The sequence below is a fragment of the Nicotiana sylvestris genome, chromosome 4, assembly GCF_000393655.2.
Source record: "Nicotiana sylvestris chromosome 4, ASM39365v2, whole genome shotgun sequence".
NCBI classification, from domain to species: Eukaryota; Viridiplantae; Streptophyta; class Magnoliopsida; order Solanales; family Solanaceae; genus Nicotiana; species Nicotiana sylvestris.
This window is the reverse complement of record NC_091060.1, coordinates 57486405-57558493: the sequence shown is the minus strand read 5'-3', so window position 1 is coordinate 57558493 and position 72089 is coordinate 57486405. Positions and strand designations below refer to the sequence as shown.

At 39.0% G+C, this 72089-nt stretch overlaps 2 protein-coding genes and 1 non-coding gene across 3 annotated transcripts; 1 reads left to right on the top strand and 2 right to left on the bottom strand.

Annotated features, from left to right (window-relative positions):
- The first annotated feature begins 28867 nt into the window (after positions 1–28867).
- LOC138889574 (secreted RxLR effector protein 78-like) lies at positions 28868–29332 on the top strand. Its single transcript, XM_070172905.1, has one exon. The coding sequence runs from the start codon at positions 28868–28870 to the stop codon at positions 29330–29332; it is 465 nt and encodes a 154-aa protein (XP_070029006.1).
- A 1616-nt stretch (positions 29333–30948) lies between these two features.
- On the bottom strand, positions 30949–35078 carry LOC104242993 (uncharacterized). The gene is made up of 5 exons (XM_009798109.2): positions 34724–35078; positions 33610–33846; positions 32212–32295; positions 31741–31870; positions 30949–31536 (listed from the first exon to the last, which is right to left on the bottom strand). Exons 1-5 carry the CDS (start codon positions 34987–34989, stop codon positions 31255–31257), a joined length of 999 nt encoding a protein of 332 aa, XP_009796411.1. The 5' UTR covers positions 34990–35078; the 3' UTR covers positions 30949–31254.
- A 14648-nt stretch (positions 35079–49726) lies between these two features.
- On the bottom strand, positions 49727–49800 carry TRNAI-AAU (transfer RNA isoleucine (anticodon AAU)). Its single transcript has one exon. It is a non-coding gene; the product is annotated as a tRNA-Ile (tRNA).
- Between the last annotated feature and the right edge of the window lie 22289 nt (positions 49801–72089).

Below are 72089 nucleotides of genomic sequence, written 5' to 3'. Positions count from 1 at the left end.
GTATATAAATTGTACAATAAGTGTCTATTTTGTATATTTTACGAATAGTGACAACCTAGTTTCTATGTACCTTCTATTACCTTTCTCCCTTGTACGGTTGTACCCTACCATTTTTTATGTAGTGATAGTCTTTCTTGTATATATTTTGTATTGTGATATTTATTTTGTATAGTGACATCTATTTTGTATAATGATAGTGTATTTAGTATATAAATTGTATAATGATAGTCTATTTTGTATATTTGTTTGTATAGTGGCAGTCTATTTGTATATCTTGTATATAGTGACAGTCATTTTTGTATATTGAATGATTACACGTTTGTAATTGATGAGATGCATCTTTCTGTGATTTTTAATTATTTATTATTTGTTAGTCTAGGAATTGTAACAAATGGAATATACTCTACGGATGCTATGTTTGAACTTACATAGTATTATATAAATAAAAATTTCAGTTTCTCAAAAAAAATAAAAATATACTCCACAATTCTTAAAAGGAAAGATGCAAAACAAGCAAAAACTGAAAATTGATTATTCTTTTTTGGCAACTAAAAAATTTTCATTATCAATGGAGTAATGTATAGTAAAACGACCCGACATGTATAGCGAATTTTTTTCCTGTATAACCATATCTTGAATAAAAATAAAATTCTATTAAGTGCATGTAATATCAATCTTACTATTGAAACTATCAAATTGAGAAAAAAATTCCTGACAACATCTTGTCAGAAAATTAAATTCAAAAGTCTCCAACCAGTTCATCAACCAAAAGTAAATGAAAAGGTCGTTAACATTTTCTAGTGGCGATTTTTTTCTTCATGAAAAGAGCTGAACTCTGATATATAATGTTTGTTGTCGATTTTTTTTAATCTCTTTTCAATAAATTCTTCCGTCGAAATTTTAGTAGTGTACTCACTTGCATGCAAAAAAACTGAAAAAGGAAAAGGGTATGCCGATCTTTAAGTTTTTGACTAGCTATGATAATTAATTTTTGGCTTCAAACTGCATAATAGATTTTTGGACTAGTGTTTGTCAAAAGTTTTAGCCGAACGGCTAAAAGTGAAATTGTCTCTTGTTATTTTGTAATATATGACCTAACAACCATCCAAATAATAGAGAATCTCAAAAGATCTTAATTATTAATGAAGAGTTCAAGTTTGTAAAAAAGTAGAGTCACATTTGGAATTTACTTTATGAAAAGCATGTGATTTCTTTCCTACTTCCTTTATTTTCTAGGTAAGAAAACTTTGTTTCTTTCTATATTTATCTCTAATCTATGCTGCTAGTCATGACTATATATTGTTGGAGATCTTTATTTATTTTGCAGGCCCACGCACCTACACTGAGAGTATTGAGAGAGCACAAAGCAAGATGCAATTCCAATGAGCAAGAGAGAGCTCAAACGATTGAAGTGTGGCAATATTTAAAAGTCTTTTGATGACAAGTATCTTAATCAAAATCATTTGGCAACCATTCTAGAAGTATCAGATAAATGGCAAAATATTTTTGGAAAGTGGCAATTGCTTTGCCACGTTCTTTTCCCTCGGCATATTAAATCCATGTATATGTGCCTATAAATAGGTTCTTAATTGGACAAGAAAATCATCATCAACAAAACAAAGATATCCTTCTACTTCTTTCCTTCTAATTTCGGTCTTTATCAGTTTTTTTGGTTGTTGTTTTTTTTATCAAAGTTTAGTAGTTTAATTTCTTTTGTTCCCCTTTTTTAAATAGCTAGGTTAGTAATATTTAATTTTCCTGATTCTTGTATCCTCTAAATAAATAGAGATGTGCTTGTTTAATCATGGGGAAACATTTCAATTGCGAAAATAGTTTCTTAGGACAGCGTCCAGCACGACTCAAGCCAATTCGTGTATCTGCTTACAAATAATATTATTGCAGTATTATTATTGTTATTTTTCGGTACAATCTAAGAAACTATGGCAAGTAATACTACTACGAAAATCTTTGATGGTGCTACCAATTTTGGTATTGTTCCCGATGCTATTGTTTCAGTTGTCCTGCCAGATATTTATGGTGTTACAAATACGTTATTGCATTTACAACGTGAGCGGACACTGATGTCAAAATACAGGTATGTGAATAGATATGGTTACATATCCAATGCCAACAAATACGTTATTTCAAAGTACTAGAAAGACTTATTTTTTCGTAAATAGAAAAAATGATTTGTTATCCTTGATTACACTGATTTAGGCGATTTAAAGCAGACTATGGCTAGAGGTGGTAAAAGATATCATGTGACTTTTATTGATAATTTTTCTAGATATACTAAGTTGTGTTTGCTTAGAAATAAAGATGATGCTTTTAATGCTTTTATTTCTTATAAAACTGAAGTTGAAAATCAACTTAGTAGAAAAATCAAGAGAATTAGATCTGATAGAGGTGGAGAATATTTATCTTTGAATGATTTTTGTGAAAAGAATGGAATAATTCATGAAGTAACTCCGCCCTATTCACCTGAGTTAAATGGAGTATCTGAAAGGAAAAATAGAACATTGGAATAGATGATGAACTCTATGTTAGTTAGTTCTAATGCTCCTGATAATTTGTGGGGTGAAACTATTTTATCTGCATGTCACTTACAAAATAGAATACCATATAGAAGAACTGACAAAACTCCGTATGAATTGTGAAGGGGTTATAAACCTAACTTAAAATATCTAAAAGTGTAGGGGTGTCTTGCTAAAGTTCTTTTGCCTGAACCTAAAAAGAGAAAAATAGGTTCTAAAAATGTTGATTGCATGCTTATTGGATAAACATAGTGCTGCATATAGATTTCTTGTTTTAAAAAGTAATGTGCTTGATTACAATACTATAATTGAGACAAAGAATGATGAGTTCTTTGAATATATTTATCCACTGTCTAAAAAAATTCTTCATACACCTGTTAAAATAAATAATTAAATTATATCTAACGAGGAACTGAGAAGGAGTAAAAGGCCTAGGAAAGAATATTTTTCTTATGTAAATAATTTTCAGACTTTTCTTGTCGATAATAAACCATCAAATTATTTTGAAACTATATCTTCTTCAGAAGCTAATTATTGGAAGGAGGCAATAAAAATTGAAATCGATTCTATTTTGAAAAATAAAACATTAATTTTGACAGATTTACCTCTTGGTGCAAAACCTATCGGTTGTAAACGAATTTTCAAAAAAAAATTTTAATCCTGATGGATCTTTAGATAAATATAAAGCTCGGTTAGTAGCAAAAGATTTTCTCAAAAATAAAATATAGATTATTTTGATATATTTGCACCAGTGAATAGAATTTCTTCTATTCGAGTTTTAATTGCCTTAGCTTCAATCCGTAAGTTGTTTATCCACCAAATGGATGTTAAAACAGCTTTTTTAAATGGTGATTTAGAAGAAGAAATTTATATGGTTCAACCTGAAGGTTGTGTTATTCCTGGACAAGAAAATAAAGTTTGTAAATTAATTAAATCTCTTTATGGACATAAACAAGCTCCTAAGCAGTGGTATGAGAAATTTGAACAAGTCTTATTGAGAGACAGTTTTTCTTCAATTGAGGTAGATAAATGTGTTTATACTAAAGTGGTAGACAATGATTATGTGATAATATGTTTGTATGTTTATGACATGCTTATATTTGGTATAAGTTTAGATATTGTGCAAAGTACTAAATTATTTTTGTCTGCTAATTTTGATATGAAAGATCTGGGTGAAGTAAATATAATATTGGGAGTTAAAGTTATAAAGAGTGAAGATGAAATAATGTTGTCACAAGAACATTATGTTGAGAGACTTCTTAAGAAGTTTGAATATTTTAATGTCACATCTGTGAACACTCCTTTTGATACTAACTCTCGGTTGAAAAAGAATAATGGTGACCTAGTTGCTCAGTCTAAATATGTGCAGATTATTGGGAGTCTGATGCATTTAATGAATTTTACAAGGATTGATGTAGCCTATGTTGTGTGTAAACTAAGTAGATATACTCATAATCCCAACAGAGAGCATTGGTCTGTATTAGATAGACCAATAAAATATTTAAGAGGAACCATGAGTTATGGTGTCCTATATAGTGAATTTTCTTATACCTAGAAGGGTACAGTGATGCAAAATGGATCTCTGATTTAGATGAGACAAAATCCACTAGTGGTTATGTATTCACCCTTGGTGGTGGTGCAATATCGTGAAAATCATCTAAACAGACGATCATTGCTAGATCGACTACGGAATCAGAGTTTGTAGCTCTGAAGTTAGCTGGTTCTGAGGCTGAGTGGATAAGAAACTTCTTAGCTAATATCCCTTTAATGAAGGATGTATTGTCTCCTTGTCTAACATTGTGATTGTCAAGCGACAATAGCTATTTCAAAGAATAAATCTTATAATTGTAAAAGTAGACACATGAAACTGAGACATGATGTCATAAAACAGTGTCGAGAGATGGAATAATTTCCATTAACTATGTGAAGTCAGAGATAAATTTGGCATATCCTCTAACTAAACCTGTGGGAAGAAAATTAATTCTTTAAACCTCAAAAGAGATGGGGTTAAGGCCGATATATTGTCAATAGAGATGGTAACCAACCTATGTGATTGGAGATCTCATGAAGTAGGTTCATATGGGTAATTACAAGTCAATATTGACACTGAAGCACTAAAAGAGAGTGCTTGACTGCTACTAATTGAGAGGCTGAGTTATAACTCTTAATGAATTCACATTTCTTATGGATGGTGTATTTAAAAGCAGTCAGTATACACTTGATGAAATTCACCTATATGAGAGTGGAGTGAGGCCGCTCCTATGAGATTTTGGCCTAGTCTCTAGAGCTCTCATGAATAACCAGGCACGTACATGGCCTAGTGGCACAAAACCGCGTTGAACAACAAAATTGTGAGGGTCGAAATGTGATTGATAAAATCTCTGACTTACAATAAGAATTATTGGTTCATAGAAATATTATATTTCACCAGTAACTTTGTGAGTTAAATTTCGTTGATCTAAATTTGGTTCATAGTCCAGAAGACACCAAACCTATTACATTTAGACCATACAAATCCAATAAATTTATTTCAAAAAACCTTTAAAATAGTGGGTGATTGTGGCAATATTTAAAAGCCTTTTGATGATAAGTGTCTTAACCAAAACCATGTGGCAGCCTTTCTAGAAGCTATGAGATAAATGGCAAAATGCTTTTGAAAAGTGGCAATTGCTTTGCCACGTTCTTTTCCCTCAACATGTTGAATCCATGCACATGTGCCTATAAATAGGCTCTCAATTGGACAAGAAAACCATCATCAACAAGACAAAGAAATCCTTCTACTTCTTTCCTTCTAATTTCGGTCTTCATCAGTTTTTTTTCCTTCTCAAAGTTTAGTAATTTAATTTCTTTTGTTATCATCTTTTAAATAGCTGGGTTTGTAATATTTAATTTTGTTGATTCTTGTATCCTCTAAATAAATAGAGATGGACTTGTTTAATCCTGGGAAAATATTTCACATTGCGGAAATAGTTTCTTAGGACAGTGTCAAGCACGACTCAAGCCAATTCGTATATCTGCTAACAAATAATATTATTGGGGTATTTTTATTGTTATTTTTCGGTACATGAAGTTATCCTTAATTATTTCTTTATTTTGTCTAGAACTTGTAGTAGGTGTTTTGAATTGCTTTTAAGCTAGAGATAGCTTGAAGGTAATTGTTACGGTCAGAGTGGTTGTAGGCCTCAAGTGGCTAGATTTATTCTCTTAGGTTTTAAGAGTTTGTAGGTTTTAACAAAATATTGTTCATTGTTTTAGCAAAGTTTTTAATAGAAATCCTAAAGGTAAGTCTTTATTTTTACTCTCTTGAACAAGGAGGTTTTTCCACTTACAAATCTCTTGTATTATTTAAATTTCGAACTTTACTTGTCACAGGAGTAGGTTGAACCAGTACAACGAACCTGTTCCTTGTACTTGAGTTCAATAGCGGGTTTTGCATAGGTAAATTTTAATAGGCTGAACATTTATTAGGGCACTATTCACTCACCCCCTAATGTCTTTGTATATCAAACTAACAATTGATATTAAAGTGGGTTCTAGTATCTAGGCAAATACCTTTACGAGATCCGTGAAGCTAGTCTATGCATGTTGCGTTATACATGTTGTTTGACTATGTTTACATATTGAGCGTGCTAACGTAATGTTATATTCCCTTTGTCTCAATTTTGATGAGGTAGTTTGACTTAGCACGGAGTTTAAGAAAAAAAAGTAAGACTTTTAAAATTTGTGATCATAAAGGCTTAGGGGGTAAAAGATTTGTATGGCCATGATATTTGTGTGGTTATAAAAGCTTCGCATTAAGGATAAAATAGTTAAAATAAAAAGTTTAAAGTTAAATTATTTTCACTTATAGAAATGTGTCATTCTTTTTGGAATAGACTAATAAGGAAAGTGTATCATCTAAATTGAAACGGAGAAAGTGTGGATATTTCATACAAGCCAAAATAACATTATGGATGATGTGTGTGTTGAATTACATCTTTAGTTGGTTTATCATGCACATGCCTATACATTTGTCGGATTTTTTAGTTCATTATAACGACCCAATCAGTCGTTTTGAGCTCTAGCGTATCGATCGATGGTTTGAGGTTTTGAATAGCTTCACTTCATGTTTTATGACTTATACGCATAATCGAAATTGAATCCGGGAAGTTCGGAGTTGATTCGAAAGGAAAATTCTAAATTCGAAAGCTTTAAGTTGGAAGAGTTGACTAAGATTTGACTTTTGAGTAAACGACATCAGAATTGGGATTTGAAGGTCCCAATAGGTTCGTATAATGATTTCGGACTTTGGGCGTATGTTTGGGTTGAGTATCGGATTGTCCGGAAGTATTTCGGCGCTTATTGTGGAAATTTGGCGTTTTGAAGATTTTTGAATTTCCTAAGTTTAATTTGAAGTGAACTTTGATGTTATTGATGTCTGTTTGGGATTCTGAGCGTTGGAATAGGTTCATATTATGATTTGTGACTTGTACGTAAAGTTTGGTATCATTCCAGAATGTTTAGATATGGTTTGGACGCGTTCATCGAAGTTTGAATGTTTGAAAGTTGAAAGAAGAATTTTGATTGTCGATTCATGATTTTGATATTATTCATAGCGTTTTGCAACTTTTGATAAGTTTGGATAAGGTATTGGGACTTGTTGGTATGATTAGACGGGGTCTCGGAGGCCTTGGGTGAGTTTAGTCGTGGTTTCGGATCATTTCTCCATGTTTTGTTGTTGTTATTGATGGTTTTGGTGTTGTTCATCGCGAACGCATAGGGGTGATCGCGTTCGCGAACAAGGATTTTGGCTGCTGGGATTTTTGTGTTTCGCGTTCGCGACTGTTGTACGTGTTCGCGAAGGTTTGGGCAGTAAAGTTTCGCGTTCGCGTGCCCTTTCTCGCATTCACGTAGAGGAATTTGGGAGCAGAAGCAAGTTGTTCTTCGCGAACATAAGGGAATTGATGCATTCTTGAAGAAGGACGCCTGGGCAGATTATAAGCTTGCAAGGTTGGGATTTTCTCATTTTCAACTCATTTCTCTCTTGCTTGCACGATTTTGGGCGATTTGGAGGGGCTAGCATCATCATCTACCTTGAGGTAAGAAACGTCTACACATTGTGAGTTAAATACATGTTATATATGGATTTAAAATGTTACAACCCATATCCACATGTGTTAGTTCATGCCATATATTAGTTAACATAAATCCAAGAAGGAATTATCTTTGAGATGATACGAAGTCAATCCTATTGGTCTTAAGTGATACAAGAGTGTATAAGGGTGATTAACAAGTATTAGAAGTTCAACGAATCAAGGATGTTGTAACTCGTATTTTCAGGTAATCTAGCGGTGCTTAATACACTCAAGAGGTCATTTATTAAGGTATTTTAATCATATAATATCCGTATCATAAGTCTTGAAGTCAAACGAGTTATGAAACAAAAGTCGACAAAAGTTGTCGCAACTTAGGTTCATAATTTTACTTAAACATTAGGTCAAATGTTTCTAATCTTTTCTCAAAATTTACAAGGAATTACGGGGTGATCTACCAACCAAACTAAATATCTATGAGTTTAGTTTCCAACGCATTAAACCGTTCATCGATACGATCTCGGAGGAGAGAGATATTCACGTTTTCGCGAGACTGCGCCAAGCACCTCTCTATGGGGCCCACTAAGGCGGTTTAAGATATTTGGACCTATATAGGATGACTCCAACCCATTTTAAGTCATTTATTCTCACTATTTTCAGACCTTAGAACCCTAGGAACATCCTCTCAAGGTTCTCTCAAGATTCAAGACCCAAAAAAAGGGCAAACAACACAAATCAAGTGTCGGGAATTCCGTGGCACTAGTAAGTCTCTTGTTCTTCTTGTTGTTGCTCATTTTTGTGTCATTCCAGCTCGTGTGGGAGGTTGTTTTAAAGGGTTTATGTTCTGTAAATACTCCCTCATGTTCTTAATATCAATCCTAGGTGATTTCAAGCCTTCTAAAGTGATTCTAGTGCCGAAAAACACTAATTGATCGCTAGTTTCGCTTTTTTGTTGTTGTGGCAGCATTGGAGGGATATTTCATGGAAATTTAAGGTCAAATTGGAGTTGTTCTTTCTGTATAAAGGTAAGGAACCTCTTACTCTATATGTATTTAAGATTATCCAAGTTGCGGCTAAGCCATTGAAGCTAGAACTTGTGAGATATATATCGAAAGGCTTGGTAGTAATGTTATTGTTTTGTGGACTGTTTTGCGTTGTTGTTGGGCTGCGTATTTTACTACTATCTTGTGGAGTTTTGGAGGAGTAAGGGTGTGGATAAACACCATATATATGTAGGGTTATGGGCTGATAGTTATTCGTAACATTTCCAGGTTGTTTGACACGACTACGGTGGTCGTCGTATGTATGGAGTGATTAGGCTGTGTGTGGACTATTTTGGGAGGCTCAATATGTTTATTATTGATGTTGTTTGGGCTGTTTGGTGATTGTTTTGAATGGTGTGAGGTCATATATATAGGGGAGGTGTTGTCCGTTTCATCGTAAAATAGGTTGTGGTCGATACATAATAGTTATGACGCTTAAATGATAACGATAGTATCGTTTCTCTTATTGTAGACTAAGGAGTTTTGACAATTGCATAGCTTGAGATTGGGGCAGTATATACAAGGTATGTGAGGCTATCCCTTTCCTTCTTTTGCACGACTCCGATTGTACATAATGTAATGAACGATCTTCCAAGATACTCTACTCTTAGAAGCTAGCAGTACTTACATTGTTTTCGATGTTAATGTTGCTTCTCTTATTCTTATGTTATCAATGTTATTGGTACTTCCTGATTCTTATAAGGTTCATAGTGAAGAGTTAGTCCTAATAACGTGTACAGAGGATACCGACCTTACGTCACTCCGAAAGGTTTAGAATGTGATTCCATGAGTCGAGCATGCATTATATATATGTATCTATTTTACTCTACCGAGCCACACTATAGTTGGCCGGGTACGGCACCTATTGTGCAACCACTGATCAGTTGGGTTTTACCGAGCTCCACGTGGCCGGGTACGATTCTACCGAGCCTATTATGGCCGGGTACGATATGATGATGATGATGCCCATAGAGGCGAATGCTTTAAAGGTTTATGTATTTATACATATGTATCATGCATTTCATGTAAGTAGCCCTCAGAGGTACTAAGATGTTACAGGTTGTATATTCTCTATCCTTGCTTACATTACTGATCATATTTATGGTTCCTTGCCTTACATACTCAGTACTTTATTCGTACTGACGTCCTTTTATTTGTGGACGCTGCATGTCGTGCTGCAGGTCCTGATAGACAGGCAGGTGCAGCTCCCCCACCACAGTAGACTGTCCAGTTCAGCGGTGATTGGCGAGATCCCTTCTCCGGACTTGCCTTGGTCTTGGTATGCAATTTTTGTTATAGACATTATGGGTATGTCGGGGCCCTGTTCCGGCTATGTTGCAACACTTATGTTCTTTTAGAGGCTCATAGACAGGTGTCGGCTCATGTATAGTTTGGTATGCCTTGTCGGCTAGTTTTTGTTGTATAGTCTTTCATAGTAGCATGGTAGCTCATACCTTATATGTAGTTTCTTGATTGTCTGGTCATCCCCTGCTATGTATGTTCATGCCGTCATATTTTATTGCTGGTTGTCCATGATCTAGGTCTACCATTTATATTGATCTCGTCAGCCCTAAAAGATAATAATGAAGGTTAGATGAAATGTACGTTGGTGCTCGGCAAGTGTGGTCGGGTGCTAGTCATGGCCCTTTAGTTTGGGTCGTGACAAACTTGGTATCAGAGCAAGTCTGTCCTAGGGGTTGTCTATGAGCCGTGTCTAGTAGAGTCTTGATTATGGATGTGTAGCGCGCCACATTTATAATCAGGAGGCTACATGACATCTAGGGTTGTTACCTTCTTCCTGAATCTAGATCGTGCGTAGAGTTGAGTCGTAAGTGTTCGTCTCTAATATTCACCTTGTTTTTTTCAGTGATGCCTTCGACTAGGAAGCAAACGATTAGTAGACGGCTTGATACAGCAGCGGGAGAGGGTACCAGTCAGGTGCCCCAAGTCAGAGCAGGACAAAGTGAGGCTCAAAGTGAGATGCCCTCTCATACCTCATCTACTCCATCTCCTCCAGAGGATATTAGAAGGCACCCAGCGCCTCCAGTTCCTCCGTCTGGCACTCCAGACCAGGATATGCGGAGTGCTTTGCAGTTATTGACTAGCTTGGTAGCTGCTCAGGCTCAGAGGCAGAATACAGGTGCTGCTGAGAAACCAGTTAGTACAAGAGTTCGTGATTTTATTAATTTAGACCCTCCAGTGTTTACCGGATCAGACCCCAAGGAGGACCCACAGACTTTTATTGACCAGGTTCATCGTACACTTCGGGTTATGCATGTTAGTGATACAGAGGCAGTAGAGTTGGCTTCTTATCGGCTACGGGATTTAGCGGTTCTCTGGTATGATAGTTGGGAGAGATCCAGGGGTCCGAACCCTCCTCCAGCTGTGTGGAAGGAATTTTCTGAGGCCTTTCTTCGTCACTACTTGCCAGTTGAGATACGACGAGCTAGAGCTGATAAGTTCTTGAACCTTAGACAAGGTAATATGAGTGTGCGAGAGTACAGTATGCAGTTTGATTCTTTGGCAAGGTATGCTCCCCATATGGTGGCCGAGATGAGTGATAGGGTGTATATGTTCGTGAATGGGTTGGGACCACATCTGATAAATGAGTGTACGACAGCCTCCTTGGTGGAGGGCATGGATATTTCCCGTATTCAAGCTTATGCCCAGACCCTAGAGGATCATAAGCGCCAGCAGAGGGCAGTTAGGGAGCAGTATAGGGGCCAGCATAAGAGGGCGAGATTTGCAGGGTATTCTGATGACTTCAGAGGCCGCATCAGGCCATAGTTTTCGAGGAGTTCGGCGCCACCTGTAGCTAGTGCTCCTCCACAGTTTCAGAGGCTTCGATATGATCGATCCTATTCTGGTCCAGGTCAGAGTTCGCGGGCATCTGGCTCGCAACATCACAGGGATACTAGTCAGATGAGACCCCCAACACCACATTGTGATCAGTGCGGCAAGGCCCACTTTGGACTGTGTCGTCGAGGTTCTGATGCATGCTATTCGTGCGGGCAGCCTGGCCATATGATGCGGGATTGTCCTAATAGAGGAGGTGATGGTATGGCTCAGCCGACTGGATCTGTGTCTGGTTCTTCCTCATCAGTTCGACCTCCAGCACGGGGTTTTCAGCAGTCGACAGGTCGTGGTAGGGGTAGAGGTGCAGTGCCGAGTTCGAGTGGTGCTCAAAATCGAACCTATGCTCTAGTAGGTCGACAGGATCTCGAGTCGTCTCCAGATGTTGTTACAGGTATTATATCTGTGTTTTCTTATGATGTATATGCGTTGATTGATCCGGGATCTACATTATCATATGTTACACCCTTTGTGGCTAATAAGTTTGGCATTGAACCTGAATTGATAAGTAAACCCCTCGCGGTATCTACTCCGATAGGAGATTCTGTGATTGCTAGAAGGGTATATAGAGGTTGCACTGTGATGATTTGTAGTCGTCAAACCTCGGCAAATTTATTTGAGTTAGAAATGGTTGATTTTGATGTGATAATAGGAATGGACTGGTTGGCCTCATGCTATGCAAATGTTGACTGTCGTACGAAGATGGTTAGGTTCCAATTTCCGGGTGAACCCGTCATTGAATGGAAAGGGAACATTGCTACACCGAAAGGTAGGTTTATTTCCTATCTTAAGGCAAGGAAAATGATCTCAAAAGGTTACATTTATCATCTCGTTCGCGTTAGGGATGCGGAGGCGAAACCGCCTACTTTACAATCAATCCCTGTGGTCAACGAATTCCCAGATGTTTTCCCAGATGAACTCCCAGGCCTTCCTCCTGAAAGGGAGATTGAGTTTAGCATTGATGTGTTGCCTGACACTCAACCGATCTCTATTCCTCCATACAGAATGGCCCCGGCAGAGTTGCGAGAGTTGAAGGTGCAGTTGAAGGACTTGCTGGATAAGGGCTTTATTAGGCCTAGCACTTCACCTTGGGGTGCACCAGTCCTATTCGTGCGGAAGAAAGACGGGTCGTTACGGATGTGTATCGACTATCGACAGTTGAATAAGTCTACTATAAAGAACAAGTATCCACTTCCAAGAATTGATGACCTGTTTGACCAACTCCAGGGTGCCAAGTATTTCTCTAAGATTGATTTACGTTCAGGGTATCATCAGGTGAGGGTTAGGGAGAAGGATATTCCAAAGACGGCCTTCCGGACAAGATATGGGCACTTTGAGTTCTTGGTGATGTCGTTCGGGCTAACAAATGCCCCAGCAGCTTTTATGGATCTCATGAATACTATATTCAGGCCCTATCTTGATGTGTTCGTGATTGTATTCATTGATGACATTCTAGTGTATTCTCGTTCGGAGGCGGAACATGCGGGCCACTTGCGGATAGTATTACAGACGCTTCAGGATCGTAAGTTATATGCTAAGCTCTCCAAATGTGAATTCTGGCTGAACTCAGTAGCATTCCTTGGCCATGTGATATCTGATGAGGGTATTAGTGTCGACACTCAGAAGATCGATGCAGTAAAGAATTGGCCGAGACCTACAACACCATCAGAAGTCCGCAGCTTCCTAGGGCTAGCAGGATATTATAGGCGGTTTGTAGAAGGATTTTCCTCTATATCATCACCATTGACTAAGTTAACACAAAAAGCTACCAAATTCCAGTGGTCTGACACTTGTGAACGTAGTTTTCAGGAGCTGAAGAATCGATTGACATCTGCACCAGTGCTCACTCTTCCTGAAGGAACAGAAGGTTATGTGGTATATTGTGATGCCTCAGGTATAGGTTTGGGGTGCGTATTGATGCAGCGTGGGAATGTGATTGCTTATGCATCAAGACAATTGAAGAAGCATGAAAAGAATTATCCAACCCATGATTTGGAATTGGCTGCAGTAATATATGCTTTGAAGATATGGCGGCACTACTTATACGGCGTCCATGTTGACATCTACACAGATCACAAGAGTTTACAATACATCTTCAAGCAGAAAGAGTTGAATTTGAGGCAGCGTAGGTGGCTTGAATTATTGAAAGACTACGACGTCGAGATATTGTATCATCCCGGTAAAGCCAATGTTGTGGCAGACGCTCTCAGCCGTAAATCAATGGGAAGCTTAGTACATATTGAGGCAGGTAGATGGGGGTTGATTAAAGAGCTTCATCAGCTAGCCAATATGAGAATCAGATTGTTAGACTCTGATGACGGAGGTGTTACTGTACAGAATACATCAGAATCATCTTTGGTAGCCGAGGTAAAAGCACGACAATATGAAGATCCTATCTTAGTACGATTAAGAGAAAGCATTCAACAGTGTAAAAGTATGGCTTTTGGGATCGGAAAAGACGGGGCACTGAGATACCAGAGCCGATTGTGTGTGCCTAATGTGGCAGGGTTGCGAGAGAAGATTATGAATGAGATTCATCAATCCCGATATTCCATCCATCCCGGCTCGACAAAGATGTATCATGATGTCAAGGAGCAGTATTGGTGGGATAATATGAAGAAGTCTATTGCAGAATTTGTAGCCCAGTGTCCCAATTGTCAACAAGTAAAGATAGAACATCAGAAACCCGGTGGATTGCTTCAAAATATAGAGATTCTGACCTGGAAGTGGGAGGTGATTAATATGGACTTCATTATTGGATTACCTCGCTCTTATCATAAGTTTGACTCCATCTGGGTGATAATTGATCGACTTACAAAATGTGCCCATTTTCTGCCAGTGAAGACAACTTACACGGCTGAAGATTATGCGAAGTTGTATATCAAGGAGATTGTTAGGCTTCATGGTGTGCCCATATCTATTATATCAGACCGAGGAGCTCAATTTACGGCTAACTTTTGGAGGTCTTTCCAGAAGGGTTTAGGCACACAAGTAAATCTCAGCACTGCATTTCATCCGCAGACTGACGGACAGGCTGAACGTACCATTCAGACACTGGAAGATATGCTACGAGCATGTGTTCTAGATTTTAAGGGGAATTGGGATGATCATCTTCCACTCATAGAATTCGCCTATAACAATAGCTACCATTCCAGTATTAAAATGGCCCCATACGAGGCACTATACGGGAGGAGATGTAGATCACCAGTTGGATGGTTCGAAGTCGGTGAAACAGAATTATATGGGCCAGATTTGATTCACCAAGCTATTGAGAAGGTGAAAGTGATACAGGAGCGATTGAGGACGGCACAAAGCAGGCAAAAATCTTATTCTGATGTCCGACGTCGTGATCTAGAGTTTGAGGTTGGTGATTGGGTTTTCCTGAGGATCTCACCAATGAAGGGTATTATGCGTTTTGGGAAGAAAGGTAAGCTGAGTCCAAGGTATATCGGGCCGTATAAAATTCTTCGACGGATTGGACAGGTTGCTTATGAGTTAGAATTGCCATCCGAATTGGAATTTGTCCACCCGGTATTCCATGTATCTATGTTGAGAAAATGTATTGGAGACCCTTCTCGAGTCGTCCCTATCAAAGATGTACAAGTTACAGAGGACCTATCATATGAAGAAGTGCCAGTGGCGATATTAGATCGGCAAGTCCGCAAGCTGAGAACAAAAGATGTAGCTTCCGTCAAAGTATTGTGGAGGAACAAAAATATGGAAGAAATGACATGGGAAGCAGAAGAGGAGATGAAGTCTAAATACCCTTACTTATTCCAGAATGAAGATAACAAGGATGCTGGTGGAAGACAGGATACATTGGAAGGTGAAACGGCTCTATGAGGTAAGCAATAATTTGAGAATACTCCTCCTTAATACAAAATGGTGATATGTAGATAATGTAAATACGCATAATGCTTTGTGTAGCCTTGTGAAGCCATATGTTGGGCTTAATTACTTGCAAGTTTTGCTAGTGACCATTTTATAGGGGAAAATTGATCGGAAATTTCCATTGGAATCCACGATGATTTAAACTCCCCATAAACCCTTACATTCGAGGACGAATGTTCCTAAGGGGGGAGGGTGTTACAACCCATATCCACATGTGTTAGTTCATGCCATATATTAGTTAACATAAATCCAAGAAGGAATTATCTTTGAGATGATACGAAGTCAATCCTATTGGTCTTAAGTGATACAAGAGTGTATAAGGGTGATTAACAAGTATTAGAAGTTAAACGAATCAAGGATGTTGTAACTCGTATTTTCAGGTAATCTAGCGGTTCTTAATACACTCAAGAAGTCATTTATTAAGGTATCTTAATCATATAATATCCGTATCATAAGTTTTGAAGTCAAACGAGTTATGAAACAAAAGTCGACAAAAGTTGTCGCAACTTAGGTTCATAATTTTACTTAAACATTAGGTCAAATGTTTCTAATCTTTTCTCATAATTTACAAGGAATTACGGGGTGATCTACCCACCAAATTAAATATCTATGAGTCTAGTTTCCAACGCATTAAACCGTTCATCGATACGATCTCGGAGTAGAGAGATATTCGCGTTTTCGCGAGACTGCGCCAAGCACCTCTCTATGGGGCCCACTAAGGCGGTTTAAAATATTTGGACCTATACAGGATGACTCCAACCCGTTTTAAGTCATTTCTTCTCACTATTTTCAGACCTTAGAACCCTAGGAACATCCTCTCAAGGTTCTCTCAAGATTCAAGACCCAAAAAAAGGGCAAACAACACAAATCAAGTGTCGGGAATTCCGTGGCGCTAGTAAGTCTCTTGTTCTTCTTGTTGTTGCTCATTTTTGTGTCGTTCCAGCTCGTGTGGGAGGTTGTTTTAAAGGGTTTATGTTCTGTAAATACTCCCTCATGTTCTTAATATCAATCCTAGGTGATTTCAAGCCTTCTAAAGTGATTCTAGTGCCGAAAAACACTAATTGATCGCTAGTTTCGCTTTTTGTTGTTGTGGCAGCATTGGAGGGATATTTCATGGAAATTTAAGGTCAAATTGGAGTTTTTCTTTCTGTATAAAGGTAAGGAACCTCTTACTCTATATGTATTTAAGATTATCCAAGTTGCGGCTAAGCCATTGAAGCTAGAACTTGTGAGATATATATCGAAAGGCTTGGTAGTAATGTTATTGTTTTGTGGACTGTTTTGCGTTATTGTTGGGCTGCGTATTTTACTACTATCTTGTGGAGTTTTGGAGGAGGAAGGGTGTGGAGAAACACAATATATATGTAGGGTTATGGGCTGATAGTTATTCGTAACATTTCCAGGTTGTTTGACACGACTACGGTGGTCGTCGTATGTATGAAGTGATTAGGCTGTGTGTGGACTATTTTGGGAGGCTCAATATGTTTATTATTGATGTTGTTTGGGCTGTTTGGTGACTGTTTTGAATGGTGTGAGGTCATATATATAGGGGAGGTGTTGTCCGTTTCATCGTAAAATAGGTTGTGGTCGATACATAATAGTTATGACGCTTAAATGATAACGATAGTATCGTTTCTCTTATTGTAGACTAAGGAGTTTTGACAATTGCATAGCTTGAGATTGGGGCAGTATATACAAGGTATGTGAGGCTATCCCTTTCCTTCTTTTGCACGACTCCGATTGTACATAATGTAATGAACGATCTTCCAAGATACTCTACTCTTAGAATCTAGCAGTACTTACATTGTTTTCCCTGTTATGGAATGATTGATGTTAATGTTGCTTCTCTTAGTCTTATTTTCCTGATTCTAATAAGGTTCATAGTGAAGAGTTAGTCCTAATAACGTGTACAGAGGATACCGACCTTACGTCACTCCCAAAGGTTTAGAATGTGATTCCATGAGTCGAGCATGCATTATATATATGTATCTATTTTACTCTACCGAGCCACGCTATAGTTGGCCGGGTACGACACCTATTGTGCAACCACTGATCAGTTGGGTTTTACCGAGCTCCACGTGGCCGGGTACGATTCTACCGAGCCTATTATGGCCGGGTACGATATGATGATGATGATGCCCATAGAGGCGAATGCTTTAAAGGTTTATGTATTTATACATATGTATCATGCATTTCATGTAAGTAGCCCTCAGAGGTACTAAGATGTTACAGGTTGTATATTCTCTATCCTTGCTTACATTACTAATCGTATTTATGGTTCCTTGCCTTACATACTCATTACTTTATTCGTACTGACGTCCTTTTATTTGTGGACGCTGCATGTCGTGCTGCAGATCCTGATAGACAGGCAGGTGCAGCTCCCCCACCACAGTAGACTGTCCAGTTCAGCGGTGATTGGCAAGATCCCTTCTCCGGACTTGCCTTGGTCTTGGTATGCAATTTTTGTTATAGACATTATGGGTATGTTGGGGCCCTGTTCCGGCTATGTTGCAACACTTATGTTCTTTTAGAGGCTCATAGACAGGTGTCGGCTCATGTATAGTTTGGTATGCGTTGTCGGTTAGTTTTTGTTGTATAGTCTTTCATAGTAGCATGGTAGCTCATACCTTATATGTAGTTTCTTGATTGTCTGGTCATCCCCTGCTATGTATGTTCATGTCGTCACATTTTATTGCTGGTTGTCCATGATCTAGGTCTACCATTTATATTGATCTCGTCAGCCCTAAAAGATAATAATGAATGTTAGATGAAATGTGCGTTGGTGCTCGGCAAGTGTGGTCGGGTGCTAGTCATGGCCCTTCAGTTTGGGTCGTGACATAAAAATGAAATTTTATAGAAATTGTGGGATTCGAAAGAAAACCTAGAATTTGATATTTTTTTATTTTGACCATGAAATTGGGAATAAATTTATATAATTGAGATCATGGTATCACGAGTAATATTTAACTTCAAAAAATTTCAGAATCCGGATACGTGAGCTTGAGGGTTGACTTTTTGAGAAGAGTTGGAAATTATTATAAATTGATTAATTATGAGTGTTGGAGTATATTTTTATTGGTTTGCATGTTGTTTGACAAGTTTCGGATTGATGGGCATCAATTTGAGGTGTTAGAGAGGCGTTGGAGTTGGTTATGGAATTTCGAAGCGAGGTAAGTCTCATGTCTAACCTTGTGAGGGGGAAACTACCCTATAGGTGCTACTAGTTGTGGATGCTACATACGCACGAGGTGAAGAGAATTCGTACTTAGCTAAAAGCATGTTTATGTATAGACGTTGAACTTTATTATGTAATATTTGGGTTATATCAACTCAACTTGCTAGCTTAATTAATTGAATTTATAATTGAAGTTAATTTGGGAATATATTAGGCCGAGCTTTATCACCTTGAGTTGTTTGGAAAGATATTTGACAAATGGTAAAAGTCATGTTCACTTTATACTCATGTACCTATGTTGTAAGCACGTGACTCGTAATTCGAGAAGATTCTTCCATTCCTGTGGATCAGGACGAATGCCTGGCAGTATATTGAGATGCATATATGTTTTGCATTAGTCGACCCTCGAAAATATACACACCACTCTGGATCAGGCCATACAACTTTGACATAATCGTGCGTGATACCGCTAGGAGTCCGAATATTCATGAGATCCCCTTTTGATCGAGACCTACTATTTATATGGTATTCCTTATTCGTTTAAGATTTGTACTTGATATTTTCGGATCCGTTGAGATATCATATGAGATTTAAGAGATTTATGTCGCCAAAAGAAATGTTGGAGGATTATATGAGTTACAGTTATTACCTCATGGTTACTGTTGTGTTTCACATCTATTTATAATTTATTATATTACTTTGTTGGACCACTAGTAAGTGTGGATGTCAACCCTCCGTCACTACTTCTCTGGGGTTAGGCTAGATACTTACTAGGACGCATTGATTTACATACTCATGCTACACTTCAGTACTAAATATACAGGATCTGACAGGTTCATTTGGCGTTCATCTTGGCATGTAGGCCCAACTGCTGAGGGGACTTTATGGTGAACTGCCTTCTACGCTACGCACTGTAGCCCACAAAGTCTCCACCGTATTTATTTACTTTACCCTATCTATTTTACATTCTAGACAGATGTTGTATTATTATTGCATTCCTTATTAGATGCTCATGCACTTGTGACACTAGGTTTTGGGATGTTCTAGTTGATGTTTATGGATTTGCATATTATTGTCACCCTTTTATTTTTATATCTTACTAATTATGTATGTACCTATGATTTTAAATGCGTAAATTTCATTACTTAATAAATTTATGATTTTGAAAGTAATAAAAGGAATAATTAACGTGATAGTTCACCGTTGGCTTGCCTAATAGTGACGATGGGCGCCATCACGGCCTATAGTGGATTTTGGGTCGGGATAGCTTGGTATCAAAGCTCTAGGTTCACTTGGGTCTTAGAGTCATGAGCAAGTCTTATAGAGTCTTGCGGATCGATACAGAAACATATGTACTTATCTTCGAGAGGCTACATGGCTGTTAGGAGCACTTCCCTTCTTGATTCCTCATCATGCGATTTGATTCCATTGAAGCTTATTCCTTCATTTCCTTCCTACTCATTCTTATACAATGTTGAGCGCTTGTTATCTATTGGGCATCGAGGAGTTGTAGTGGTACTTCAGATGTGGTGTAGGATATTCCTCCCAGCGTATTCAGGCGGGCTATTATCGTCACCTTGTGGTAGGGTGTTCGGTCATTTCAGCCGAGCACTAGTGTTGGCTACGGTTTTGAGGCTATACATAGTGTATTATGATGTTTATGTGTTGTTATCGAGTAGTGTTGGTATAAATGGTAGGGTGCTTATTTATGTGTCACAGTAGTGAATGACTCGAAAGGAGGATCACTCGGTTCATGTTTTAGAGGTTCGTCATTTAATTCCAGTGGAGGAAAGACAATTGGATTATGGATGCTCAGGCCTTGGTTGATGGAAGCGAGACTTGATATTTTCGAACGTGGTAGAATTCTCTATATCTTTATGGATTCTACATTTCAATATCAGGAAGGTGAAGGAAATGGCATTAGATTCACAGAAGGTCTCTTCAGAGTGGGTGTCTCGGTTGTGGTACTTTTGGGGTGCTTAAGAGGGAATACGACGGCTAATGGGCCTTAGGGCAGTGTGGTTTTATGCTAAGATCTCTGGTGGTGAGTTTCGGGTAAGGATCGTGGTGTTCTGACAAGGAAAAGTGTCAACTTGAGGGTAATTTGGAAGGAACTCGGAAAAATAGGATAGCTTGTTAGTAAGTTGGATTAGCACGGTAATGGATATGATCGGTTCTTTGGGTACTTATAATGTGGTGAGTCACTACAGATGTTTTGTGGCAATACTCTTGGATTTGGCGACAAGCGGCTTGGTTGAGTTAAAGAGATTCAGTTGTAATGGCATGGTTATGTGCAAATGGGTTTTAAAGAGTTCTCGATGGTTTCTACCATAGTTTGAGATGGATATTTCCTACCGGCATGAGTAGCATGTTGCGTGTTGTGATTTTAACCTGGATGGGATCAAGTAGAAGGTTTCTGACTGACTGGGTATGTATTCTGCTTGTGACTCAGAGTTGATTACGAGATTCTCGTGTTTTTTATATGATGGCACGATAGATGCAATGTGTCTTGTAGGATTGAGATTTGCATGTACAAGGTAATGATTCAGTTTTGGAGGGAAGGTCGTGAATCTTGAACAATATGAACGGTTTCGGATGTTTAGATGAATGCTATTACTACTTGGTATTGCTTGAAAAGGGTGCGCATTTTAGATTTTGCTTTGTAGCATGAAAGAATTATAGAACTATTCCTCATAGAATGATCGTGTATGAGAGATGTGTTAGACATTCGGGTGGTGGAGTTGGGATCAAATATGGTAATTCATGTATTCTATGGATTTCGAGACTAGGAGTTCTCAGAAGCAGATTATTTTGTGGTTGCGGACTGTGAAGATATGGCCAAAGTTAGCCAGACGATGGTACGTGTTATGGTTAAATCCTTGTGGATGGTTGGAGGGTTATTTATACATTTGGGGATGAACGTAGTTGATTTGGGGCCCATTGGTAGGCCCGAGGGGGATGTGCATTCTACATCGTGTCGGATTTGTTGACTTAGCATTGTTATTGCTGAAAGTTATGTCATTCAGATAGAGTTGAGCTTGTTTGTATTCTGATATGCTCTATGTGTTACTCTTCTATACTATGAGGGGTTGTGATTTTTTAGTTATATGCACATCCGATGCGGTTCTGTTTGGGACTTGTAGTGAAATTCAAGTGAAATGGTTATTAGGGTGTTGAATGGTTGATTGCACATTGCTTATGGTCTTTTAGGGATGTGGTATATTGTGTTATTCATTTCTCCATGGTTATGGTCATGCACTTCGTGTACTTGATGACGAATTGCGTGTGGTTGTTGATTTTGAGCATTGTGGCTTGAGGTATTTCATATAGATCGGTGTTCAGATTGGGTTGTGCATCGCAACGATGTTATGCTAGGATACGATCCTGTGTGCTTATTTCATGTGTTATGTTTCCCCTTGTGTGGTGGATTGATAGCATTGCACTTCGTAGTGGTATCTGTTGAGCTGGCGGGATGGTTTCTTTATTTTCATTCTCTTTCCATCATTGGGTATATTTGAGTTATTGTCCGTTGGTGCACGAATTGCATGGTATGTGGCTCTAAGTAGGATTTATGTGACAGGTCAGTCTAGTAGCTTGTACTGGATGAGGTAAAGTTATGGGCCTGAAATGAGTTCTATCAGATTTGATTACGGTATGTTTGGAAGAATAATATCGGAAGTCAGGCTAGGATTTGGCTTTGGTTCTTGTCGGACGAAAGAGAGAGCTCCATGACTTGTTGATATGATAAGTGGTTATGAATCTCTATGTGTTTCTTTCATCATTGGCAGTGTACGAAGGTTTTGAATGAGGTTTTATTTGATATGAGTTACTAGTGATATCAAGTTTGTTTTGAGCAACTATTATGGTCAGAAGTTATTGTTGTGAGCGTCTGAGTTATGTGGTATAGCATGTGATTAAATCTTGGGCTATGGTTATGTTTAGTACAGCTTGTTCAGAATTATACAACGTGTAGGAGCGAGATTCGGATCATATAAGGAATTTCGGATGTTGGAAATTGTGTTTTAAGGTTTTGGGACTAAGGTTGAAGTAAGGATCCTCTGTTAGATGGGTTTGTCGGGCTTATATGGATTGGGATGACGTGGGATCACCCATGGTTATGTGTATGGTGAGGGTATATGACGATTTGATGGCTTTGGAACGACTCTTGGCACGTTCGAGGACGAACGTATGTTTAAGCGGGGAAAAATGTAACGACCCGATCAGTCGTTTTGAGCTTTAGCATTCCATCCGGTAATTTGAGACTTTGAGTAGCTTCATATTATGTATTATGACTTGCGTGTATGATTGGTTTTAGTTTTCAAGTGGTTCAGGATTGATTTGAAGAATAATTCTCGTTTGAGAAGTTTTAAGTTGGAAGAGTTGACCAAGGTTTGACTTTTGGATAAACGGATTTGGAATCGGGTTTTAATTATTCCAGTAGATTTGCGTGATGATTTTTGATATGTCCACAAAGTTTGGTTAAATTACGATGACTTTTGGATAAGTTTGGATTGTATGGTAATTATTTTTTATTTCGACATCAATTCGAGCAAAAAAGTTACCATATTGAGCAAACAACCTTTGATTCGTATTTTGACTAAACCATTATATCCGTATCCTAATTTTGGAACAATAGCAACTGAAATCATCAAGTTTCGACATCATATGAGGAATTTAAGATCATTTTACAAAGAATTAGGTTGCCTGATTTTTTTTTAGATTAATTACAAAATTGCCAATGAATTCGTATTTAAAAATCTACATATTTTCGAATATTGAAACCAATATATCTCCTTCAATATAAGGTCAAATGGAGTGATTCAAAAGCCTAACTTGATTGAAATTTTACGAGGAATCTATTGGAGACATCAAAAGAGAGTTTTGGGATGTTTTGGCACAATAAACAAGGCAGAATAGCTGGGCAGAAGCATATAATATCGAGGATTTGTTCATTTGGTCATATTTTGAGTTGGGAAACTCGAATTTGGGCAATTTCACCACATGGATTGGGGTAAATATTTTATATTCTATTTTAGTTATATTTCATGAATTCATCTTCGTTTCTGGCATTTAATTGATGATTTCAAAGTGAAATTTATGGGGTTTTGTTTAAAATTTCATAAAGTGAATTTTTGAGTTTTGAACATCAACTCGGAGTCGTATTTGAGTGAAACTAGTATGGTTAGACTCATAATTGAATGGATTATCGAATTTTGTAAGTTTTGCCAGATTCTGAGGTGCGGGCCTAGGTTTGACTTTGGGGTTTTTATTAAAAGATTCGATCTTTATCGATTAAGTTTGTTTCTATTGGCATTATTTGATGTCTTTGAGTTGGTTTTGGTTAGTTTCGAGCGGTTCGGAAGTTGATACGTGCGAGATAGCTTTTCGGTATTAGATTCAGCTTGTTCGAGTTAAGGAACACTTCTAAACTTGGTGTTGAGGGTATGAACCCCTGAATATACGTGTTATGTGTTTGGTGTTGAGGTGATGCACATGGTATGACGGGCATGTGGGCATGCACCGTGTGAATTATGACTCGGTTGACTCTGTGGTACTGTGTAGTTACCTAATCTTACTTGTATTCATGAAATTTCTCTGTGCTAGAGTAATTGAGTTGTGATCCATGTTAGAACACATGTTTAGGCTATATGCTTATCCTGTTGGGACCCACTGAGGTCATTTCTGCTGTTAAGTTCTTTGCTTAAATCCCAATTACATACTCAATCATATTCATTCATTTGCATATCATACCCCCGTGTCTGTTATCATTCATTGTCACATCGTGTTATCATTGTTTGGGTTGATTGGCATGAGATTTGTGAGTCCGAAAGACTGGAGAGATTGTTGACTGAGTTGGGGTCTGGGGGCCGGATTGAGAGTGATATTGATGGAATTGGGCTACACGTCGCAGCAGGCTCTATGGGCTTTATATTTATTATTGATGGGATAGGGTTGCACGTCGCAGTAGGCCACATTGGCTTTATTATTATTATTATTATTATTATTATTACTATTATTATTATTATTGTTGTTGTTGTTGTTGTTGTTGTTGTTGTTGTTGTTGTTGTTGTTGTTGTTGTTGTTGTTATTATTATTATTATTATTATTATTATTATTATTATTATTATGGATCGAGTTGCTCGCCACAGAAGACCCTATGGGTTTTATATATATTATTGATGAGATCGGGATGCATGCCGCAGTAGGCCATATTAGCTTTATATTAGCGCTTAGGCAGGTCTGACATACCAGCAGTGAGCGCAGTTTTTATTGATTCATGATGGAATCGGGTTGTGCGCCATAGTAGGTATCGTACAGTGCTGAGTGACTGAGTGATTGAGCGTGATGAGTGGGAGTGTGAGACAGTGAGATTGAGTACTCTGAGAGTGTGAGTACATGAGTTCATCACTATGATGCATTGGATTTGACATGTATACTTGACATACATGCATAGAGATATATTTCCTCATGCTACACAATTTTGTGACATTCGGAATTTCACATGCACATTGACATGTAGGCATAGAGATGTACTTTCCGCATGCTATCTCAGATTGAGATATCTTATCTGTTGAAAGTTTTTGTGGAAAATCACAGTTTTCTGTTTTACTCATATTTTGGTGATTTCGGTGAAAGATTTAGGTTTTACTATTATACCTGAAAAGCATGCCTATTTTCCGTAACTGTGAACGAGCTGAGCATCATATCTTTAAGTTATTTCTTGTAATGCTTTTATTATATTGTCATGAGTTGTTTTTGGTTATTGGTGTTGGACTTTGACCATTGTCCAAGCTCGTCACTACTTTCAATCTAAGGTTAGGGTTGTTACTTATTGAGTATATGGGGTCGGTTGTACTCATACTACACTTTTGCACCTTGCATACAGAATTAGGAGTTGATGTTGCTGCTAGTGGTGGGAGCTGGCAATGAAGATGTACCTGCGTTCCGCTTATAGCTGCCTCTTGTTCTTGGTAGCTTTAGATTTATAAATCTGTTTATGTACGTTTCGAACAGATGATGTATTTATTTCACACCAGCTTTGTAAACTCTAAGTCTTACAAGCTCATGATTTATACTACCAATCCTTGAAAGTTTTATATAAAAGTTAAGTTATTTCATCACTACGACTAGTTGAATTTTGGGTCGTGACAAGCCAAGAACCGCACATAACGAAATATCTTCAAACCTTTATAAGTTTAAATTCCAACCTTTGACTAGAAGCGCCGAATCAATCTCGGACCATCCGAGGCCTAAAACCAAAAATATGTACAAGTCCAAAATCATTATATGAACCTATTAAAACTTTCAAATCATCAATCCTGAGTCGTTTACACAAACGTCAAATGTCGAGCAACTCTTCCAACTTAGCTTCCAACTTAAGAATTTCTATTTTAAATCACCCCCGAACCTTTCGGAAATCAAAATCAACTAAACCCGCAAGTCATAATACATCATATGAACCCACTTAAGATCTCAAATCACATAACGGATGCTAGAACTCAAAATGACTGGTCGGATCGTTACATTTAAAATATACTACCTTTGAGTCCTAAAAATTCAGTTTTCCTAATAAATATACAAAATTTAGTTGCTTTCAAAGTCTTAAATATTAGAAAATAAATAAATATGTATTCTTAAATATTAAGAAAATAGTTAAATTGCTATTTTATCTAGTATGAAAGCAAATCGGCAAAGGGTAATTGTAACATTATTACCTTTCCTTTTTATTACTTTTCCTTTTAATTTTGGTCCCGGCAAGTCAATTATAACAGCTCATCCTTTTTCGGATGGATCGAGGTGGAAAACCCCGAAGAGAAAAAAGAAGAAGGGATTGAACAAACTTACAATCATTAAAATAAAAAAAATAAAAAAAAAAGAGGACGAAAAATAAGAAATATAGAGAAAATTAAGGAAAAAATAGCGGTCAAATCTCCAATGGTTAGCGCTGGAAACTAGAAAAGCCAACAAGTGAGAAAATTCAAAAGGGAAGCTTTCCTTGGAAGTTGACCAAATTGACCATTTTAAGGTTCAAACTAGTCAACCTCCTTATAAAACGCTGTGAATCCAGTTTTTCCCTCCAAGTCTTTCTATTCGTATTTAAAAGGTTTTCATCTTTCATAATACTATATATTGTTGTGGTTACTTAATTCATCCATTGACATATATGGTTGATGAGATGTCCACGTTCAGTGCAGGTTATTAATAAAGATGCATTTCTTATATTATAAATGCCAAATGATCTGCAGATTCTTGATTTTGGCATATATATAAGTGCTGGGACTCAACATGGATTCATAGGCAATTTCTGGCATCTGAAACCAAGAAAATAAAATTTGAATTTTCTATCTGTTTTGTGGCAATTTGTGAAACATGTAAATCCCTACCCTACCTGTTACTGCTCGTTATATGATAATTTGAAAAGTTTTTCCCGCAACTTTCAGCGATCAAGAAGCCTATTATCGTTCATGAGGTAAGATATTCACTAATTACGAAACTGATTTGCAGGTTTAAAAGCGTCAAAAATTAGTGAACAACATCAATACTGTAAGCAATGACAAAATTCATTGGTAAATCAGGGAATCAAAGTACAGTAGGAGGTTCATCAAAAGACACAATGTTTGTACAGGCAGACTCGGCTTGCTTTCGAGAAGTTCAACGATTAACTAGAATATCTGATTATGATGAAAATTGCAAAACTGTACCAGCACCAATACGAAGACTTCAAAATCACAAAAGCAACCGATATCTAAACTGCACGAGCGTAGACAATTCCAAAGGCCAAACATAGAGATCGCTAAATCTACTTCACAATTTCAGCCCATCATCATCCCAAGTCCCTATGAATGGCAATCACTAGTATCCATTCCTGAAAATTGCTCGAGCTATATATCAATCCCTTCAAGTTTATCTCTTAGTCATTTCCGTTTAACGCGTCCAAATAAACGAGCTTCTCCATCCGCTGAGATGATCAATAAGGTGGACGAAGAGAGAACCATCAAAGAAAGAAGGTTTTACTTGCATCCATGTCCAAGGTCTAAATATGGAAATGCTGCAGAACTAGAGTTACTCACCTTGTTTCCTTTAACTTCCCCTCGTGAAAACAATGAATCATGATCCATGAGTTGATTGATTCTTTTATCTTCTTTTTTTTTTTCCAGATAGAAATACTTATTGTACTATTATATCAATTATTTGCATTTTTGTTCACCGAAAACTACAAGAACAGCCAAAATTAGACAATATTTACCAACAATTAACCATTAAATCATGCTACCAAAAATAGCTATAAAAAGTTACCAATGATATACAACATTTAAATAACCTAGCTAGTAAAAAAAAAATTTAATGGGTATGGTTATAGTTCGTCGAAAATACATGAATAAGGCAATATACAAAATCTGAGAGAGATTGAAGATGACTTGGACCGGCTTGGAGTCAAAATACAACATTAAAAAAACCTAGGAAAAAAGTTTTTTTAATGGATATGCTTGATATTCATTTGAAAACACATAGATGCGGCAATATATAAACTTTGAGGAAGATTGGAGGTGTTGGACTGATTTAGAATCAAAATTTGTTGAAATCGAGTTTAAAATTTTCACTGCAACGTATATATCTAACATGCTTTTCACATTTATCTCACGCATAGATTTACATGGATATATAGATGATACAAAAAGGATACACATTTGATACATATAGCTGGATACACAAATGATACACTGGAGATACAATGAGATACACATATTATCTTCTTTTATGTTCATTTTCTATTTCGAATTTGGCTAAAATTTCAATTCAAATCTCCCCAAAATTGAGATTCAAACTCATTAAGATGTTCTTAATCTATTCCAACAACATCCACCCAAAATAAATTTTAATTTTGTAGACCGAAATTTTTAAATTCAAGCTTAAGCGAGCTTTAATGACTTCCTATAGCTTTTTTCAATATAATTCTAGGATTCAAACCAACAAACTAATGTTTAAAAGTGATTTCAAGATCAAATAAGCAACTTATATCACTTTTGTCTCTAGTTAATATCTCAGACAAAACGAACAACCAAACTTTAGAGATATAGCAAGACTTAGTCCTTTTCAATACAATTCGTTGGTCAAACAAAGGAGGACACACGTGGCTATTTAATATTTGGAGTGGTTGACTGGATTATTTAATATTATTTTTAAGGCGAAGAGGATACTGTATGAGTGGAGGTGGAGTATGGTGGTTCCATGTATAAGAACAAAGGTGATATCCAGAGTTGTAACAATTATAGGAGTATCAAATTACTGAGTCATACCATGAAAGTGTGGGAGAGGGTGGTTGAAGCGAGGGTGAGGATGACAGTGTCTGTATCTGACAACCAGTTCGGGTTCATGCTAGGCCGTACTACTACAAAAACTATACACCTTGTTAGGAGGTTGGTGGAACTGTACAGAGAGAGGAAGAAGGATCTGCACACGGTGTTTATTGACCTAGAGAAAGCGTATAACAAGGTTCCTAGAGAAGTTCTCTGGAGATGCTTGGAGGCGAAAGATGTGTCAGTTCCCTACATTATGGCGATTAAGGACATGTATGATGGGGCTAAGACTTGGGTTAGGACAGTAGGAGGCGACTCTAAGTATTTTCCAGTTATAATGGGGTTACACCAAGGTTCTGCGCTCAATCCGTTCTTATTTGCCCTGGTGATGAACGTGTTAACACACCATATTCAAGGGGAGATACCATGGTGCATGTTATTCGCCGATAGACATAGTTGTGATTGATGAGTCGTGAGCCGGTGTTAACGAGAGGCTGGAGGTTTGGAGACATGCTCTTGAGTCTAAGGATTTCAAGCTGAGCAGGACGAAGACGTAATACCTGGAGTGTAAGTTTAATATTGAGCCGACGGAAGTGGGCATGGATGTAAGAATTGAATCACAAGTCATCCCAAGTAGAGGCAGCTTCAAGTACCTTGGGTCGATTATCCGAGGGTATGGGAGATCGGTGAGGATGCCACACACCGTATTGGGGTAGGATGGATGAAGTGGAGGTTAGCATCTGGAGTCCTGTGTGACAAGAGAGTGCCACTGATACTCAAAGGTAAGTTCTATAAAGCGGTGGTTAGACCGGCCATGATGTGTGGGGCTGAGTGTTGTCCTGTTAAGAGCTCACTTATCCAGAAGATGAAAGTAGCAAAAATGAGGATGTTGAGGTGGATGTGCGGGCATACTAGGATGGATAAGATTAGGAATGATGATATTTGGGAGAAGGTGCACGTAGGACGTGGCTCCCATTGATGACAAGATACGGGAAGCGAGACTCATATGGTTCGGCATGTTCAGAGAAGAAGCTCAGATGCTCCGGTAAGGAGGTGTGAGCGGCTGGTTGTGGAGGGCACGAGAAGAGGTAGAGGGCGGCCTAAGAAGTATTGGGGAGAGGTGATCAGGCAGGATATGGCGAGGCTTCAGATTTCCAAGGACATGACACTTGATAGGAAGATGTGGAGGTCAAGTATTAGGGTTGTACGTTAGGAGGCAGTTGAGTCTTGTCTTACTTCATACCTTCGTGAGACTAGTCTGGTAGGGTTTTTGTCTAAGATAGCTAGTGGCAATGTTGTGTCTTATTATTTCGCTTTTCAGTGCAGGACCTATTTACTACCTATTGCTTTTGCTTTGCATCTTTCTTCTGGATTTCATGTTGTTATTATTTTTCCTATGATTTCTATGGTGATACTAATATTGTCTCCTTTTGTCTTTTTGTTTTCTTGAGCCGAGGATCTTTCGGAAACAGCCTCTCTACTCCTTCGGGGTAGAGGTAAGGTCTGCGTATACACTACCCTCCTCAGACTCCACTAGTGGAATTTTACTGGATTGTTGTTGCCGTATAATTATATTTTTGTGCAATGAGTATAATAACGCATTGGATTAACATCCTGCCGAGAAAGGGAACACTTAGTGATAAAGCTAAAGAAATGGCTGAATTAAGAATGGAAGAAAAATAACCACATGCTTTAGTTTTTCTAGAATCCTAATTTGATGTTAAAGATAAATATTTAGTATTGGAGTGAAGAGGGGGCACAGCATCAGGTAGGCTACGCGAGGATAAAAAGGGGGAGGAAGGAGGTAGACTAAAGAGAGAAGCATACAAATAGTCAATTGTGCATTAGTAGTGCTTTTATGAAATTTTTCTTTAAGAAAGTGATTTTGCAGTTCTGGCTCGTAAGTTCACATTTACAGCAAAGAATATTTATACATGTAGACGTGCAAGACATGTCTCTACTTATAGTATCGAAAAGAAAAACTTTTTGCCCATCAACTTAAATTCAAAATGGCTTTAATTTCTCAAGAAAAACAAACACTCAAGAACGGTTTGGAATTAGTATTATTATAACTGCAGCTGATTTGTGAAAAAGAGACTAGTCTTTTCTTTTGAAGGATTCTTGAGGCAAAAATGAGACTGTTAAGTCAGTCCCCATAGCAATCAAAAAAAGGATGCAGAGCAACTATAACGAAAACACAGCCTTTTTCTCCCTTGGGAAGCTTACAAAATGGCATACCCAAGCGGAAAAACAAGTTAATCCTTCTAACCGAGCAATAGAGACATACTACTTCTAGCCCTTGTAGATCAAAAGTTAGCATTTTGTTGATATTATATTTTCTAAAGCTTCTGCATCAAATCTGATATACATGTAGGGGTTTGTTCCTTTTCAGTCTGTCAGGCACTGATCATTCTTGTTTTCTATCATTGTTTCACTCGCTGAATCTTCTTGATCGGAGTATTCATCATCATGGCCAGTGTCTGTACATTCTCCCCCCTTCAAATCTTTGTTATTATCAGTTTGAGAAGTTGAAAGAGTATCTACAAACTCAGCGCATGGCACTATACTCTTTCCAGAAGGTGAATCAGCAGAGCTTAAGTCTTCCTGGTCAGTCCGCAGTCGAGTTTTGACAAGGTAATGTGCCACAGATTTGTAACCAAGACGAATTACCTGGAAACATGTGTATTTTCTTGTGTAAAAATCCCATCTCTTTTTTCTTTTTTGGGATAAGCATTTCAATTTTATTAGCATTGAATGCTTCAACCCCTTAAATCCACTACCCCTAAACCCAAACTTATATGTATAGACTATAGAGAGAGAGAATACCCCTTTCCCAGTGGAATGAATTCAGAATAAAAAGCCAATGAAGGTCACCTTTCTATAAATAGCACCAGTTGGTGCATACCCCTTTTCGCGTCTGCATCGACTGCAATTACAGATTCCTCGGCAGACGGGGCAAATCCAGTTTGGATTTTCATTTGCTTCAATGACATTCTCCCCATACCTACATAATTTAACCCAAAAAAGTTTTCAGAAAATGGGGGATAAATCATCCACTGTGTGAACGACAACTATTCTTGCTTGTGTTCTTATATCATTGGGAATGTATTGCCAGCACCTTCTCATAAGTATGGTTCCAAAAGGAAATTCCATTTTATTTTGTCAAAGACAGTAAACAAGCTTAAGTTTAAAAATCTATGGGAGGATAAAATACTGTAGGCATTAAGATCATCAAAAAATGTACTTTTGAAGTAACAACCATGGTCATATGAATTCAGGACAGAAAATTAGCTAGAAATGAAAATACTGCAGAAGAAAGGCGAAGAGGATTTCATTCGTTATCACCTCATGCACAGGCAATCTCCACAGAACTGTCCTTGAACCAGCTTGCACTTGCTGCACTCAGTGTGTTGACCAAGAGTTTTCTGCCTGCAATTGCATCAAGTATCTCTAGGTTACAATTTAATATCAAGCAATAAAACAAAACAAGAGAAGGTTAGATAGATTCCTGTTGATTGTACAAAGAAGGATGTTATCCTGAAGTTGGCAGCAGAGCTTATTATATATAAATTCTAAGTAAAAGCGAATGCGGAATCAAAGTAACTCTGCAATAATGACGAAGACACCTGTTTGATGTCACTTTAAGACGGGTGTCAATTGTCATCAACAAAATGGTTTCTGCTCTAAATGAATACAACACATTAGGATATCAAAAAATTAAGTTGATATGCAAGCATCTGCGCTACAGATTGCACAGCCGTAAGCAGATACATAATCTCGGAGTTCTACTGCAATATTCAAGCCAGAAGTTCATAAACAATATTATTCACTCTTTAATAAACCATAGGCTTTAAGCTTGCTTCCACATTGGCAAGAAAAGCTTCAGTTATTCACACTAAATGGAGAAGAGATATTTTGATCAGACAAGACAGGTTTGGCAATCTTTGAATTGAGATTCATATCCAGAATTGCCCGGTGATTCAACTTTTACCTGGAAAACTTTCACGAACTTACTATTAGACATTAGTTGAATAAAATCTCCATCCTAAATGTTTTCAGCTTCTCAAACAATGTTGGATCTTATGATTGTCAGCAGACAATGATTTACTTTTGGAAGCATACGCGAACATCTTATAGAACTACTTAAAATATACACCATCAGATGCAATTTTCAAGACTAGCACGTTGCGCCATACAAAAAAAGACCACGAAATGCCAATTACATTTCTAAAGTTAAGATGCAAACTTCTTTCTATTGGTTTAAATATCACATGCAACAAGATGCTTTAATAATATCACTGAAGGGTGAAGACTGCTGACTTAGGTTATCGTCCATATGAATATAAATAAATTCTCATCCTTCCATAAAGATCGTGATGTTTCATATCAAGACTTGAGTTCATAATTCAAATTTAACATACTATGAAATACCACTTTTAGGAGTTGAAGAGGCATTTAATTATCAGTAGCTCTCTGTTCAAATTCTTTCACAAGAACAAAGAGTACTAAACAAACCAAACGTAGCAATAAGATGCTAGCTGTTCTATTTTTCCCTGAAGCACTACTTCCACGCTTTTATATCCATTCAAACTTCGAATTATCTTCTGTAAAATCGTATCACTCCTTCAAATACATCAAAGATGCAAATTGTTTTCTATGGATTGCATAGAACAGTACCTTTATAAAGAAATAAGCAAAAAAAAAAAAGCAACAAAAACGGATAGTGAGAACAAATGTTTAGACCTGCACTGATGACATGACTTGCCATTATCAGGATCATATATGCGCTGGCCATCTTCATCATAACCGTCAACATAGAGAGTCCAAGCATCCTGGCAATCACCTAAAAGCTTTTCTTGTTCCTCTGTGTAGAATTCGGGGTTTTCACCTTCTGCTATGTTAATCTCCACATCCTCTGTTGGTATCTTCTCCGTCTTGGTCCTACGTTCATTGTAACTAACTGGAGCCTTATCCTTCAACCTAAAAACATTTAAACATCATTCAATAAACAATATTGTTTCAGGATTGGGAAAAGAGAGACCAAGAAATATTCTGCTGGATGGAAAATCAACACCCTCTAACACAAGAAAACACCAAATGAGATATTGAACACAAACCAATATATCCACCTTAATCAGGTTTCATTAGCAAAACCTTTTTCTTTAAGCTGCGTTTAGTGTGGCATAATTATTTTTCACCAGTTGGTTGGTTAAAGCTGTTTTCAACCGCAAGAAAATGGCAAAGGGTACACATATTTCAACCAGTTTCTTTTCACCAACACATCAAAAATTGTCGCCAACTTTTGATACTCCAAACTGTCACCAACATCTATGCTCATAACACATTTCTCACCTTCTGGAGGTAAGATTTGTTATCTACTTTTATTCAGAGTCAAATACCATAATATCTATAAACAAACATTTTTTCTGCATAACTTTTCTTATTAAAAAGAATTGATGTCTAGAGGTGGAGCTAGGAAGCTTATAGGTTCGGGACTCTAATCATTTTAAAGTTACTGGATTCTAAATTAATAACTTATATATATTTAATGAATTTTTAAGACAAATACAAAATTCGAATTAAAGCTACTGTGGGTTAGCTGAACCCGCTCCTGGCACTCTGGCTCCGCCCCTTATTATGTCCAACATAACACAATAGGAACCAGAACATTCTTATCTCTCCTACTTTTTGGAGAATCACAAGGAAGAATGGAAAACCCCGGAAAATGTGATATAAAATGCAAAAGGCTAAGTAGAGAAAAACGCCATAGAATAAAGTCAAGATAGACATAGAAACGACAAAATGCAAAGCAACAGATTTAATTAGTTTTGGGGAGAAAGTTTTAATTGGACGTAACCTAAAAGAGCGGCGAGGTGGGTCAGTTGACAATGGCTGGCGGTTGCTTCGGGGAGTGGGTTTCGGTGATAGTTTCTTGGAAAGGGCATTTGCAGTATTGATCTTCTTCGAAAGTTCGAGAATGCCCAGTTTCTGCATTCTCTCCTTGTTCTCTCTGATTCTCTCAGCTCTTTGCTTCTCATACTCTGCTGCTCCATCAATGACGTTGTTGGGACCTTGTTCTTCTACTTCTTTGGCTGCCCCTCTCTTGCTTAGCGCCTTCACCATTGTTAGCGATTTTGGGTCTTACCTTTTTTGTATGACTGAGAGAAAGAGGGGGATTTTCTTGTCTTGTCTTGGACCAAAGAAGAGGGTACGATGGGAACAGTGATCGGTGAATGGTTAAATAGCACGCCTGCATCTGTTATAGAAAACAGCTCAGCATGGCGCGTCATTTCAAAAATATTTCCATTGCTCCCTCCATTTTGAATTTCCTTTTCTTGTCTTTTCCCTTTTGGAGAGAAGGAGGGAAAAGGTACGGTCCGAAACTAAGTGGGCGTTTGGACATAACAATTGTAACATTCTAGAATAAAGTGAATTTTTTTTTCAAGTAAAAATAGTATTTAAAAGTTAGAGTTAGTGTTTGGACATGAATACAATTTTGGGTTGTTTTTAAATTTTTGCGAGTGATTTGAAATAAAAAAATTTGAAAAACAACCTTTTGAAGTTTTTCAAAATTTCAAAAAAATTCGAAATTCATCTTAAAATGAAAATTGAAAATTTCAAGGCCAAACACCGATTTCAAAAAAAAGTAAAAAATTTTGTATGGCCAAACGGCCCCTAAAGTAACATGAAAAATTAGCAAAAGAACCAAAATACTATGTGAATTACTTGTCATGAAACAATCTCATGGCATTTATTGTTCGCTTTAGACCTAGGTTTGCACGGATTTATCTTTCGAGCTATGTCACCTCGAGCCCCAAAAGCACGTGTATCATGTGATTGTGTCATGCCTTATAAAGTTCTTCACACCCCTTCTTCAAAAGTTTGCCAACCTAGAAGCTTGTCAGTCCTGCTTGACCCGCTCTCATCAGCTCACCCTCCGTCATATGCATCACATTCACCCCTCCTTGGGACTCAGCGTCCTCACTGAGGTTTTCCCCACCGCCTTCTCAAAGATGTGGGATCCACCTAAATTTAGTTGGTCGTTGAGGTTTGCCTCACCATCGTATTGAGGGAGATTCGACTTTGATATCATATTTGTTATAAACCACGCCCATGGCATGTATTGTCTCTCTAGGCTTAGGCCCGCACGGATTTTTCTTTTGGGGTACGCCACCCTAGCCTAAAAGCACGCTTACCATGTGAACTTGTGTCATGCCTTATAAAGTTCTTTAGTTTCCTCTCCCATTCCGATGTGGGATTCGCCTAAGGTGATCGACATGTGCACCCTTCTTCAGAAGCTCGCCAGCCTAGAAGCATGACAATCCTGCGTGACCTAACCTTATAAACTCGTTCTCTATCATTTATGACATAAGTCATAGTGTTATTGAATAAATAACAGATGGTAATGAAAAAATATATTACTGGTTATAAATTTGATGAACGGCATACTGAATTTTTATTTCTAAAATCATTAAAGAAATTTGTGGTTTATATGGACCTTCTAAAAAATTATTACCATTACTTTACATAATGCCTCAAGCAACACTAGTGCAGTGAGAACTTCAAATCTAGTTTTACTCTCTACCATATCTTGATATTTCTCATATTAGGTTATGTTGATATTGTTGTTTGTATTTTATACTCTTAGATAAGTTTGTAGAGTATACACAAAGGCAATTTAGGGAGGTCCTAGGGGGCTCGAGTGAGTTTTGATGATTTTGGAGCATTTTAGATTGAGCTGCATGTTAGTTTTCTGGGGCATAACAGTGCATCGCGATCGCAGAGCTATGTCTCACGATTGCAAAGAGTAAATGGGTGTTGGGGGTGTGCATCACAATCACGTGTATGAGTATCACGATTGCGTAGAGGAACTAGGTCAGGAGAGGTAAAGTGAATCGTGACCGTGTTGGTATGGTCTACGATCGCGTAAGAGGTGCTGGTTGAACATCATGGCCGCATGAGGGGCAGACGCAATCACGTATACGGAATCTGGACTGAGTTATTTTTATACATCACGATCATGTGGGTGGTAGTTGTGATCGCGATCACGAAGAAGGATTTTGGTGTTAGGGGTATTCTATATCCAGATTTCGTGACTGAGCTTATTTTTACTGTTTTTGAGTTTTGGAGAGCGGATCAAGGTGATTTTGAAATTTCACCTAAATCATAAACATAAGTGTTTATAACTTGGTTTTGATTATATATCATGAATACCCATGAATTATCACATAAATTAAGGTTTAAAAAGTAGAAAATGAGTTTTGACTTAAAACTTAGGATAATGTATTTTGAGATTTGAATATCGATTTGGACTTAGATTTAAAAACTAGTCACATATTTAGACTCGTGGTGTTATGAATCAAGTGGATTCGGCCTTGGATTTGGGTTTTGACGATGTAAACCCAGGTTGATTTTTGAAGAATTAACCCAAATAGCCGCCCATTTAATCTCTCAAATTAAAAATAGTCGGAAGATGTATAATATATGTATAATTATATATAATAAATGCATAATCTATGTATACCGGCTAGAAAAAATAAACATCGAATCTGACCGGCTATTTGTGGAATAATCCCTTGATGTTTTGGGATTTCTTCAAAGATTGAAGCTTTATTAATTGGGGTTGCTTCTTTTATTATTATTATTTAACATTACAAATAATATTTGGCTAGGTTTTGGGTAATTGGAGGTCAAGAACAAGGGAAAAGGCATGATTTAGGGTTGAAGACTAACTTGGAGAATATAAGTATCTTGCTTAACCTTAATTTAAGAGAATATTTTTTTAAAATAAAATTATTTGCTATATTCTACGTGTTTGGAATAATGTATATGTGAGTTGATGAGCTCATATGCATGCATCAAGGTTATATCATACTCTAGGTGCATTTTAGGCTTTGTTATGCTTTATTTTGGTACATGCTCTACTTGTGATATCTTTAATTGATTTTATGACTATTTGAGATTTCTTATTCATGTTAGAGATCATGTTTAAAATTTTGATTCTTTATTTGGACATGATGGATTATATATAAGAGTTGTAGTCATACATTATACATATGCATAGAGATCATCCCGTGTACACATATATACATCCCTGCATGGTTATTTTTCTGTCCATGTGTATTATACTTGGTTATCGCTTATTCATATGCATTATATCTTTGCATATGGTTCTCTTATATGGACTGCGATTATAACACGTGAGTTATCTGTGTAGTTGAGATAATTATGGCATGATAGTTTATGCTACACGATTAATGTGATATTAATATTATAATATATAATGGTTTATGCCATGCGGTTATTGTGATTGATAAGTTATTATACGATTGATTTCTGTTTTGGTGCTTGAATATGGATCCGTCCCTCTGGAGTCAGGTGATTACCCATGTAACATTAGGCCCCGTGAGTGCCAGTGATACACGTGTTGTGTTGGAGTATGTGGGATGTGTTTGATCATGTTAGAGCACATGGGATTTACTGGATATTGGTTATGGTTGAGTCTTGAGCATACATTGACATCCGAGACTAATGTAGAAGCATTCAAACATATCATCAACATATGCATATTCATCATTTTATATATGCATGTGTCTTGTTGGTGGTTGACAGAGAGTTTCAGAATGTCATATATTATGATGAGTCTACATCATGCATAGAAATTTTAAACACATGTAGGAGCATTCATATAAATGTTATTTGAGAATTAACGTAAAATTGGGTCTTTATCATTCATTGACACACTACATTCATGTAAAAGTAGTCGAGTTAATGATACTTGGTGCTTATCTCCTTTATGGGCGAATTATGTGTATTTGTATATACTTTTGACTTGGTTATTTGGAAAAGTATGCTATTCTATTCTTTGATTGTACACTTTATTATTAATATTAGATGTTCCTTGTCTATTTTTCTGTTATTTATGTACTTTTGAGTTGCACAAATTATATAAAATGAGTATTTTTTTACTAAACCTCGTCACTATTTGTTGAGGTTAATCTTGATACTTACTGAGTATATCAGGTCGGTTGTACTCATACTATACTTTTGCACCTTTATGCAGATTTTGGGGCTGAGCTATTGTGGAAGTCGAAGGATGGCATTGAAGATGTACTAGCGTTCCAGTTGCAAGCTATCATTTTATCTTAGGACTTGTAATTATGTTTATGCATATTCCAAACAAATGATGTATTTTCTTCATATTAGCATTGTGATCCTAATCTTAGTTGATCATGACTTGTATTACTACTTTTTGTGATAGTTGTATTAATTTCTGCATTCTTATTTTATTATTGATTTGATAATCTTCAGTTCGAGCTGTGTTATATATTGTATTACCTAGCGAGTTAGATTAGGTGCTATCATGATTTAGTGAAATTTGAGTTGTGATAATTTTTTCAACCAAAGAATTTTCTATGCAACCAGAGGTCGGGGTAAAGGGCAGGGCTAGAGCCTAGAATAGAGCACGTGTGGCAGCACCTGTATTTACTCATGCTCGTGCTAGAGGCTAGAGCGACATCAGTTGAGCCACAGATAGCTCTAGATGGTGAGCAGATTCTAGTTCAAGATGAGCCGGTAGGACCAGCTCAGGTCCCCGAGAGGTTTATTGATACCCTAATGCTTTAGGACACTTTGGTTTGTACGGTTGTATTAACTGAGAGCATGGCACAGGCGAGTGTACTTCCTATGGCACTGGTTACTTCCTATCTGGGGCAGGAGCTTATATCCCTGCTACCCACATTCCAAAGCAGATGGTTCATGGATTTCAAACTCCAGGAGTTCTACCAGCAAGTGTAACTTAGCCTACTACTACAACATGGCCCGATGATAGGCCCATTATGTCAGTAGATGAGAAGAAGAGGATGGATAGGTTTCAGAAATTGCAGCCCCCACACTTTGAGGGTGGTCCTTCAGAGGATGCCCATGATTTCTTGGGTATGAGTCACAATATTTTACATGATTTGGGATTTGTGAAGTCTAATGGACTTGATTTCACTACTTTTAAGCTGAGAGGGCCAGCCAAGAAATGGTGGCAAATGTACGAGCAGGACAGGCTAACAGGGTCACTCTCTCTATCACGAGTTCAATTTTTTCATTTCTTCGTGGGGATGTTTATCCCACCTAATAGGAGAGATGATCTCCATAGATAGTTTGAGCATTTGGTTAATGATAGCATATAATTGACCTAGTATGAGATGAGGTTCACAGAGTTAACACATTATGCAACTTTTTGATTTTCATTGAGAAGAAGAAGGTGTGGAGGTTCATTGAGGGTCTTCACTTTAGCATCAAGATTGGGATGGTGTGTGAGGTTGAAACAAAGACCATATTTCATCAGATTTTGGAGATTGCTAGGATATTGAAGCGCATCCATATGTAGGGCAGGGAGGAGCGCAAGGTCAAAAAGCCTCGTAATACTGGAGGATTCAATGGTGTCTCATCTGGAGGAAAGAGATATTATGATAGAGGATATCATGCTAGACCAGTTCAGCCAGCACTCCAGATATCCCGCGACACCTCATTCTGTCATGGTGCTCATTCAGGACAATTGCTATATAATGCCCCTTCAACCTGTGGTCCTTGCAACACACTCCAGGAAGGGTCAGATCAGTGGTTATCTATCATGACCCAAAATCTCAACCAATAAGTTGTGATGGTGCCTAATATCATTTGCTAGGTAAGGCAACACTTAACAATAATAATAGAAGCAAAACATAACATTTAATATCATAATATCATAAATAAAGAGTGAACGCTCCTAGGTCAATATAATAAGCCTAAAATCATCACAACCGTCTACACAACTTCCAAAGATTGGTGTCACTACGTGCATAAGCTCTAAACGGATATGTAACACTACATCGAGTCTTCCAAGTATCCAAGCTAAGCACCCTTCGGGACTCTGATGGTACCAATGCCTGAATTTACACAAGAAGTATAAAAGTGTAGTATAAGTACAACTGATCCAATGTGCTTAGTAAGTTTCGAGCCTAACTCCGATTAGGTAGTGACAAGGCTAATCCTAGACACCCACTATATAAACCTATGTAGTTAACATATAAGAGAAATAACAAGAGGAAATATGAGGAATAGTAAAGTGATCAACTAAAAGAAATAACAACCATGTTTCTCAAATAATAAAACTAAAACTTTCTCAACAACTCAAATCCAAGAGGATTAGATGATCTCTATGAAACAACATAGCAGAATCTACTCCGCATAATAAAAGGAATGAGTAAAAGATATAATAGCACGACAACACCCTTCATCCATTCACCTCTCACCTTTGCTCTCTCTATCTATCTCTTTCTCTTTCTTTCTTTCTCTCTCTCTCTCTCTCTCTCTCTCTATATATATATATATATATATATTATTCCTCACCAAACACGAAAACACCATTCGTGTAATAATAATGTAAAGAAGCACGAAAACACCATTCATGCATAAGTCACTCTTCCTCAAAAGCCTAGAAACACCCTTCGTGCAATCCACTCTTCCTTACCAAGCACATATAAAATAGTACCAAGCAAGGTAGGAAGCATAAATAACATCAAGAAGAGTTTGGCATGGATTTTAGCTGAGGGGAGACTTTGGCTATGGATGTTCAGTTCTTGGCTAATAAATTTGTGGGATTGGATATTTCTAAGTCTAGTAGAGTTCTCGCTTGTGTTGTTGCGCTAGTCGTCACATTAAGGCTCTCTAGTATGATGATCCCTATTTGTTAGTACTTAAGGTGGTTATTGTAGATGATGGTGTTATGCGGCTTCAAGGTCGGATTTGTGTTCCAAATGTTGATGGCTTGAGGGAGTTGATACTTCAGGAGGCTCATAGTTCGCAGTATTATATTCATACAGGTGCTATGAAGATGTATCACGCCTTGAATCAACATTATTAGTGGCGGAGGATGAAGAAGCACATTGTTGGGCATGTTTTACAGTGCTTGAGTTGCCAGCAAGTTAAGTACGAACATCAGAAACCGGGTGGTTTGACTCAGAAGATAGTTATACCAGAGTGGATGTGAGAGCGTACCGTAATTTACTTTGTAGTAGGATTACCACATTTCTTGAGGAAGTTTGATTTTATTTGGCTCATTGTGGATATGTTGACTACGTCCCCCCACTTTATACCAATATTGATTACTTATACTCAGAGAGGTCGGCCCAAATTTACATTTGACAGGTGGATAGTTTGCTTGATGTTCCTATTTCTATCATTCTAAACTGTGGCACTCAGTTCACATCTCACTTTTAGAGTAGTACAGTGGTATTTAGGTACACAGGTCGAACATAGTATACATTTTCACCCACAAACGAATGGTCCATTCGAGTGGACTATTGAGATTCTTGAGGATATGTTGCAGGCTTGCGTGATTTATTTTGGGGGTCATTGAGATTGATTCTTACCTTTGGTAGAATTTTCTTACAATAATAGTTATCAATCCAGCATTTAGATGGCTCTATATGAGGCTTTATATGGTAGACAGTGTCGTTCTCCTATTAGTTGATTTAAGACTGTGAGGCTAGATTGTTATGTACTGACTTAGTTCGTGATACGTTGGAAAAGGTAAAGTTGATTAAAGAATGACTTCGGACAGCTCAAAGTCGGCAGAAGAGTTATGCAGAGAAGAAGGTTCGTGATGTGGCATTTATGGAGGCTGTGAATGTACTTTTGAAAGTTTATCCATGAAGGGTGTGATGAGATTTAGGAAGAAAGGCAAGTTAATTTCGAGGTTAATTTATTGGTCTATTTGAGGTACTGGAGAGAGTTGGTGAGGTTGCTTAAGGCTTACTTTGTCTCCTAGTCATTCAAGAGTCTATCCGGTATTTTATGTTTTTATGCATCAGAGGTATAATGAAGATAAGTTGCATGTTTTGGACTTCAGCATAGTGCACCTAGATAAGAATTGGGCCTATGAAGAAGAGCCAGTAGCTATCTTGGACAGATAGGTTCAGAAGTTGAGGTCAAAGGCGATTGCGTCGGTGAAGGTGTTTGGAAAGGACAACCGAACAAGGAGGCTACTTAGGAGAGAGAGTCAGATATGCGGAGCAGATATCTACACCATTTCAGCACTTCAGGTATGTTTCTAACCCGTTGGAGGGTGAGTGTTTGTTTAATAGGTAAAGAACATAATGACATAATTGATCGTTTTGAGTATTAGAACCCATGTTTCCCTATTTGAAACTTTTCGTATGTGGGTTTGATGTTATATGGCATTCGGGTATGGGTGGTTTGGTTTTCATGAGGTTCGAGAGTGAGTTGGAATACTTAGTCTCAATTTGGAAACCTTAAGATTGTAAGAGTTGACCAAGGTTTGACTTTTGGGCAAACAACCTCGAAATCAGGATTTGAAGGTTCCTATAGGTTTGTATGATATTTTGAACTTGGGCGTATGTTAGGATTTGTTTTGGAGGTTCCTAGGTGGATTTGGTACCATTTATCGAAAGTTGGCATTAGAAGGATTTTGGAGTTTATAAATTTGACCAATAGTTAACTTTGATATTATCGGACTCCGATTAGTGTTCCAGGGCTATGGATAGATTTGTGTAGCTAAATTGAACTTGTGTGCAAAGTTTGATTAAGATCCGAGATGTCTAGGTATGAATCGGACGCTTGGTGAGTACTCCGCCTTACTATTTCATGATAAATTATACGTTGATGATTTCCCATGCAACCTATGAGGAATAGTGTGAGGAAGTTTGCCGTGCAAAATTCAATTAAAAAATAAAGTTGTTTGTCCATGTCTGTATATCATTATTTTATGTTTGAAAGATAGTAAATTACTAACCTTTTATATTTTTATTTTCGTCAGTATATTATCGTTACGTTCTTTATGACAAACTACTTTCAATCGACTCATTATGATAGCACCTTCATCGTGAGCTTTGCTATATAACAATCATATGCGTATGGTCAACAGATTTGTGTTTCCCATATCGTGCTAGCTAGTTTATGTGCTCAATAGCTACAAGTATACGTATATTTCACTCAAATAAATTAATATCAAGAATTTGTTAGTTTTTCCAACAATTATGGTGATGTATGGGAGAGGTAAGCAATGATGCAACTCTCCTTAGTGAGATAAGCAATGATGCAATGAGTGGTAGGTGAGATGGTAGTATTGCAAATTGATCCTTCTTGGTAGGTGAGATTTGCACTTTTGGTCCTTATCTCAAAACTATAAATACCCCCTTCCATTTCATTGTATAACACAACAAAAAAAACTCAAGAAGAAAGAGTTTGAGAGGGAGAGAGATATAGTTCCTTTAGGAATGTTTCCTAACAGGGGAGTGACAAAATAGTGAGTAGAATACTAGTCGGGTATTTTTCGGGAAACACTTTTGTGTGCGCCACTATTTTGGGTAGAGCTCAGGAATTGTTGTACCTCCAAATTATTGGGGAAGTCTCTCTTTGTATGCCTGCTAAATGTTTTAGTGGAAGTTGGTGTCGGATTTGTGGACGTAGCCTAAACGTTTTAGGTGAACCACGTTAAATATTGTGTCATTTATTTTTGGTTTCGTTGATCATTTATTTTATTCCGTTGTGCAGTAGTGTTTAGTACCACCGGGTCCTATCAAGTGGCATCAGAGTTTTGGTTAGAGTACTATTCATACGTACGAGACTATTCATCCATACGGGCACTATTCATATCCACGGTTACTATTCACCGTCGGAATTTTTTTTAGATTGCAGAAGTCTGTCAAATTCTGATCTAAATGGAGGCGAGGACAAGCAAGATGGTCAACCTGAATGGCACAAATTATCACTTATGGAGAAACAAGATGAAGGATCTCCTGTTCGTGACAAAGATGCACCTGCCGGTGTTCAGTTCTCAGAAACCTGAAGATAAGTCAGACGAGGACTGGGAATTTGAGCACAACCAAGTGTGCGGCTACATACGGCAATTTGTTGAAGACAATGTGTACAACCACATTTCTGGTGTGACACATGCAAGGTCGTTATGGGACAAGCTCGAAGAGTTGTATGCCTCTAAAACAGGTAACAACAAATTATTTTACTTGACAAAATTAATGCAAGTAAAATATGTAGAAGGGACAACTGTGGCAGATCACCTTAATGAAATACAAGGGATTGTCGACCAGTTGTCGGGAATGGGCATAAAGTTCGATGACGAGGTACTTGCTCTTATGGTGCTGGCAACACTCCCAGAGTCATGGGAAACCTTGAAGGTTTCAATCACCAATTCTGCACCCAACGGTGTGGTAAACATGGAGACAGTCAAGAGTGGCATTCTGAATGAAGAAATGAGACGCCGATCACAAGGAACATCTTCTTCACAGTCAGAGGTGTTGGCTGTTACGACCAGGGGGAGAAGTCAAAATAAGAGCCAGAGTAACAGAGATAAGAGCAGAGGTAAATCCAACAAATTTGCAAATGTTGAGTGCCATTACTGCAAAAAGAAGGGGCATATCAAAAGATTTTGCCGACAGTTCCAGAATGACCAGAAGAAGAACAAAGGCAAAAAGGTGAAGCCCGAAGAAAGCAGTGATGATGAAACGAACTCCTTTGGTGAGTTCAACGTTGTCTACGATGACGACATTATCAATCTGACAACCCAAGAGATGACCTGGGTGATTGATAGTGGGGCTACCATTCATGCGACGCCACGGAGAGAACTCTTCTCATCTTACACACCTGGAGACTTTGGTCGTGTAAAGATGGGAAATGCCAATTTCTCAACAGTTGTAGGCAAAGGTGATGTTTGCCTAGAGACCATGAATGGGATGAAGCTACTTTTAAGAGATGTCAGGCATGTTCCAGATATGCGCCTGAATCTGATCTCCGTAGACAAGCTCGATGAGGAAGGTTACTGCAATACCTTCCATAATGGCCAATGGAAGCTCACGAAGGGCTCATTGGTGGTGGCGCGGGGCACGAAGCAGTCAAAGTTGTACGTGACCCAGGCGAGCATCTCCCAACAAGTTATAAATGTTGCGGAGAATGATAGCAATATCAAGTTGTGGCATAGACGTCTTGGCCACATGAGTGAGAAGTCAATGGCGCGTTTGGTAAAGAAGAACGCCTTACCAGGTCTAAACCAGATCCAGTTGAAGAAGTGTGCTGACTGTTTAGCTGGGAAACAAAACAGAGTTTCGTTCAAAAGATTCCCTCCTTCCAGAAGGCAAAATGTGTTGGATCTGGTACACTCAGATGTATGTGGGCCTTTCAAGAAGTCCCTCGGTGGTGCCCGATATTTCGTGACCTTTATTGATGATCATTCACGAAAGACATGGGTATACACGCTGAAGACCAAGGATCAAGTGTTTCAAGTTTTCAAACAGTTTCTGACCTTGGTGGAAAGAGAGACTGGTAAGAAGTTGAAGTGCATCCGGACAGACAATGGCGGTGAATACCAGGGTCAATTTGATGCTTACTGTAAAGAGCATGGTATTCGACATCAGTTCACACCTCCTAAAACTCCCCAGTTGAATGGCTTGGCTGAGAGGATGAACAGAACTTTGATCGAGAGAACCAGATGTTTACTCTCTCATTCAAAGTTACCAAAGGCTTTCTGGGGTGAAGCTCTAGTTACAGCAGCCTATGTGCTGAACCATTCACCCTGTGTCCCTCTTCAGTACGAGGCTCCAGAAAAGATTTGGTCAGGAAGAGATATCTCTTATGATCAATTACGGGTATTTGGCTGCAAAGCCTATGTCCATGTTCCGAAAGATGAAAGGAGCAAACTTGATGTCAAGACAAGGGAGTGTGTATTCATCGGCTATGGTCAAGACATGCTTGGCTATAAGTTCTATGATCCGGTGCAGAAGAAGCTCGTCAGGAGTCGAGATGTCGTGTTCGTTGAGGACCAAACAATTGAAGACATTGACAAAGTAGAGAAGTCCACTGATGATTCTGCTGAGTTTGAGTTGCCTCCAACAGTGGTGCCGAGACAAGTTGGAGATGATGTTCAGGATAATCAACCTGAAGCCCCTGATCTTCCTAATGAAGATGAACCAGCAGATACTGAAGGTAACGAGGACAATGGTGATGATGATGCAGACGAGGAGGATCAACCTCAACCACCAATCCTCAATAACCCTCCTTATCACACAAGATCTGGAAGAGTTGTGCAACAGTCTACCAGATATTCTCCACATGAGTATGTGTTACTCACTGACGGGGGAGAACCCGACAGCTTTGAAGAAGCTATTGATGATGAACATAAGGAGAAGTGGATAGAAGCCATGCAAGACGAGATGAAATCCTTGCATGAGAACAAGACGTTTGAGCTGGTGAAGTTGCCGAAAGGCAAGAGAGCTTTGAAGAATAAGTGGGTGTTCAAGATGAAGCATGATGAACACAATTCCCTTCCGAGATTCAAAGCAAGATTGGTCGTCAAAGGTTTCAATCAAAGGAAAGGCATTGACTTTGATGAAATATTCTCACCAGTTGTGAAAATGACCTCAATACGCACGGTGCTGGGATTAGCAGCAAGCCTCAACCTGGAGGTTGAGCAGATGGATGTAAAAACCGCCTTCCTACATGGTGATTTGGAAGAGGAGATATACATGGAGCAACCAGACGGTTTCCAGCAAAAGGGGAAAGAGGACTGCGTTTGTAGATTGAGGAAAAGCCTCTATGGCTTAAAACAGGCACCAAGGCAGTGGTACAAGAAGTTCGAGTCGGTGATGGGGCAACACGGCTACAAGAAGACAACTTCAGACCATTGTGTGTTCGCTCAGAAGTTTTCTGACGATGATTTCATCATCCTATTGCTCTATGTGGATGATATGTTGATTGTTGGCCGGAATGTTTCCAGAATTAATAGCTTAAAAGAACAGCTAAGCAAGTTCTTCGCCATGAAAGACTTGGGGCCAGCAAAACAGATCCTTGGGATGAGGATTATGCGAGACCGAGAAGCCAAGAAGTTATGGTTGTCTCAGGAGAAGTACATCGAGAAGGTACTTCAACGGTTCAACATGGAGAAAACTAAAGCAGTTAGCTGTCCTCTTGCTAACCACTTTAGATTGAGCACCAAGCAAAGCCCGTCAACAGATGATGAGAGAAGAAAGATGGAGCGGATTCCATATGCTTCAGCAGTAGGAAGTTTGATGTATGCCATGGTTTGTACACGGCCAGATATCGCTCACGCTGTAGGAGTGGTAAGTAGATTTCTTTCTAATCCAGGAAAGGAACATTGGGATGCTGTTAAGTGGATTCTCAGGTATCTTCGAGGAACCTCCAAACTATGCTTATGTTTTGGAGAAGACAACCCTGTGTTGGTTGGCTATACTGATGCAGATATGGCCGGAGATGTTGATTCTAGAAAATCAACTTCAGGATACTTGATTAACTTTTCAGGGGGAGCTGTGTCATGGCAATCAAAGTTGCAAAAATGTGTTGCATTATCAACTACTGAAGCTGAATTCATCGCAGCAACGGAGGCTTGCAAAGAATTGATATGGATGAAGAAGTTCTTAACTGAACTTGGATTTTCGCAAGACGGTTATCAGTTATTTTGTGATAGTCAAAGTGCTATCCACCTTGCGAAGAATGCCTCATTCCATTCCAGATCCAAACATATTGATGTGAGATATAATTGGATCAGGGATGTGTTGGAGAAGAGGATGTTGCGGCTTGAAAAGATCCATACAGACGAAAATGGATCGGACATGTTGACCAAGACTTTACCGAAAGGGAAGTTTGAGTTCTGTAGAGAAGCTGCAGGGATAGTGGATCCACCATATAGTTGGAAGGGGGAGAATTGTTAGTTTTTCCAACAATTATGGTGATGTATGGGAGAGGTAAGCAATGATGCAACTCTCCTTAGTGAGATAAGCAATGATGCAATGAGTGGTAGGTGAGATGGGAATATTGCAAATTGATCCTTCTTGGTAGGTGAGATTTGCACTTTTGGTCCCTATCTCAAAACTATAAATACCCCCTTCCATTTCATTGTATAACACAACAAAAAAAAACTCAAGAAGAAAGAGTTTGAGAGGGAGAGAGATATAGTTCCTTTAGGAATGTTTCCTAACAGGGGAGTGACAAAATAGTGAGTAGAATACTAGTCGGGTATTTTTCGGGAAACACTTTTGTGTGCGCCACTATTTTGGGTAGAGCTCAGGAATTGTTGTACCTCCAAATTATTGGGGAAGTCTCTCTTTGTATGCCTGCTAAATGTTTTAGTGGAAGTTGGTGTCGGATTTGTGGACGTAGCCTAAACGTTTTAGGTGAACCACGTTAAATATTGTGTCATTTATTTTTGGTTTCGTTGATCATTTATTTTATTCCGCTGTGCAGTAGTGTTTAGTGCCACCGGGTCCTATTAGAATTTACGTTGCAACAGAAAATTAGCTACTACTGGGATCCCGTTCAATTTAGTATATCAGGATTGTACATCACAGAGTTAATTAAATAATCTGAAGCACAAGAAAGTAAATAGATTTACTGAACTAATTAATCTACTTCCACATTTCTTGAACATGAGGAAGTATGGGTTTGTCCACTATATAAAAAGAAAGGAGAACAATTGTTATAACTATAATAATTTTCTTCAATTATTTCTTGAACTAAATCTTCAATGGAGATTCTTAAAATATCAGTTAAGTTCGTCTTCATTGGTAAAAAGATAGGTTTATTGGAAAGAAATTGCAAGTGGTGGAGAAAGAAAAGGGACAAGCTAAGGCTCCAACATGCTTGTCCTAATAGGAACTAATCAACAAAACTTCAGTTTTCTCACGTTAATATACCATACGTTATGAGAGAGAAAAGAGAGAAAAAAAGAGAAAAGAGAGAAAAGAGAGAAAAAAAGAGAAAAGAGAGAAAAGAGAGAAAAAAGAGAAAAAAGAGAAAAAAGAGGAAAAAGAGGAAAAAGAGAAAAAAGAGAAAAAAGAGAAAATGGCCCATGCAGGTCTCGAACCTGCGACCTTCGCGTTATTAGCACGACGCTCTAACCAACTGAGCTAATGGGCCTTGATGCTATAAAAGAATGGTTTTCTGTTTTATCAACAAAGAGTAAGAATTTAGCCAAACCAAAGGCATACGCCCATAAGCCTTACGAATTCTTGATCTTTTACATTTCAAACATACAAATGAAAAGAGATAATTTTAGAGACTTTTCCTCCGTTTCGCTCCATCACACTAACTTTCTCGCGGTTTACGATATTATATATACCTTCCTTATTTAATATTTTGTGTAACAATTTTTTTAACATATTTATCATAACACAAGAAATTATGATCGAACTATTTTCCCTTTTAGTATAGTTTTTAATTAAAATTTTAAAATAACAATTATTTCCATCTCCACGACAGTAAAAAAAAATTCCCTTGGATAATGCTCAAACATCATGTCTCGTTTACAAACAATCAAGATTCATATAAACACATCAACTGCATACTATTACAAATTAAACCTAAATAATATTTACAGAAGTTAATATAGAATTGCTAATGCTCAGTAAAACTAAAGTGGTGCAGAATTTGTTTCTCTCCCCAAACAAACAACAAAGGGCTAAACTATATCATAAAAGATTTTCTCTTCTCAATTTAACATTCTCTATCTTTCTTAAATCTTGCCTAATCTTCTGGAATCTTCTATCGCACTCAAGGCACAAAAGAAACCTACTGAAAAGAATACGACATCGGAAAAACCTTCTAACGAGAAATAAAAGAAGGGCATAATCATGTATAGTAATTAATACAAAATTGAAGTCAACTAAATAAACAGCAAATCCATTAAAATAACCTTTTTTTTTCCTCACAGTGCCATGAGATTCCAAGAAAACCAAATGTCAAGCAAATAGTAGGGCGGTGATTGTCCTATAGTGTGTTCTTATATATCACATTCGATGGCAAGTGATGAGAATTGCAAATCGACACTCCACAAGACTTGGGGGTTGCTGTCAGTGGCGGATCCTATTATTAGTCAAGAACTCTTGATCAAGAACAAGAAGTAGACTGTTAGAGAGGAGAAGCAAATGATAGAGAGAAGAAGAAAGACTTGATTGCTTATTCAATCAACTGCACCCCCTTTCGTACACAAGGCTACTATTTATAACTACTTATAACTAACTACCGGATTATACAACTAATAATACTTAATGCTTATGAAATGACTTTGTTAACACTCCTCCTCAAGCTAGGTGTAGTAAAGATTTTAAGTACACCTAGCTTGGAGTCACTACTAGAATTCCTGTAAAAAGCGACCAAAAAATAGCGACCAAATTTGGTCTATGGGAAAAAGCGACCAAAGTTGGTCGCTAAACTAGCAAAAATAATAAAATAAATTGTGGAAACCAAATAGCGACCAAGGTTGGTCGCTAAAGTAGTCAAAATGTTGACTAGATTGGTCAGACTTTCTTGGTCAAACGTTTACTGAGATTAGCGACCAATATTGGTCACTAAAGTGGGACCCGCTTACAAAATTTTAATAATTATATTATTATTTTGAAAAAACTATAAAATATAAATATATATAATATAAAATTAGCGACCAACGTTGGTCGCTATTTTGGTCAAAATAGTCAACACATATTTGGTACCAAAAATAGCGACCAAGGTTGTTCGCTTTTTGTAAAAACAGAGTTAAAAACGGGTTTCCCCTCCCATTCTCTTATTTTCTTCAAAAAAATCCCCAAACCCTCTCTTCTCTCTCTCACATTCAAACACCCCCCCTCCGTCTCCCTCCAGTAGCGGCGCCACCGACGCCCGCCGGCGGTGGCAGCAGCTCCGTCGGTGTCCTCCACTGCCCAGCTGGTAGGTTTCTCTCTCCTTTATTTATGTTTTTTCGAAATAGACTTATTTTAATTTGTTTAATTCCTTCTAGTTTGAACCCTAAAAATTAATTGTTCTTAGCTAAATTAAATCTATGATAATTTTTAGTAGCTAAAATATTTGGTTTTACCTATTAATTTGGGCAAGAAATAGTTTAAAGAGAAGAAACCCTAAACTTTTAGGGTTTATGATTTTTTCTTGTGAATCGAACTTTTTAGGGTATAAATTGAACTTTTAGTTTAATCTTGATTAGTTTATAGGTAGATATTTAATATAGACACGTGATAGTATATATATTTGGATTTTCTCTTAAAGTTCAAGACAATGTTAATGTTTAACGCCTTAAGCGAATCGTTGCGTGGCTCTTGTTTGAGTACAACGAGTCACCCACATAGAGGATAACTAACATTAGCCGTGTAATAATGCTTGAAATAACAATGAGTTAAACTTTTAGGATAAAACTAGCTTAGTTATAAATAGAAATTTTAGGATATGACTTGAAGCTTTTAAGATATGAGTTGAACTTTTAGGATATGACTTGAGCCTTTTAGGTATGAGTTGAAGCTTTAGGATATAAATTGAAGCATTTATGTATAAGTTGAACCTTTAGGATATGACTTGAATTTTTGTGGATATGAATTGAACCTTTTAGGATACGAGTTGAATTTTTAGGATATGAATTGAACCTTTTAGGTATGAGTTGAAGCTTTTAGGATATGACTTGAACTTTTTACGATATGAGTTGAAACTTTTAGGATATGAGTTGAACTTTTAGGAAATAAATTGAACCTTTAGGATATGACTTGAACTTTTAGTTTATGTTTAAACTCGTAGGATATGAATATAACTTTTAGTTTTTAGGTTTTGTTCTTGTGAATTGAACTTGTAGGATATAAATTGAAACTTTTAGGATATGAGTTGAATTTTTAGGATATAAATAGAAATTTTAGGATATGACTTGAAGTTTTGTGGATATGAATTGAACCTTTAGGATATAAATTGAACTTTTAGTTTATGTTTAAACTCGTAGGATAAGAATTGATGAACTTTTAGTTTTTAGATTTTGTTCTTGTGAATTGAACTTGTACGATATAAATTGAAGCTTTTATGTATGACTTGAACTTTTTACGATATGAGTTGAAACTTTTAGGATATGAGTTGAACTTTTGTGGATATGAATTGAAGGTTTAGGATATGAATTGAACTTTTAGTTTATGTTTTAGAATTTTAGATTGCCGGACGATTATTAGAAGAGGTTGATGATGTTATTAGACATGCAATAGAACTTCCACCAAGAATAACTAAGACACAGTACCTGGCAAAGTGTGCCTTTAATTGTTCTTCTCATTAGCGACAATGATGATGAGAAGGCAATGGCATGTGTTTCAAATAGTGATGGTGTAGGTAGGAATTTAGTATTTCCTAAGTAGATAAAAGAAGAGCTTATAGAGTAATTTTGTACTTCATTTTCCATGAGGAAAAGAAGTTTAATTGAGAGTGACAAGGTTGATGAAGACGGAATGTGTTCCGTTGGTCATGGCAGTTCCCATAGAATGGGGATCATAAGACTCTATGATGACAGAGATTATAGGAAGTTTTGTTCTAAATTTTCTTTCAAGTCTGATCCGTACAAGCTTAATGTGATATTGGTGATATTTCTTCGGATTCAGACAATGATTTGACCGACAAAAGTATGGAAATGCTCTTAAAAAGAATTAAAGGTAAAATCTTTTCAGCATCCTTCTCTACCAAGAAAAACGTTTTACCTTTAATTCTTTTTAAGAGCATTTCCATACTTTTGTCGGTCAAATCATTGTCTGAATCCGAAGAAATATCACCAATATCATATTAAGCTTGTACGGATCAGACTTGGAAGAAAGTTTAGAACAAAACTTCCTATAATCTTTGTCATCATAGAGTCTTATGATCCCCGCTTTATGGGAACTACCATGACCAACGGAAAACATTCCGTCTTCATCAACGTTGTCACTATCAATCAAACTTTTTTTCCTCTTGGAAAGTGAAGTAGAGAATTCCTCTATAACCTCTTTTATCTACTTAGGAAATGTTAAATCCTACCTTTACCATCACTATTTTGAAATACATGTCGTTGCCTTCTCATTATCATTGTAGCTATAGAGATCAATAATTGATCAAAGACACACCCTATCAGGTACTGTATCCAAGTTATTCTCTGTATCCAAGTTCATCTCGAGTAATAGTACCACGAGGATAATCACCAAAGCCACCAGACAACTTTATGATGCCAATGAAGCAAGATGAGCTATTCAATGAAACTCGTATTGTAAAGAAGAAGAAAGAGACTGATTCAGAAAGGAGGGTCGAGCCTCGACTATATACATGTAAGCTTAGAGACCAAAGTTGGTCGCTAAATAACGACCAACTTTGGTCCCTAAATAAAAGGGACCATCAATATAGCTACCAGGCATGTTTGGTCGCTTTTTGGTCGCTTTTTATGCCATAAGCGACCAAATTTGGTCGCTTTTTGTGGTCGCTTTTGTCCGAATTTCTAGTAGTGAGTTGAGATGCTCATGTTGAACTCGATTAAGACCTTTGGTGAGAATATTAGCAGGTTGATCTTTTCTAGTGATGTAGTTGGTGGTGATAAGTCCTTGTTGTATTTTTTCTCTTACGAAATGACAATCAATTTCTATATATTCGGTTCTCTCATGATAAACTAGATTTGCAACTATTTGTATAACTGCCTTACTGTCTGTATAAATGTTAACTAGAGCTTTAAATTATGTGTCTACCTCCTTTCGCACACCTAGAAGCCAAACCAGTTCTGCTACAGTTGTTGCAAGGCTCCTATATTCAGCTTCTGCAGAGCTCCTAGAAACTGTAGTTTGCTTATTAGATTTCCATGATACTATAGAGTCCCCTACTTTAATTAGGAAACCAGTAACAGATTTCCTTGTGAGTGGGCAGACTGCCCAATCTGCATCACAATATGTAGTAATGTTGTTGCTGTAATTACTAGATAATAGGATGCCCCACCCTGGTTGATTTTTTACATATCTAACAATTCTTAAGGCTGCTTCCAAAGGCAATGTCTAAACTCCAATGGCAATGGTTGGCCTTGTTACTGTTAAATATAATAACTTTCTTATGAGTCTTTGATAGGCTGTTGATCTGTTAGAGGGCCTTCTTCTTTCTGTTTGGATTGTTGTTTCGAAAGTTATAATATGTTCGTTTTGTCATTTGGAACTTGTTTGTAAATTTTAGCTTGATTCCGGATTAGTTAAGCTTGAATCAGACGCATGGTTCGAAGTTTGAAGTTTAGAAATTTGAATAGTTCATTAAGCTTGAATTGAGGTGCGATTCATTATTTTGATATTATTTTATGGGATTTGAGCCCTCGAGTAGGTCCATTTTATATTTTGGGACTTGGTATGTTCTGATAAGGTACCAAGGGGCTCAGGTGAGTTTCGAGGTAGTTTTAGATCATTTTGGAGGATGATTTCATTGCTGATCTGCTGATTTCTGATGCCTCAGTTGTTCTTCGCGATCGCGAAGATGTAGTTGCGATCACGTAGGTAATATTGGAGCTTTGCTATTTTTATTGGTGTTTGTGTAAGTAGCGTCGCGTTCGCAAATGCTGTGGGACTTGAGCATCGCGTTCGCATACTAAGGTCACGATCGTGTTGGTATTCTGGGAGCTGGAGAACTCTTCTTCGCGTTCGCGTAGCTTTTGACTTTGTGGGCATCGTGTTTGTGTCGCAGTAGTATATAATGCATAGGGAATTTTTGTGGCAATGTTGTTTATTTTTCGCGGTCACAAAGCTTTTCCCGCGATCGCGATGGGTATTCCTAAAGTAGTATTATAAAGTACTCTATTTCGAAGGTTTTTGTTATTTTATTATATTTTGAGTTAGGGAACTCGGATTTGAGATTTTTTTGAGGGTATTTTCACCACACGGATTATGGTAAGTATTTTTTACTCGGATTTGATTATTTTACACGATTATATCTTTGATTTCGACATTTGATTAGTGAATTTAAAAGAAAAATTGGGGAAATTTGTCAAAACATTCTAATGTGAATAATTGGGTTTTCAACATCGATTCGGAGTCGGATTTGAGTGAAATTAGTATGGTTGTACTCATATCCGAATGAGTTGTCAGAATTTGTAAGTTTTGTCGGGTTCAAGGGTGTGGCCCGGGTTGAACTTTTGGTTGACTTTGAGTATTTGATTAAAGATTCAACCTTTATTGTTTGGGTTAGATTCCTAAGGCACTATTTGATGTTTTTGAGTTACTTTTGGCTAGTTTCGAGTAGTTCGGAGGTTGATTTGCGCGGGATGGTATTTTCAGAGTATTATTTTGGCTTGATTGATATAATTATCTTACCTAAACTTGGTTGAGACATAATTTCCTGAGTTTTTTGCTATAGCTACGTGCTATGAGTGGTGTATATGTGTGGGGATAAGCCCATGTGCGTGAACAAGGGTATTATCCATGCTCAGGGTAGTGTTTAGGCTATGATATGCCTTGAATTAATTGATAAGCTTCATGCTAAGAGGTTTCTCTTATTTGTACCCCAATTGTGAGCTATTTGAGCCAAGTTTGAGGTTACATAGAGGTTAATCTCCTTATTAAACCTGATAATTGCTATTTTGTGATGTAGTTACCTGATTAGAGCAATGATATCACACTTACACATGCATATACCTTAGCATGTCACTTATATCATTCCAGAAGTATGAAATTTTATGTTTTTTGATCATGTACATGTATTCTTGCACATCTGCTTTATTTTTGATATTGAATGGACTGGTAGCCCGTGACCACATCGGGCGAAATGTGATATATAGCGTGGGACCGCACCTAGAGGATTGTGACATATAGCTTGTGACCATACTTGGTAGATTGTGATATATAGCATGTGACCGCGCCAGACAGATTGTGATATATAACCTGTGACCAAGCTGGGCGGATTATGATATTGAGCCTGTGACCATGCCGAGCGGATTGTGTTATTGAGCATGTAACCACACCGGGTGGATCCAAATATTAAGCCCGTGACCACACCAGGCGGATTGTGATATTGAGCTTGTGACCACGCCGGGCAGATTATGATAGCACATGAGTTGTCCAGATACATGTGGATTCGGATCCATCCGCCTAGGGTCAACCTCTCATGTGTCTTCTTGATGGTGTACACACGGATTGCGACAAATCGATGGGTTTCTGGTTGTTTTTGTTTGGTTTGGTTATTGAGATTTTGATGTGGGCCTTAGAGCCATGATGCGATTTCTATTTGGATTAGGTTGCACGCCGCAACAGATTGTTTGATATTTTGTTATAGCATTTCATCTTTACTTGAAATTTTCCGTGGTTGTTTACCTAATTTATTTGCATATCTTCCTTATATGGTGGGTTACTGACTGAGTAGAGTACGTTAAGAAAAGTATGTGCACTAAGGTAATTTTATCGGTGATTTCATGATTTGATCATATTACGGTTCTATACTTGTTGAAATAACGAACTGTACAGGTGATAACGAGTATCATTTATAATTCTTGCTTCTATTATCTCTCCGAGGTTAATTATCTCTCCGAGCTTAATTATGACTAATTGATTATGAATATTAAGGAGGGAAATGAAAAATAATTTGGAGGAAGTGTAAAAAAATGTCCTGCTCTTGGACTTATTAAGAGTTCAGTAAAATGCATAAGGCTTGGTGGCCATTATAAGTCAATTGCCGGGAAAATTTATATATTCTCGGCAAATAATCAATTGCCGGTAACATTGGCCTTTACATAATAAATTAGCGGCAAGTATGTTATTGCCATTATATAATTTCCGCTAAAAGCCTTTTTTGTGGTAGTGTGATACTTGCTTAGTACATGAGATCAGTTGTACTCATACTAAACTTTTGCAACTTGTGTGCAGATCTTGGAGCTGAGAAGCTATGTATGACAGAAGCTGGCACTAAAGATGTACCTGCCTTTTGGATATAGCTACTACTCATCCTTGGTAGTTTTAGATTCGAATTCTATTTATGTACATTTCAAACAGAGATTGTATTTACTTCATATCAGTTTTGTAAATCTAGTCATAGTGGCTCGTGATTTGTACTAACAATTTATTGGGATTTCGTATAGACAGTTATTTTAATCACTGACCCTTATTATTCTCATTTGAGTTGTGTTGATTGTTATTTGGATTACCTAGCGGGTTGGGTTAGGTTCCATCATGACTAGATGGATTTTGGGTCGTGACAAGTTGGTATCAAAGCTCTAGGCTCATAGGTTCTATGAGTCATGAGCAAGTGTCTAGTGGAGTCTTGCGAATCGGTATGATGACGTCCATACCTATCTTCGAGAGGCTACAGGGCATGTAGGAAAATTTTCCAATATTTCTTTCCTTATCGTGTGGCATTGATTCAGCTTGAAGCGTTTCTATTAAATTCCTTCCACTCACTCATATGTATGTGAGTGCTCAGTATCAGTTGTGCATCAACGACTTGTGATTTCATGGATGAGGTGCGAGATGTGTTTTCTGTGTTCTAGTGATGGGCCAGTCTGGAGGACTTGAGGCTAGTGTTGCACCCCATGTTTTCATATGCAAAAGTACGTCATAAGTCAATTTATGTAAGCTCAGAAATGAGATCGTCTTTGAAAGTACATAAAGTAAGTTGATAATGTTACCTTGGAGGTTACAAATATTTAAGAACATGGATAACAAGTACTAAGAGGGTTGTAAGGCTTAGAAGCTAAACAACTTGAAGAAGATACGTTTCGTCGAAAGTCGACAAATTGAGAATGTTATAACATGTACTTTTGGGGTTATACTAGGGTGCTTAACATGACAAGGAGGTTATTTTATGAGTTATTTTAGTCATATGATAGTCGGGTGTTATGTTTTGAAGTCAAGCAAGTTGTGGAATAAAGGATGGGAAATGTCATCACAAGTTACATTCATAAATATGCTCAATATATGTGGAATTACGAGATGGTTCATCTAGAAAATCTACGAGTCTAGTTTCTAACACATTAAATGTTTGTCTATATAACATTAGAGTAGAGAGTTATTTGCATTTTCGCAAGACCGTGCAAGCAGCTCCCAGTGGGACCTACTTAGGCGGTGGTCGACCTACTTCAATTTAATAACGATTTGGACACCTAATTTTTGCTCATTTTTTACTCAACTTTGTCTCCAAACTCCTCCTAACCCTCCTAAGCAGGTACCATAAGGGTTTGAAGGGGAATCCAAGTGATTACACTATATTTCAACATCTAAAGTTAATTCTAGTAAAGAACAACACCTCTTTGAGGTTGTGTTGTCATTGAGGACAATTGTGGGCTGTGTCTGGATGAAATTTCAAGTGGTTGCTTTTGATTTAGGTATGTACAATACTCTATTACATATTCTTAAAGTTTCTTGTATGTTTGTTTCATTATTTGAGCAAGATACTACAAGAGAAGACTTGAAATATTTTGAGATATTATTGTTCTTAATGGACTATTTTGGGAAGGTTGTTCCATGAACTTTAAATGGTTGGAAACCTTGGAAAATGACTTGTTTATGCAAATGAATATATTTCTACATGTCGAACTTGCTATTGGTATTGTGAATAGGAAGATAAAGGACAATATAACAATAGAAATTTGTACTTGTTGTTGTCGGATTGTTTGAGTGTAGATTAGGTCATTAATAGGAGGTTAGAAGTCCTCTGATTGTGCTTCGTATCATTTTGGACATGTTGTTAAGTTAAATAATGTGTGATAATGGGGTTGAAGGGCGCTAAAGGGATTCAATCCTAGCTTGCCGCTCTTCATGATATGTTGATGATTAGTTATTGAAATATTTTGTACCCTACTGTTGATGTTGTTCTTATTGTATTCCTCTGGTTGTTGTTGTTTGTTATATGATATTATAGGAGGACCTTGTTATAGGGGAGATGCTGCCCGAATTTACGTAAACAAGCTACTAGCTTAAGTTACGGACTTACCCTTTACTTAACACTGATTTTGAATCTCCTTATGTTGGTAAATTGAGTTGAGTTGTTTGAAGAGTTGCTTGGAGGGTATTAAGGACTCAACAAGGTTAAGGTATGGTAAGGATAAACCCTTTCTTTCTTTTGGCATAATCTCGTAACTGCATGCGTTTGATAACGAGACCTAAAGAGAAGTTTGTACTTGTATACGGCGAAATCAGAGGGGCCAATTTCTCGTTGTTAAGGCATCTCAGAAGATCACCTCGAAGGCTCAGGACCACGGATCAAATACCCTCACTTGAGGATTGTTGACATTCGAACTTAGGATAACGACAATCTCGATAATGGTAGAAATGGGAAGCTTCCTAGGCGCACATCTAGGACTGACAGAGCATAGTGGACTACTCTAAGACCCGAATCAGGGTGTCATTTAGTTGTCATATATCTGTATCTTTGCAATTAATGCTTGTTGTACTATGATGCGATTCCTCTCCTATATAAAGGGGATCCTTGTCACCTTGTAAGGGACTTTTGCTTCAATTTCTCTACACAAAATATACAAGAACATTCTATTTTCTCTCTAACATATTCTCTTGATATTATTGCTTTCATTTATTATCTTCATATTTGTTCATCATTTATTTCTCATCATTGGCCATAGAGAGCCTTCATTGATTTATCTATAACTGTTAGTCGTACTTCGACCCCCCTCGATAGCTCCCTACCGAGCTTCGGAATCAACCTCGAGGCCCCGAATCAACAAGATCAAGGCCTCAATTATTGACCCATCGGTTCGGTTATCCCCTATCTTTAACTCTTATTTCGTTTCCAAGTCTCACACACATAGCATCAACTGCTTAACAACTAGCATAAAAATAGATCATGTATTTTTAGAATCCCATAATCAAATTTAATTGTTATTACCATTTTCACAGTAAACAGTTTGGCACCCACCGTGAGGCTAAAATAATAGGGATTATTTTCTTGTTAGTTTCATCACACAACGCAAGATATTTTTCACAATTTTTCTTGTCCAAGATCTTCGATTTCATGTCAAAATGTCTAACTCAGTGAATGGAGGCGAAAACAACAATCAATAGGACCACGGAGAGAACGATGTGGATGTTCCAGGTATTGGTGTGCCACCACAAAACCCTGGGAATGCGCCAGAACCAATCCCCGTGGATGTGGTCTCACGCGACGCCCAACGCATCGACATAAGCTCCCACACTGACAGGAGCGTGCACCAAGGGGATCCACAAGAAGCTCAGAAAACCCCGACCAGGGAAGAGCGTGAGGTTAGCCTTCATGTTATTTTGGAAATGTTGCAGGCACAACAACTGGCTATTGCTCGGCTGCAAAGTCACTAGAAAACTCCTAGCACGGTAGCACCGGGGACAGCTCCCCCGGCAGAACAGGTACAGGAGAGATCGCGCAATAACGGGTCGATGACCGATCCCATTATCGTAAAAATGCTCGAGGACCTCACCAAGATGATCGAATCAGGTGAGAAGATGATAGAATCCAACGACAAGAAGGTCGAGACCTACAACACCAGGGTCGACCAAATTCTGGGTGCACCCCCGGTCCTGAAAGGTGTGAATTCAAAAAAGTTCATACAAAGGCCGTTCCTAGAGGAAGCGGCCCCGAAACCCATTCCAAAGAAGTTCGAAATGCCAGAACTCCCAAAATACAACGGGACCTTAGACTCCAATGAGCATGTTACTGCTTACACTTGCGCAGTAAAGGGCAACGACATAAAGGACGACAAGATCGAGTCCGTCTTACTGAAGAAGTTTGGGGAAACACTCTCGAAGGGAGCAATGATGTGGTATCACAACCTATCTCCCAACTCTATTGGCTCATTTGCCATGCTGGCAAATTCCTTCATAAAGGCACATGCCGGTGCCATCAAAGTAGCAACAAGGAAGTCTGACGTGTTCAAAATCAAGCAGAGAGAGAACAAAATGCTGCGAGAATTCATATCTCATTTCCAAATGGAATGGATGGAGCTACCGCTAGTCTCCGACGATTGGGCAGTGCAAGCCTTCACTCAAGGACTGAATGAACGATGCTCGGTGGCTTCAAAACAGTTGAAACAGAATTTGGTCGAGTACATTGCTGTGACCTGGTCGGACGTCCATAACCGATACTAGTCAAAAATGTGGGTCGAAGACGACCATCTGGGAGCCCCCTCGGGTTCAGTATACCCAAACAGGCTTCCGACAAAGGAACCAAATCTAAACAAAGAAAGATATCAACCATATACCGAAGACAGGAGGAACGCCCCGAGACACAACCTACCTCGCAATGATCGAAGGATAGACCAAGGACAGGATCCTCGGGGACTCATCAACAGAGCCAGAATCGATAGGAACGCAGGTCCAACGGGGGCACCTCACTTATCAGAATACAACTTCAATGTCGATGTATTGGACATCATGTTCGCCTTAAGTAAAATCAGAGATGCCAGGTGGCCCAAGCCTGTACAATCAGATCCTTCACAAAGGAGTCATAACTTAGTGTGCGAGTTTCACAACACGCACGACCACCGGACCAAGGATTGCCACCAACTCCGAGAAGAGGTAGCTCGACTACTTAACAAAAGGTCACCTCTGGGAATTCCTCAAGGACCGAGCCAAAAATCAGTTTCGAGAAGGAGAGGCGGCAAAAAAGAACGAAACAAATGAGCCACAACATGTCATCCACATGATCGTGGGAGGCGTCGATGCCCTGCTGGAACCCGTAATGAGAAGGACAAAAATATCCATCACTAGAGAAAAGCGAACTCGGGGGTATATACCCGAGGATGCCCTCACATTCAGCGAAGAGGACACCGAGACCTTGTCTCAACCTCACAATGACGCACTGGTAATCTCTTTCCTTGTAAATTCTTTTCAAATAAAACGTGTACTCGTGGATCCAGGTAGCTCGACCAACATTATCAGGTCGAGGGTGATAGAGCAACTTGGACTGCTTGACCAAATCGCGCCCGCCACTCGAGTCCTCAATGGATTCAACATGGAAAGTGAAACAACGAAAGCAAAAATCACCCTCCCAGGCACCGTGGCCAGCACAACCCAAAATGCCAAATTCCATGTCATCGAAGGAGACATGAGGTACAACGCCTTGTTTGGACGACCGTGGATACACTGAATGAGAGCAGTACCGTCCACTCTACACCAAATGATGAAATTTTCGACAAAGGATGGGATTGAAACCGTCTACGGGGAACAACATACGGCGAGGGAAACAACGTCTACGGGGAACAACAACCGTCTACGGGGAACAATGTGGCACCAACACCAATACCTCCGCTCACAAAAGAGTCGAAGGGCAATCAAGCCACAACTTCGATTAAGACTGATTAAACAAAGTAAAGGACCGTACCGCGCCCTCATCTCGAGTAACCAAGACATATCGGTCCTCGTAACATCGCTGACACATCCCACACTAAGGTATAACCATCTCCTTTTTATTTCATATTTCATGCTAACCCTTATGAAGGCGCCCGACAGAAGCAATCAAAGCACTAATCCAGCTCGAAGACCTTAAGGTTTTAAAGCATCCATTGCACTCTTTTCCTTCGACCGAATTTTTATCCTAGGAAGGGTTTTATCGGCAAGGTTTTTAACGAGGCAACACCTGCGTGCTACCTAAGGAAGACTCAACAAGTATTCGAGGCTTCTTTTGCAATCAATCTCGAACACTGGGGGCATCCCCCCAGAAGACCATCCGCTCGGAAAAGCCAAGAAATGCCAAATGGGGTCCCAATAGGAAAATGATGTATCAGGCCAAATGGTTGAAGGAACTGTGTCCGTATAGCCGGGCCCCTGACGACGAAAACATGTACACTTGTACCAAATAATTGAAGGATATCTTTTATCAAAGCACCTCACACTCCAAAAGAAGCTCGACACCTCCGCAAAAATGACTTCTCCACCGAAAACATCCGGAACACTCGGGGACTGGCGTCAACAATTCAACACCTGTATGACCTCCGAGTCGGGACTCCAAGCTCATAAGCCCTCAATGAGGCAACATGAAAATCACAAAACATCTCCAAGGCCGAAAGTGCCCGAATACTCGGGGACTGGCATCAAAATCTCGAAAAATGCATGACCTCAGGGTCGGGATCTCCGAAATTGCAAGCCCTCAATGAGGCAATACAAAATTTACAAGTAACGACTTCCGAGCCAAGGTACCCTCGATGACTCGGGGACTGTTGCCAATCGCCATTCATTAAAAAACCTGAGGCCATAAGACCTCGAGCGGGCAGACTCGGTCTCGTAAGACCTACAAAAGGCATCAACTATATCTGTAAGACCTCAAGCAAGGCATGAACCACACTTGTACCAAGTGACAATATCTGTAAGACCTTAAGCAAGGCATGAACAATACTTGTACCAAGTATCCAAAACTGTAAGACCTCAAAGGCATGTAACATTTGTAAGACCTTACTAAAGGCATAAACCCGATCTCAAAGTTTCGGTTATATACTTGTAAGACCCCTAAACAGGCATACCCTTGATATTGATGCCGAAACTATCTCACTCGGGACTCAAAGGCTCCGGCCGAACACAAATGACTCCGGTCACAAGGCTGCACCAGCCAAACTAACGCGACTCGAGGATGTCCTACCGTCGCTACAAAATTACAGGCCTTCAATTACTTCGAATCTACTTTGAAAAGAACCGGTTAAACAGGATACCCTCGATATAGGCAAAAGAGCTTCGACCATATTAGCTCCTAAACATCGGCTTTGGGATACTCAGCCATCGAGCCAAAACCTCCCAAAGGTGCTCGATCATCGCCATATAACGACTCATAATCGAGGTTTTTTATTAAGCCGTCGAAGAGTCAGGCAAATACTATTTATCCTTATCGAGGGAAAAATAAAGCCCACATAAATAGTTGCATCGACCAAAGCGTAAGAGCCATTATCGCCAGCCTAATGAGCCTCAGGGACACACACACAAAAGGTCGCTTCGACCCAAGGCGTAAGAGCCACTATTGTCAACCCACACAAATGCAAAACTTGAGGGTCGAATGAGCTCGAGTCGTAACCCTATTTGGAGACTGAACCTAAAATAGATAACTAAATATGCCTAAGATCAAGGTGTAAGAGCCATTGTCGCCAGTCCGCATGAAAGGCTGCATCGGCCCAAGGCGTAAGAACCATCCTCGCCAACCCACATAAAAGGCCACATTAGCACAGGGCGTAAGAGCCATCGTTGCCAGATGACATAAAAGGTCACATCGACCAAGTGCGTAAGAGCCTACGGGCCAGCCTAATGAGCCCTAGGGCCATATCACGACTCTAAAGGATTCCTACCAACACAAAAACCAGTTCACCTGGCCAAATTCAAGACAGGAAGGGATACAAAAGAAATAAAGCCACAAAGTTTTCTTTTATACATATATGCGAAAAACAATCTCCGTCTACAAACATGCTATGAAAATGCTACATACAGATGGCAGAATCTGTGCGTCCCCCCCGAGGGACTATGGCTTGCCGGCCTTATCTTCGCTTTCTTCAGCATCGGGCAAAAGTAACCGAGTGTCACGCTTGTCCGCCCTCGCTCGCGCCAACTATTCCAAGAGGGCAGAACCCCTAGAACGAATCTCATTGAGGGTCTTCTTCGAGATTTGCAGCGAGCGTATTCTTCAACCCTCTTTTCGCGGTCAAGGATCCTTCTTAGCTCAGCTTGAGCATTGGCAGCATCCTTTGAATAGGCCGCCATCTCATGGTCGGCCTTAGTTCGGCTCATTGTAGCTTCTGCCCGGGCATCAACGATCTCAGCCCTGACCTTCGAAAGCTCGGACTCGAGCTTCGCAATCATTTTTGTCTCAACCAAAGCATTATCACGAACTAAGCGAAGTTGAGCTTCAAAAGCAGGAACTTTAGCAAGAGCATTCTTCCCCTCTAAAGCCTGAGCTTCCGCCCGAGCTTTTAGCTCATCAAGCTCATGCCTGGCCAGGCCAAATTCATCCCGAAGGTGCTCCAGGGCCTCCATCTTTTTCTGCAACTGAAATAAACAAAGTCTTAGCTTCGAAAACTAGAAGGTGGAATGCACGCTCACAGGGAACAGAAAATTACCTGCTCCTTCAAGTAGCTCTCATAATTCAAGCTTTGGCCTACCTTATACCGCAAGTACACCAACTCGACCTCCTTTTCATCACAAAGGAGCCTAAGGGATCTCTCCTCATCTAGAGCTTTCCGCAGCCTGGCTTCATGACGAAACAACTCGAACTTAAGCTTGTCGAAGGCCTGCAAAAGAAAACCTATTAAGGAAGGGAAGGCACGAAGCCCGGAAGGCCTATGAAAAAAACTCACCATAAATTGAAGCCGCTGGGCTTCCTCGAAGGCCGAGCGCACACCTGCCAATCCGGTTCCTCCGTCCCCGAAAAAGTCGACTCCGATTGAAGCGCGATCGCTCGGTGTATGCGACCCTGGGTTTCTAGTATCTCCCGAAGTACCGTCGACGGAAAAGGAAGGTGACAACAATGGAGAAACCCTCTCTCCAGAACCAAGAACCGCAGAAGCGACAGGCTCGGACGATGCTTCCGCTCTAAAGCCCCGGTCCCATTTTGCCTTGCTTTGAATGCTATCGCCCTGTAAAAGCACCTCTCGCTTATTATTGTCGTTCTTTAACCTGGAAACTGGCAACCCTTTTCGCTCTCCAGAGGAGCGCGGCCTTGCCTCGAATGACTCTCTGATGCCTACAACAGAAAGATTAATAAGCATAAAGGGAAAATGCCTCTCCATGTAAAGAAAGGGAAAGGAAAAAATAGCGCAACACGCACCATGATGTTTCCCTTCCCAGCTGCCCCGGGAAAGGGCTCGACACTTGTGCTCATCATAGGTCGAGTGGGTTGCCAACTTCCGAACCCAGTCCGGCAAATCAGGAACATCGCCTGACGCCCATGAAACCGCTGCGTAAAAGAAGAGAAGACATGGTTACGGAGTCGGCTTTTGCCATGGACTAAACTAAGAAGGCAGAAAATGCTCCGCTTATGTGTATAGTTCCACTCCTCAAGGAATGACATAAGCTCTACGGGGATGATGTCAGTAGTCCGCACTCGGACGAAGCAACTCATCCACTCCCGGTCTCCAACTTCCTCATCATCAACAACGAAGGGCGTGGTCGATTGACATCCCAAGGTTAGAAGACCTCGATGGTGAAAGGGTCGATACATCCTAACCAGATGATTGAATGTAAGTTCAATCCCCGCTTTCTTCGCGAAAAATCTCATCATCAACACTGTTCGCCAAAACAACGGGTTGATCTGCGCCAAGTGTTTTCTCACTAGCTCAAGGTGCTCCTCTCCTATCGAAGAAGTAATCTTCAAGGTAAACTCTCGTTAATGCTGAGTATCAGGGGTAAAACTCTCCCCTCTCTACTAGACAGATCCCGATATAACAGTCATGGCTATGGCGAGATTAGAGAACTAAAGTAGGAATCTATGCAAGTGCGTTGATGCTAAAATAATAAAAGGTTTGATGCAGGAAGAGAAAGGCAACTGCTTAAAACAGTGAGATCTCTAAAAGAGCAGAAACAATCCTATTTATACATGGAATAAACAACGACGATCCGCCTGCCTCAAAGCCGAGTAGAAATACTGACCGATGTCATCATCGCCAGTCCCGAGGTGGTATCCGACCTCGAGGACCTCCATCAAAGGGAGGGTTAGGCTCCACGAAGCCAATAACACCTTCGACAGTCCCGGGGTGGTACCCGACCTCAAGGATCTCCATCAAAGGGAATGTTAGGCTCCAAGAAACCAATAACACCTTCAACAGTTCCGAGGTGGTACTCGACCTCGAGGATCTCCATTAAAGGGAAGGTTAGGCTCCAGCATATTCGACAGTTCTGAGGTGGTACCCGACCTCGAGGATCTCCATCAGAAAAAGGATAGGTCCAGGAAGCCAATAACACCTTCGCCAGTCCTGAGGTGGTACCCGACCTCGAGGACCTCCATCAAAAAAAGGTTAGGCACCAGAAAGCCAATAATACCTTCGCTAGTCCCGAGGAGGTGCCCGACCTCGAAAACCTTCATCAGCGAGAAGTCAGGCTCTAAAAGGACAACAATGTCATCACCAGTCCCGAGGTGGTACCCGACCTCGAGAGCCTCCATCAAAAAGAAGTTAGGCTCCAAGGAAATAAACACCTAGGCTTCACCCGTATGGGCTTGCCCTTGGGGCACCGTTTGAGATCGGACAAACCCTCCTTTAAGATCTATCTACAATGCCTTAAGGCTATTTACACTAAGCTCAAAGAAAGTTTCCAGGTGGTCCGGATTTGAACGAACCTCCACTCGGGGACTTCCCTTGAAAGATCAAAGGCAGTCCTTGTCCACGGGCCTCCGAGCAAATTTCTTCTCAAAGGTTACCACGGAGCCTAAGTGATAAATAATGGTTTCAAGGCCCAAAGCATTACTTTCGTTCTACTCGAAGTAAACGTCCCGACGACCCAAGTTTATCGGCCCGATCCAGGCTCGATCCAAGGAATGGTGAAGGATTCCACGAGAAGCCGTACTAATCAATCAAAAATCAGGAAAGAACACTCACATCTGGGCTCGATATTGGCACTGACTGGTAGAGTCATACGCTCGAAATCTCCATAAACGTAAATAAAAGGGAATACAACAAGCGTCAAAGACAAAATTAAGGAAACATTTTCATATTCATAAAAGTTCAATTACAGAAGCCCAGAAGGGGTCCTTACATATGATTACAAAAGCCCACAAAGGGTCCTTATGCAGAAGCAAAAAAGCAAAGAAGGTACATGCAAGAGAAGCCTAGAGTCTAATCAATTCTTGAGTGTCATCCCCTTGGGTATGCGTCCTAAGCGGCAGTATCTTCTACCACCACCGCCTCGGGGGGCTCATCTCGGTATTGCAAAGTAGTGTCTTCAATGGAGAAGATGAAGAGGAGGAAAGTGGAGAAGCAGGAGGGGATGAAAAAATGCCATAGCCTTCCTAAGGACGAGGACCCTCATCGGCCAAGAGAACCTCAGACCAGTAAGAGACTTGGTGAGCGTCGACCTTACTTACACGACTACTTTGAGTCTACTTCTTGGGACATTAAGCCGTGAAAGCTACCGATCGGGGGCGAAGTGCCACACCAAACCGGTGTATGAAGGTGAGCAGCGGTGTATAATCTGGGCACCTTCGTGAGCAGCGGTGTATAGTCCAAATACCTTCCCAATACGGAAGAGATCAGCCTCCTTATCTCACCATCTCGAGCCAACAACAATAGCAGTGACAACCATAACAATAACGACAACAACGACGAGACAGTATAATCTCGCTTAACAAAGGAAAGCCAAGGCAAAAGGTCATGGACCCCAAACATGGTAGGTGGCAATTGAGGAGGATAATGGGAAGAAAGGGATGGAAAGATATTGAATAGCACATGGATAAAAAGATAATACTGAAAGGCCCCATTTATAGGGGTGACAACATGGCTAACAACGCCATCAATACCTTTGGTGGACGGATCGACATGTGTAATCAATGTGTTATTAGAAGCCAGATCGATAGCAGTACTGTCACTTTGGAAAATGGGAAAAGGCAGCGCATTGAATAATGTTGAAAAGACGAGTCCATGGGATGTTTCGGTAATCACGGAAACTTGTGTCATCAGTATGGCGCCATTGTGCGAAGTCCTAAGAGTTGGATGTCAAAATCATTTCTTGTTGCCTTTCTCTAAGAAATGTGGGGACTATCTGTATACGGAGAAATTAGTAGGGCCAATTTCTCATTATTAAGGCATCTCGGAAGATCATTCGAAGGCTGATGTTGTTGAAGCCTTTATATTATTTGAGGGCTGATTTTATCGAAGCCCTTCATCATTTGATTTTACCGAGGGTAGCCTGATTTAACCGATTTTTTCACAGTGTTCGAAGGTCTTTATTTTATGGCAGAAGTCAGACGTCTCCGAGCTGCATTATTTCGGCCGTAGCCTTCTTATAGGACTGCAGCCTTCAGGTATATCTCTTGGACTTGTTTCCTGATAACCTTTTGAACTTGTTCGAAAGGTTAGTCCCCGAGTATGGTGGCCTTAGCCTTTATATCAAGGTGATTCCCCTTTAAGGTCTTATGAATTTGAGTTTTTGATGACCCGGATGTGTCGACTGTCGATGACAGTCCTCGAGTATTCGGGGTGTATTTGCGTTTTGGTCCTTGGGCCATTTCTCATAGAATTATAAGTGTAAGGCTCGTATAATAGTATACTTCTTTGAGACACAAAGTGTTTTGATATAGAAAGAATGCTTCTTTGAATAATTGATATACATGTTTTGTCGTCGGGGCTTGACTATTCTATATGGACATGGTTCATCCGACCGTTTGGACCATTACAAAGTTCTCCTATTGAGGCCCTCTTTGGCGTGAAGTATTTTCCTCGAAAATATATCCTCCGAGGGTGGTGACCCCCAGTATTCGAGGTTGATTGAAAAGAAGCCTTGGATACTGTTGAGTTCTCCCAATTCGGGCCTAGTTTCCCTTCATTCGGGTCTCGAGTATTGAGGGTGACTTTCTGTAGAACTAAGTCCCCGATTCCAAAGTGTCGAAGGTTGGTCCTTCTATTGTAGTATCTCTCGATTCTTTGCTTCTGCACGGCCATACGAACAAGTGACGCCTCTCGTTTTTCATCTAATAGCTCGAGGCTAGTATTCATGGCCTCGTGATTTGACTCATCCGATGCATGTCAAAACCTGGCACTAGGTTCTCCGACCTCGACAGAGATAAGGGCCTCGAAGCCATATACTAAAGAGAACGGAGTAGCCCCGTGCTAGACTTCGATGTTGTTCGATATGCCCAAAGGACCTCGGGTAGAACTTCTCTCCATTTTCCCTTTGCATCGTCCAACCTTTTCTTTAGGTTTTGAATGATAGTTTTGTTTGTTGACTCGGCTTGTCCATTTCTAGTTGGGTGGTACGGTGTTGATAAGATCCATTTTATTTTATATGCTTCGAGGAACTCCGTCACCTTGCTACCGACGAATTGTTTTCCATTGTCACATACAATCTCGGCAGGCATCCCGAACCGACATATGATGTGGTCCCAGATGAAGTCAATAACTTCCTTTTCTTTGACCTTCTCGAAGGCCTGTGCTTCCGCCCATTTAGAAAAATAATCAGTCATAAACAAAATAAATTTAGCTTTACCTAGGGCTGTAGGTAGAGGGCCGACTATGTCCATTCCCCATTTCATGAAAGGCCACGAGGATAGGACCGAGTGGAGTTGTTCTCCGGGCTGATGGATCATCGGTACAAACTGTTGACACTTATCATATTTTTTGACAAACGCCTTAGTGTCTTTTTCCATGCTGTCCTAGTAATACCTTGCTCTAATAGTTTTGCGAATCAAAGACTCGGCACCAGAGTGATTCCCACAAGTACCTTCGTGGATTTCTCGTAGAATATAATCGGTGTCCCCCGACCCCAAAACACACCGCCAATGGTCCATCGAAAGTCCTCCCGTACAATGTTCCATCTCCATCAAATGTGAACATAGCGGCCTTGGTATGTAAAGCTCTCGATTCTTTATTATTCGATGGGAGCTTTCCATCTTTCAAATAATCGATATACTTATTTCTCCAATCCCAAGTCAAGCTCGTAGAATTTATTTCGGCATGACCTTCCTCGACCACGGACCTCGATAACTGGACGACAGTCCTCGGGACGATATCATCTTCTCCATCCGAGGATCCTAAATTAGCAAGTGCATCGGCCTCGCTATTTTGTTCTCGAGGTATATGATCAAGAGTCCACTCTTTGAAGCGGTGCAAAATGACCTGTAGCTTATCCAAGTACCGTTGCATCCTATCCTTTCGAACTTCAAAACTTTTCTTTACTTGGTTTACCACCAACAGTGAATCGCACTTGGCTTCAATGACTTCTGCCCCCAAGCTCTTATCTAGATCGAGACCTAAAATCATGGCCTCATAATCGGCCTCCTTATTAGTCAACCTAGAAGTTTTAATAGATTGTCTAATAGTACTACCTGTAGGTGGCTTCAAGACAATGTCAAGCCCGAACCCCTTCACATTTGAGGCACCGTCCGTAAAAAGGGTCCATACCCCCGATGATGTACCCGATCCTAGCAGGAGTTCTTTCTCCGCTTCGGGTATGAGGGTCGGCGTAAAATTAGCCATGAAGTCAGATAGGATTTGAGACTTGATGGACATTCGAGGTTGATATTCGATATCGTACCCGCTAAGCTCAACGGACCATTTGGCCAACCAACCCGATAGTTCGGGCTTATGCAAAACATTTCGAAGAGGGTAGGTGGTTAATACACATATGGGATGACACTGAAAATATGGCTTTAGCTTCCTAGATGCGCTTATCAATGCAAGTGCTAATTTTTCTAAGTGAGGGTATCTAGTTTCAGCATCTCTTAGAGTTCGATTTACATAGTAAACAGGGAATTGCGTACTTTGATCTTCTCGAACTAGTACTCCACTTATCGTTATCTAGAATACTACCAAATATAAGTAAAGCTTTTCATCTACC

Excerpts from the sequence above, each read along its gene's own strand:
- LOC138889574 (XM_070172905.1), top strand. The coding sequence starts at position 28,868 with ATGAAAGTGTGGGAGAGGGTGGTTGAAGCGAGGGTGAGGATGACAGTG.
- LOC104242993 (XM_009798109.2), bottom strand. The coding sequence starts at position 34,989 with ATGGTGAAGGCGCTAAGCAAGAGAGGGGCAGCCAAAGAAGTAGAAGAA. Across the intron at positions 33,847-34,723 it reads CCACCTCGCCGCTCTTTTAG|GTTGAAGGATAAGGCTCCAG; the intron begins GTTACGTCCAAT and ends AAATGTTTTTAG. Across the intron at positions 31,537-31,740 it reads CTGGTGCTATTTATAGAAAG|GTAATTCGTCTTGGTTACAA; the intron begins GTGACCTTCATT and ends ACATGTTTCCAG.